Source organism: Apus apus, chromosome 2 (genome assembly GCF_020740795.1).
Source record: "Apus apus isolate bApuApu2 chromosome 2, bApuApu2.pri.cur, whole genome shotgun sequence".
NCBI classification, from domain to species: domain Eukaryota; kingdom Metazoa; phylum Chordata; class Aves; order Apodiformes; family Apodidae; genus Apus; species Apus apus.
The window spans coordinates 86,555,407-86,627,495 of NC_067283.1; the positions used below are offsets into that span (position 1 = coordinate 86,555,407).

The 72,089-nt window shown below is 38.2% G+C and overlaps 1 protein-coding gene across 4 annotated transcripts; it reads left to right on the forward strand.

The window, feature by feature from the left end:
• Window positions 1-27,961: 27,961 nt before the first annotated feature.
• Window positions 27,962-55,557, forward strand: VSTM2A (V-set and transmembrane domain containing 2A). Of its 4 annotated transcripts, XM_051612066.1 has the most exons (6): window positions 27,962-28,350; window positions 31,449-31,615; window positions 32,504-32,554; window positions 35,888-36,224; window positions 47,758-47,761; window positions 49,846-51,022. In XM_051612066.1, the coding sequence occupies exons 1-6, from the start codon at window positions 28,272-28,274 to the stop codon at window positions 49,958-49,960; spliced, it is 753 nt and encodes a 250-aa protein (XP_051468026.1). In that variant the 5' UTR covers window positions 27,962-28,271; the 3' UTR covers window positions 49,961-51,022. The 4 variants fall into 4 exon arrangements, with proteins under 4 accessions (XP_051468026.1, XP_051468024.1, XP_051468023.1 ...); XM_051612064.1 differs by lacking the exons at window positions 47,758-47,761; window positions 49,846-51,022 and adding an exon at window positions 53,336-55,557; XM_051612063.1 differs by lacking the exons at window positions 47,758-47,761; window positions 49,846-51,022 and adding an exon at window positions 53,458-55,557.
• Window positions 55,558-72,089: the final 16,532 nt, after the last annotated feature.

A 72,089-nucleotide genomic window follows, 5' to 3' on the forward strand; every position in this document is an offset into this window, starting at 1 on the left:
TAATTCCTTTCTGAGGTTCACTTTGTAAGTGCCGTTTTAGGTCTCAGAACCAGATTTTTTTCATTCTTACATGGGGTAGATCCATTTTTAAACTGGTTAAAACATTCTCCTAAATCCCAGCTGGTTTTAATATAACTTTGTCTGTTTGACCCCTACATTTTGGACATCTTTTTATCACACCTTCACAGGTAAGAATTTCCTCCATGTTCAAGCTATTGACAATAGTCATGAAGTCTTGTTTGCAGGGTGGCATGGACTAAAGGAGCTAATACTCTGCAATCTGTGCAATGAGAAGCTTGGCAACTGGAAAAGAAAATAGAAACCATCAGGTTCTTGTAGTGTAATTTTTCATTGTAACCTACTCAATAGTCATACAGTAGGCAAATAATTTTCTGAAAATCCCACATAGAAGTCTGGTATCCTCATTATTCTAGATGTCACTTATCCAAGTGAAACAAGTAGCCAAATGCTGTTCTGCTGCTAATACTTCTGGTCCTCCAGCCATTGTTACTATGGGCATTCCTGGAACAGACTTGCAGCCCAGTAAAGCAGTACTGCCATGGACAGAAGCAGACCACTGACACTGGAAGTCTTCAGGACTGAGGCCCCTCAGGTATGATTTGCCCAAAGTTGCTTTTGTCTCCCTGGAACTTAGTTTTGACGTATTTGGAGACTTTCAAGTCCCATTTGGATGCATTCCTGACTGATCTGCCCTAGGTGGTCCTGCTGCAGCAGGGGGGTTGGACTAGGTGACCTTCAAAGGTCCCTTTCAACGCCTATGATTCTATGATTTAACTACAACAGTGGTTTATCCAACGACCAAGTGGCTATGTCTAATTTATTATACTTTTTTTATCTCTTATATTTTGATGGTGTAACTATATCCTTTATATACATAGTAGTAACAAACAGCTATTCTGTGTAAACTAGAATATTCAAAACTGCAGTATAATGATGCAAACAATGGTGTGACAGCAGAACCCTTGAAAGTGAAAACCAGGGTTGCAGTGTAGGGGGAGTGCAGGTGTGGGATGGTAAGAGATAGGATGAAGTTGAAGAATATAGAGCTAGAAACAATTCTCCAGGGCAGATAAAGAAATGCAATCACGGGAGCTGGGTAAAACCAGCCTCAGGGTAATAAAGAGAACAGTGACCAAGTGTCTAACAAATCTAAAACACACTACACATAGGAAATTTGGGAGTGACATGGACTTGCAGACTAGGGAAGACCAGGATGTAAAGCATATTAGAGAACATAAAATTAATCCGAAGTAGACCCTAGAGTGAAGAAAAAGATGTCATTGTGATCATTTCACACTTTTTGTGAAAAAAGGAAAAAAAAAAGAAACCCTATCAACAGCACTGCTGACCTCCCAATGAAGAATCTGAGACACTGGCAGGTCCCTGTAAATCCCCTCTTCCACCTCCGGCCAGACTGAAGCCATTCATTTTAGGTCTCAGAGAGCTCTGGACAGGTAAGTATGATAGCAGAGAAAGGGGGTAGGTACTACACGATTTTCACTGTAACAGTTTTAACTGTATTGTTCTTATTTATTTTTGTTAAGTCTTTTCCTGTAATAGTTTTTCTTTACTTTCTCTTTGTTCCATGTACTAATTAGAGCTGCAGTGATAGCTGTTTGATTAGACTTTTAAGATTTCGATACACTAACCAAATATTTGTAGCTTTGCATGTAAGATGTGTTTCTGTTTTGTCAATACATTATTTTGAGTGTAAGAGACTATCTGAATAATGTAGGAATATTTAACCAGAGATCTATATCTGAACTACTCACCTGAAGCTTTCTTTAGTCGATAACAATCAGTCCACAAGCAATGGAGTCAAAGACGTAATTAATCTTGAAACTGATATTTAAATTATATCCTGTTTCCAGTGATTATAAAGGGATCTTTGATTTGTGGCTTCAACAGAACATCGAAACTGAGGACATCTGAAGTCAAAGAAATGGACTTTCCTTGTGTTTAGTTGTGACAGAGGCACCCAAAACCACACAGGAGCTGACTAAGAATAAATATTTATTCCAAGCAACACTATGTAGCCCTCCAGTGAATCAAAAATAATACCATGGATTAGGATGTCAACTGGGAATATTAATGTATTGCACCACAATTACTTAAGAATTCCTAAGCTTTTTTGAATAGTCTGAATGTAGGTAATCTTAACATGGATAATAACAATAACAACAATAACAACAACAATAACACAAATACAAACCAATAATAATAATAATAATTATAATCCCACACGTGAACACTCATTCAGACAGAAGAGAAAGCCTCCTCATCAGGTATCCAGAAGCACTCATACACCTGGGACCAGGCTCACTCAAAGATATATCTAGAAGAAAAATCACTCACCAAAGACAAGGTCACTCAATCTCGAGAAGTTTCCTTAGGCGGCTTCCTGACCTAAGGGGGTAGGCTTCCTGACAGATCCCTGCTCCAAGGGAAAACCCGTCCAGCTTCCTGGCTCCATTTGCATAGTCTAAAGTAAAATCTGAACCGCGGTCATGCAATAGTGATTCTACCAGGGTCAAGACACCCCATTGGCTAGGCACCCTCTTCACTGTCAGAGAGTCCTCCCTGGCCATCCCCGAATTCCCTGCCAAAACCAGGTGCCACCGTGTCTACTGGCAGTTCCACAGCCCAGCAGGGGTCAAGGCCAGAAATCGGTCTCAGCACCACCCAGTCTGACTTAACAGAAGTGGGCCTATTAGGGGTTATTTTAGCATCTTCAGAGAGCTCAACAGATAATGTAATGACCCCAGCACCGGCTGGAGGGGAACGGCGGGAGGTGGGGTGCAAGGAGTTGCGGGAGGAGAGGGTTGGGGGCGGGAGGTGGGGAAAGGAGAAGGCGGGCGTGGGGGGTGGGATGGAGAGCACGACTGCTGAGCCACATTAGTGCATGAACGTTAACACAGTTTTTGTTCTTGTATAGTATCAAAAGCATATATTTTAGTGCACATTCAGCCCAACAAAAAGAGGATAGCTTTGAACTAGGAAACAGCAAGTTGCAGAGACTCAAGTAACCACACTGCTTCAGCATTTGGATCAGAAGGAATAATTCCACTCGGAGTAGCAGCAGAAAAATCAACACAATGAACCTGTATCTGCTGTATACACCATTGCAATCATTTGAGAGCATGAGCATAAGTAAATCTGGCAAGTCTTCTTTCTTTCCATTTTCATGACACCCTCTTCTCTCAAAGTTTCCTACAGTTATTTTAATTCATACAGGAGTATGTCTCATAAAGCAGTACAAGCTGTGTATGTAACAATCAGTCATTGTAACCAGAGTAGGACTGTTAAATGAAATGTTATGTCAGTATTTGCTATGGAAAGATCTACTTCAGTATTCAATATAATACACAGCAAAACCACTAATCTTGAATTTTAAAAAAGCTGTGGAATATACCAAATATTTGCAAAAAGATAATTGGTAATTTTGCTCAGCTCTGCCTTTAAGAGATAAATTAATCCGGATCCTCTATGTGCGAAAGCAATCAGCATACTTTACAAACAGGCCTGACAAGTGAACTGCAATTAGTAAGTGTGGACACAGTCTTGATTAATAATGAATCATTAAATAAAATACTTTATATACATGAACACAAAAGATTTTGCATATTTACAGTGATTTGATCTTTAAATTTCAATTTACTGCTTTTGAGCAAGGCCTTTGACTCAAAGAGCTGTTCATATACAAAAAAATGTATTAGTTTTACTAACTTGCTTTAAGTAGCCAATAAATATTGCTTGCTTTCATTAACTAATGAAGACTAAGATAAAAATATTGATGAGAAGGATATTTGTTTTATTATTTTTATTATATTTTAAAACTGCTTACAAGCTGGAAATACCTAGCCTCATGTATTTTATTATCAACTTGTTGCCTGAAATTACAGAGTGTGCTTTAATTTTTGCTGGATTACTAGACTCAGAATCTTCCTATGGGCAAAAGGAACACACAAATTATATTGTTGGTCTAATTAGATCTTAATAGACTAACCAGAGAATTGTTACTATTGTCCTTATAGTGATCCTAAGAAATATAGTTCAAGTTAAATACAGTTAAAATGACGCATACACCTTAAAACCTTTTAGTGTCTACCACCTTTCTTTGCCATTATGTCACAAGCCAAGTAGGCCAGCCCAGGGAGATTCAGATCGGACCCCCTTGGCTTTAGAAACGCCTTCTCATAGAGGAGCCTCGATGTGGCTGAATCCAACCTTTGTCTCAGACCTGTCCTCTCCAGGGAGAATTATTAAATATAACTGTCTGAGGCAACATGTGACTGTTAAGTACCCCTTGATCGGATCAAGGTGAAGCAACACTCACAGTCTGTATTTGAATATTAGGTTTAATTAGAACTATATAAGGAATACTGACAATTCAATTATCAGGCTGTGTGATCATAAAGGCTGTCATTTAGATCACAAAAGACACAACACATATATGTTCAAGCTGCACAACCTGAGAAAAAATCCATAGTTAGGCCTTGTGTTACTAAATTATTTTAGAAAGGAAAAGAAAAAGAAAGATAGAGAGATTCTAACCTGAATCTACCCTCCTTCAGTTTGAAACCATTCCCCCCTGTGTCCTATCACTACAAGCCAGTGTAAGAAAAGCCCCTCCCCAGATTTCCTGTAGGCCCCTTCAGGTACAGGTTCAGGTTCAGGTTCAGATTCAGGTACCCCCCTAACATCTCCTCAGACCCTTCTCTTCTCCAGGCTGAACAACCCCACCTCTGGCAGCCTGTCTTCACAGGAGGTGTGCTCCAGCCCTCTGATAATTTTCTTTGCCCTCCTCTGGACTCGCTCCAACAGGTCCATGCTATCTGTATGTATAAAAAAAGTGTGTGTGTGTGTGTGTGTTTATAACCTATATACACTGTAGAACTGTCCAAAAGCTTAAATGTAGGAAATAGGGGTCCCCTGGTCATTAGATAATTGGTTTTAGTTACAGAAACTAAAACATGGCTCCAGAAAGGCCAAAAGAATTCCAAATATAGTCCAACAAGCACTAAGCATTTGCTGTGAGCTTAATCCACAGCATCTAATCTGTCGCTAGTGATGGTGGCATAGTATTTACTGCACTGCAAGGTTATACATTTTTTAAAAATGTAACATAGAAATTCGTTATGAGCAAGCAAAGAATTTTCTTGGGCAGTATTTAGATGATGTTAGAAAGAAAGTCCATTTATAGAGTTACGAAGGGTATCTTTCCAGTTACAAAAAGGGAGAGCTGTGCGTGAATAATAGAAGAGCAGAAGGACAGATCAGGAGTCTAGGCAAACACACACTGGTGACAAAGTTGGACTTTGGTGGGATGGAAAAACAGGAAGAGGTAGACATGGAACACTGGTACTTTTCACTGATTAAGAGGATGGAGTAAATGCTTTCTTCATGCCTCTAGGAATAGAATAAAACACAGCAGACCAGGTTGTTTGGATTCCAGGAAAGAAAATAGCTAATTTTTTGGTGCCTACAAAGGCCCAGTGTTCCACTGTAAGAGGCTACAAAAACTTTCAATAGCACTGCACATTTCCTCAGATGTATTCTTGTGGTATTCAGAATCGAGCAGAGTCTAAGCAGTGACAGCACAAAAGTACTATACTGTTAGTGGCTCTTCTCTACAGCTCTAGTTACCATGTGCCCAGTTCTTATTTCACCAGCAGTGCATTAGTTCTAGTAACAGGATTGATTCTAATGGATGTATTCTTGGCACCCTGTAAGGAGATACTGTGATTTTAGCCATACATAAAGATTCAGTCCCCTGTAAAAATAAATTTCACATTTCTTTACTAGCAAGTAAATTTTTATTATTAAAATTAATTGCTGCAAAGTTTATGTTGCTTTATGTAAATTCTACACCATCATCCATAAACATGTATGAACTGGATGTTTAGTGGACAGATACTTAGATGGCTTGTGCTCTTGATGAATTCTTGAAAATATATTGCCTGTAACTATATTTTTCAGTGAATTATTACATTTGAAACATAATTAAGTTACAAAATTATATAAGTCTCATGTATTTTTAAAGCAAACTGATACTAAGAAAACTACCATACTTAATGCACACAAGAACATCTGTTTATGCCAGGCAAGAACATAAGTTCACTTTTCACTGTGAAAAGTAATTATGGAATATCTAAAGCTAAAAAAATGGCATTAAATCACGTCATGTTACATACTAGCATTATGACAAAATATGCTGAAACAGGGTATCTTTTTGAAATTCCAGAGGGCTTGTTTTCTTTTTTCTGTGTATCAAATGTCTACAAAGTCCAATTTGTACTCTAAGTATTATTTCAAGAGCACCATTTGTATGTAAAACTGTCCCTCTTTTGTAACATATTTTTTCTTAGTTAAGGAGAAGGTAGTTTGAACTTCAGTGGTTAGAAATGTTTTACCCCAGCAGAGGGTGGGTAGTTAGCTGCTGACAATTTCTGTTGGAGCACTTAGTTCCTTCAGAGTTTGAATTTGATCTTCTCATTTATGGAAAATCTGGGTGTGTTAATATATCCTGCAGTAATGTTAAAAGGCTTAAAGTGGTGATGCTGTCAAACTAGCTGTGTCACCACATTCAGAGCTTTACAGTGCAGTTATAGCTTGAGAAATTATTATGAAAATTACCGTATTCATCCCCATCTGATCTAATCCCCATATACACTTGATGTATATCTGCTTACTTTACTGACTAAAACAAATGTTTTATACTGTTAGTACTGCAAAACCAAGACAGCTCTGAAAGATTGTACAGGATTTCACTCTGGCTCATATATCACCAGCAAACCTGTCAGATGAATTCCAGCTGCAGAATATTTATTACTAATTACAATGTAACAGAGAGAAAGAGCAGATTCCTAGCTGAATTTGCACAGTAGGCAGTTAAAAAATTCAGTTTTGACTCATACACAGAAAAAAAAAAAAAAAAAAAAAAGAAAAAAAAAAAAAAAGCAATCATTACAAGGCAATGGAGAATATTTATCCCAGGTTTTTTGTTTTTGAATGTCAGTGTCATTCAGAAGACCAAAAGCTCAAGTCCTCAGTCAGTGGAAGACAGAAGTTATTTCTCACTGAGAGAGGGAATGTGGGGAATGTGTGTTCTTTATGTATGTGAGATTTCAAGTCAGACATTTAAAACAGCCTAAAATTAATTATGTTAATTTCCATCACTTTTACTCCACATCAACAGTCTTTTTCAAAAGTATCCACTCTATTATGAATGTATACGTGTGAAGTTTCTTAAGTATACTTTCTTTATCAAAAGGACTGACAGTTTTCCAATGTAGTTAATGACATCTGTTTCTGAAGCTTTTTTTTAGGCGGTAGCACAGGTTATTTAAATCACTATCTACCTACTTACCTGCCTACCTGAAATCTGCAATTCCTTCTTAGAATCTCTATCAAGCAAAATTACATTGCCATTATATAGCCATTTCTGTTGGAGTCAGGAATATCTGCTAGTGTTCCCTGGTTATTCCTGCATGGTTAATACCATAGCGAGCTAGAGGGAAATAAAGGTTATGAATGTTGTGTGTGCCACCTGCAACTATTTCTATGACTGTGCCACTGTCTGTGCAATGCAAGTCTCCATACATGGTCCTGTAGGTTCTTCAAATCTGCTGCCTCAATTTACTTCACACTGGCTCTTGTCCTTTTGGAACTAAGAACCTTGTTGGGGGTTGGACTAGATGATCTTTCGAGGTCCCTTCCAACCCCTAGGATTCTATGATTCCTAGGATTCTATGATGTACCTCATCAGCAACCATGGCAAACCAGTAGCTCACTGTAGCAGAAGAACCTCAAGATATGTGTATATTGTCAGCTTTTAAACTCTCCTTCAAGTGAAAATCATGACAAATTTTTCTCAGACTGATGCAATCCCCAGCTGAGACATGAGGGCTTAGTTCTTCTAGATTCTTCATTCCTAACCAGTACCACTAGATGTGTTGTGAAATGAGATTGGATAAGAAAGCTAAATAAGGCAATGGCTTTTTTTTTTTCTGTCTGTTTGGTCAGAAAATAGATATACTTGCTCAGTATCTAAAGTTTGAATTCCTGTTTAAAAAGATACATGTTAAATTTCTAGCTAAAAAGCATAATAAAGAAAAATAAAGCACACAAAAATGCTATAGACAATGTTATAAACAAGCCTTGGGAAGAACTGAATCGACATAAATTAATTTGTCTTATATTGCCTCTGTGAAGATGTAATTCCATCATCAGGAATTAATGCTGTTTCCAGTGTAATGCTGATCTGCTGGTCTTCAGAGGCCTCTGTGGGATCAGATCTAACTGCCAGACACCAGCTCTCATACTGTGACCACAAGATCCCAGCAATAACGTGTTCTCACTAATATTAATAAATTTGCTGTGCTGCAGGAAGAGGTTTGTGAATATTGGACACAGAATTTTCACAGACGCTTAGCTGAGAAATTACTTTTAATTGCTTTCAGTAGTACACACAAAATTTCCTTCAGCTGAGCTTTCTTCCATTAGTTTTTTGCACATGTAAATCCAATATCCCTTCCCCCTCTTCCCCAAAAAGAATCAATCTGTTTCTCCCAAAGGGTATAAAAACAAAAAGATTGTTCATGACTGCTTTAAAATAATAGGGACGTTTTACTTGCATCAGGATTCAGAAAGCATGGAGATTAAAAAAAGACACAGAAGCAAAGGCTAGAATTAACCACAAAATGTGGATGGAATTATGTTTCCACAGTAAATAGCAGAAGAAATATGTGGCTGACAGTTATTAAATTATTTTCAATCCTTCATTTCCTTTTCCATCTTTTAGTAAGGATCTTACTTTGTTACTCCCACTTTACAGATAGGCAATGCACAATGCGATACACAAGGGAACTATGGGAACCTGTTAGCTCACACTAGACCAGAAATCTTAGTAGAAGTTTTAAAAGCCATCTTTCAAAATGTAAAGACTATTCCTCACTCTTCTGTCTGTCTATTTTAGGCTAATACAGAATCTTCTGTGTTCAAGTGTATGCTACACACATTAAAAAAATCCCATGAATAGTGTTCACACAATTAAATCTTGATTAAAAAAATGTCCCCAGCAAGCTGACATACCTGAGAAATTTGTTCTAAATCCTGTATACAAGCTATGTCACACTTTTCTCTCTGAGGGGTCTCTCCATTTTTCTGATTCATCTGCCCAAATCTTTGTATGGTATCAGTCTTTGGATGAAAAGCGTAAGGTGTTTTTCTTTTTTTGCTGCAGGTGTCCTAATTTATCTTTAGAAACATATTCTGAGGGTACAAAAGTTATTATCTAGAAAATGTTAGGGTATCTATAGAAAATCAGGAGAACATTCTCTTGACATTGATGGTGGTACTGAAACTAATGGAGTAACTCCCTCAAAAATCTTTGACAGGTGACTGGTGACATCAAGTGACTGCAGAGCCTTACTACTTCCGGCAACCACCATATCATTTCTTGTTCCTAAAATCAGCTGTTAGCAACTTGGCCCTCAAATGACAAGTTTACTTGTCTTTAGATTGAGTCATATAGTAAAAATTAAATAAGTAATTTAGCTGATTTTTTTAAAGTTATTGAGAATTTTATGAGCGCACCTAACCTCATTTTCATAATTTCTATATATTTTGCACATATATGCCATTTTTAAAAATACCCTTTGTGCTTGAAAGTAAAAGCAAATTACATATATGCAGAAGTCACCTCTGCAATGTTAATTCAGTCTTGGGTTTTTATTACTTGGTCAGATGCTTACACATGACCCCTGCCTTGCTCAGTACAAGAATGGATTACATTCAGGAAAACAATGAGGTGTTAAAAAAGTTGTGGTGTTTTGTTTTTGGTTTTGTTTGAAGTATGGCCTCAGGTCTTGTTTACACTGCATTATTCAAACTCTCCTTTGAAGCCATTCGTTTTGACTTCTCTGTGGTTCCCATGACTATATTTCATGAACAGCAACGCTTTTACTTTTACAACTGCTTGTAAAGTATGACTGTAATACTATTCTCATTTTACACTGAGTAGCTAAAGCAGCAAGATTAAGAACCACTGATCTGGGAACCCCACTCTCTGGGATGACTTGAGCATTCTATCTGCTCCACCCTGCTCAAATCACATCTCCTAATGACTGCAGCCCTGACACCAGACCATCAACACTGGCTGCCTTCCCGTTTGGGGAACTCTTATCAACAAGTATCAAAGACAGGTCTCAGAGAAAAGGAAAAGGTCATTAGCCAGCACACTGAAAAATGTTTTAAGAAGCTTGCCTAGCATCAGGCAAAAATTCTGCAGCAGTGTCAGGGACAGAAATAGAAACCAGCTTTCCAATTACTTCACCATGAGGTAAACTTTGAAGCCTTGCCTCACGCATGGTACAAGTTCCAGCTTCTGTAAGAGGGAGGCAAGGAGCCCTGAGGAAGCAGCCTCCCTCATGCTCCAAGGTACTTCATTACCACAGCCCTAGATTGAAGCTGGGTCCTGTGGTATGAAAGAGAGCAGAGATGTGGCATTATGAATATAATGGAAACTATGCTGGATCCATCCAAAGGTCACTTAGTATCATGTCTGAAAATGGTTAGTAGAGGTTGCTTAAAGAGTGCAAGAAACAAACTAAATATGAACTGACATCACTTTACACTTTGCGGCAACAAGAGGCTTATGGTTTCCCCCACCCAGAAGCTGCATTCGGGCTAGTGCATTTAACAGTCACCAGTAGGCATTCATCAAATAAAGCTGTTTAATTAATTTCTGAACCTTTTATTTTATTTTTTCCCTTCAAAGTATCTTACAGCAAAAAGTTTCACAGTTGAAGGCCGTGACAAAAGTATTTATTCAAAATAGCCTGAAGTCCTGTTTAGGACATTTTCCTTGCAAGGTGGAGCTGTGCATTTGAAACTCTTGGACCCAGAAGAGAAATTATCCCGAATCCTGCACATTAAGGGATGAGTGTTTTAATCCAAATATATAAAATAAGATATTGATTGTTGTGTGCAACCCAAAACAATTAATACATCATGCAAACTATTTGAGTGCTTAGAGCCTTCTTGCTTCCCAGCTCATGTCCATCTTCCATTACAGGTAGCATTTTATCTGACATACACGGTATACAGGAATAACGCTTGAATAATGATTTTTACAGTTCCAAAATGACATGAACACAAGGTGCTCACATATAGACAAAGGGCATTATATATCTGAAAGCAGATGGTATAGAGAAAGCTTCTTTGATACTGCTCAATACACCTGAATGCCAAGTAGAAATAGCCCTGCCTACTTTCTCCCCATGTATAAATATACATATGTACACAAAAAAATGATCCAGTCATTTTAATATTAAAGAAAGCGTGAATGTATCTCTGAAAGAAAACTGGAAAATGTTAAAAATACTTGGATGTTGGGGTTTTTTTATTATTTTTAATTCTCCTCTGGAGATACACACCAGATGCGCTTAAATTCCTTTCTGAAGTCCATGGAGGTTGCTAAAATATGAAACTCTAAATGGCTTAGGAATATCCAGTTCGTACAATTAGAAAGGTTTAACTACAACCTTGGAGCAATTAAATCTTACCAGTAGATCAGACTAGTAGCCATACACCAATGCCATACAGGTAGATACCATTTAAATGAAACACTGTTCAAGGAAATTATAAATGATTGACCTTTACCCAGTAGTCATAAAAAGGGGAAGCAACTAGACAGCACCCGCACAAGTTTCTCTTTTAATTCACAGGCACTGTTCAGCCCATTATAACTATCCTAACCTATAAGCAGTAAAATGTTTAGTGGGACAACTTAGGGAAACAAATGTATGAGAGAAATTATGCAGCTTAATGGGGAATTGCTCAAGTGGTAATACTCTAAATATTGCTGAGTATTTCTTGTGTCAGTTTGTAATAAAATTAAGATCTTTGAAGAACCTACAGGACCCCAGGAGGCATGGTGTGAAAGTCACCCTGCTCTCTGCAACCACACCTCTCATGTGAGCTGCTGGGGGAAGGCATTCCCCTGCAAGCATAATTTTGCACTTTTAAAGGCCAAGGATGACTCTACTTGCACCAAGTTTAAGAAGCATTGGTGCTGTTGAGCAACTTTTAACTTCCTTATAGCTCTTCGAGGTACCTGCAGGAAGCAGACCAGTGTGTTCAGAAGTCCATCTTTCTTTACTTTGTGCTTCCACAGACTGTTACAATTTACTAAATGCTCCCCAGGGGTCAACTTGTGTAGCAGTGCTGTGCATTATGCAGTAACTACCATCACAGTACTTGCACCAGAACTGGAGAGAATTATACCTGAAACGCTCCCTTTGGTTTTATAGTACAGAGCAGTGTCTTCCTCAATGTCTTCAGTTTTACAGTATTAAGAACTAGAATGACTCAGTGTCCTACTTCAGATTCAAAAGGAAGCAGACTTCTCCCTTGCTATTAAGGAAAAAAAAAAAAAAAAGAAGGGGGAAAAAAAAAGCAAGCTTTCAGGCATATTCTGTTTTAACTATAAAGACGTGGTAGGCAAAGTAAATTGAACATTCTTGGCAGGTAGCTTCTTAATGTTTATGGGTCAGTTGTCAGACATGAACAGAAGGGTCAGCCAGCTTCTTTTCGTCAATAAATTACATGCATTTTTGCTTGTAGAGATCTAAGCGATTTTGTGCTGTCGTCACCTCATCCCTCTGTTTGTCTTTCAAATAAAATTTTAAATTAATTTCTAAATTAGATTTTAAATTATCTTCAATCAAATGGGTGTGTCCCATATCTTGATGCAAAAGACATTTTGTTTTATTTCTTTCCCCATTAGGTACAATGCCAATAATTCAAGTTTTCTTAGCATTCCTTTCTAACAATTCAAGCCAGCCACCACTGTATGTATTTAGTGGATAGCAGTGGAAACAACTAAATACAAAAGCCTTCAATGGATGGGAGTTTCCAAGTACTGAATGAGCCTGTACGGAGATATGAACTCAAAGTCCTAGTTTTCCTCAGATTCAAAATTGTTTCTATAACTATTTAAAGAATACTGATCTGAAAGTATAGAATCAGTCTGTTAGGAGTGCAAGACACCACTTGAATTCAGGGTGAAACACCAATGATTTGACATCTCCACTGGCACCATGAGGTAAAACTTTTGCAGTTTAAAGAGATAAATATTTCTATTAAAACATCACAAAAATCTTCCAAGGAAAATAACTATGTGTACTTCATAATCTGAGAGAAAAGGGAGAATCCCTTCATCTCAATATCAGAAGAATAATTTTGCCAAAACTTTCCTCAATTGTAAAAGCTTAACATCATGGATTTAAGGAGAAAATTAACAGCATTCTCAGAAAATATTAATTTCCATCAGGATTCCTTTTGATTTTTCATAGATTCTGTATCCAAATTCCACCTTATGATTTTTCATCCAATTAGCAATTTTATGAATACAGATGAATGTTAATATCTTTCTCTTGGACTCTTATCTTGTGGAAGAATTGAAGAAACTATAGAAACTTCATGAAGGCATTGGATGCATAAGCACAGGAGCCTAGTGCCTGCATTGCAGTTTAGGATATCCTGACTCATCTCTAGCTGCACTCTCTAACAGCTGTAGGATCACTCTTAAGTTTTGTTGTGCATCTGTCAACACCATGCCAACACCTGGGATAGTCTAGGGAACCATTTAATAGCTGATGACCCCTTTAGCATAAGCATCTGAATTGCCCCCTATTTCAGAGCGGTGTTAAAGATCCAACTAAGACCAGCAAAGTATGGCTTGGAGATGTTGCTTTCATAACCCCTGTACCTAGATTGCAATGGCAGCAACAAGGATAAAGTTCAAATGCCTTCTGGTTATCCTTTTAAAATACATCTCACGTAGTGAGAGAAAACCTCACTGCCACTCAAGCTAGGTCCCAGAATTAGAGAATTATCTTGGACTAACATCTTTATACTCTTCCAATTGCTGTATTAATTAAACTCTCTTGTAAATCTTCTGCAGTGGCAGCAAAAAGCTGCTGTTGTGGCAACCCTAGAGCTGTCTCTTGTGAGCAGGCTTATGCTCACATCCTCAGTTTACAAAATCTTCTTCTCAACGGCCCAGAAATTTGACTTTAACTGGTATGCATTGCAGTTTTCAGAGTAATTGTGTAGTTTTATTTGTATGAATACACAGAAAAATATAAATATTTCAACAGAGGGAAGGAGCCAGTTTTCATTTAAATCAATGGATAATTTCGCATTCTTCTTCTGAAATTATATCAAGACCTTAATAAATAAAACTTTATTTTACTTAAATAAAATTTAGAATGCTACTATTCACAGAAGGTAAAAATAGTCTTTTTCTTTGACATGCCTGTATCTGCACATTCCTTCCATTTCCAGCAGATGCATTAATGTCACATCTCAATTTTCTACTTGCTGTCAGAATATGATACTAAAAAACCAACCCTGTTTCCTCATTATGCTGAGCTATACTTGCATAATTGTTCTTCAGGCTTCACTTAATTATATACCCCACCACATGTTGCTTTTTAACACCCTAAGTGGTACCACTTTATTGCTAGGGATATTAAACAATGAAAGGCAGCACTATTTTTTTGGTCACATAGCATACTGTGTCCGAATTCACAGGTTCTCCCTCCTGGCTTCTGAATTATATCCTTTACAAGTATTTCAAAGAAGGGCACTTACAGTCATGCTTGCTCTGCAATGTTAGGTTTGGTGTGTGGCTTTTTTTATTTTCTGTCTCCCAGAATTTCCCCAGTTAAACAGAATGAAAAAAAAAAAAAAAAAAAAAGTAATGAAAGAGAAGAATGAAAAGAACATAAAAAGCAAGAGACATTCAGAAGTAATTATTTTTCTTACCCTGTCAAGATCAAAGGTAGTAAACGAGGTGAGGAAAGAAGCATTGGAAAAACTACTTATCTACAAATGGTATTTCTGAGATATCCAACCCTTTGTTACCCTTAAAGAACAGGAATGTTTAAGAAAAACTTAAGAAAACCAGGCAGTGACTAAAAAGATACTAAAGATTTTGCTCCAGTTCATTTGGATGGGAGTTCTGATCAGGGTTTATATATCCTGAAACTTTCATCATCATAGTCCAAAAACATGGGACCTCCTGACCTTACAAGTGTTAAATGTTGGCAGATTGACTAACCAACCCAGAAATGTTATTTTTGTATAAGAATGCTTTTTCTGAGAATAATTTAGAAGAGTTTGATTCTGAGAAGCACATTGGCAATGTCGCAGTGAGTGAGACAGATGGGATTTTTATATGGTCAACACTATTCTTTATCAGCCAGAGAAACTGTGAATCCAAGACCACTGATGTTAAATAAAAGCCTCCTATTGATTTAAATCAACTTTGTGTCAAACTGAAAATAAGGATATACTACGAGTGTCCCCAAGAAAGGAAGCTCTTTAAATATTTTAGTTTAATTTAATTTTGCTTTATTTTATGGTTTATTTTATATAAAAATATTCCAAATTACAGACCTAAAACAAAACTCCTAAAAAAAAAAAAAAGAAAAAGAAAAAGAAAAAAGCCAACAACAACAACAAAACAAGCCGTGCTCAAATTAAATCTTACTGATAAATCACCCTGAAATACAAAGTGACCTATCAATCATTTCCAATCAACAAATCCTAACATTTAATCACAGGCATATTCACACTTCAACATGGATCCACTTCTGCCTTTAAGCTTCTAATTAATAATTGTGTTGTCAAAATGTATAATCATGAATAGTCCTTAAGGCCTTTCCTGTATAGAAGATGATGAATACTTGTACTTAACCAATCAAAAGTTTATTTACTTGTTAAAGAATATGTCCTTTTAAAGTAGGTTCAAATCATCAAAATTACAGGCTTTTTGCCATTTTAAATACCACTTTGAATGTTGCAGAATATCTGATAAGTAATTTCTGAAAAAGCCACTTCCCTCTGGGTTGTAGACTGCTGTTCCGTAGATGTTATGATGGGTTTATTGTACCTTGGTGGGTACCATGGGACAAATTTTTCCATCCTTACATTTTATTCCAAGGATGTAATTTTCTTTGGAGAGTGGGGATTCAGGCCAAAACAAACAAACCTATCCCTGCTGATTCCCTGGATAAGGAAGACTCAATAAAATGTGAAAAAATGCTGAGAAAAAAATTGTTGGGTATGTCAAAGATTGAATAGTTGTTGTTTTTTTAACAAAGCTCAGATGAAAACTAGCTTCTGTTGGGCTTCTGCTTACCAGCTACTTTTGTAACTAAAACTTTCCTGAAGCTTCCGGTTTTCCTTGGCTTTTTGGTCCTTCATTGTGAAGATAGCATCACAGTTATTGAGCCTGCTTGAAAGCTACTTTCTCATAGGTGGGCAAATACAGTAAAATAATCCCCAAAACCAAACATTGATGGGCTTGATCCTTCTTTCCCAAGATTATTGTTCATTTCACAGGCTGAAACTACTATGGTAGCTGCTTCACTGAAGTACATAAAAATTAAAACAAAAGATATATCTGTAGTCAAAACTATGAAAGTGGATTTATTTTCAGAAAAAAAAATAAAAAAAAAATTGTATACAAATAGCTGAATGTATCCTATTGTTCCCTACCTCCTCTATGAACGTGTTGAAAGGGCATTATAGTAGGCATTTTGCAGTGTCACTGGCTTACCTCAAAGGGATATGCAATATCTAGTTTTGACACAAACATCCTGTACTAATTTGAAATTCTTGTATTTGCTCTCAGCTGCAGCATAATGAAAGATTACAATTTTATTAAATCAGAGACCTCTCTCTTTCCAAGCTAGGTGTACTTCACTGCATGGTTTTGTGAAGGACACTTTTCCTTGGGGTTTAATTTTGTTGTGGGTTGGTTTGCTTGTTCGTTGTTTGTTTGTTTTGGGTTTTTTGTTGTTGGGTATTTTTGGTTGGTTGGTTGTTGTTGTTTTTTTTAAAAAAAAAGCATAAAGGCATTTGGGAAATAGCTGAAAGGATTTGAATTCTACAGACAAAAAGCATGGTAAGTGCATCATGCTTTTCTGGATGAATGATCACAAATAGTGTCCAGTGATCTTGTCCTAGCTGACCATGCAAAATAATGATCAAATGGTATTTTCCACAGTTTGGCTTCTCTGTAAGTTGCACTGACTGTCACAGTTTCCAGTTTCCCAGTTTGCTGGGAAAAGTTTCAAACAACTGTCCCTATCCTTGACTGTTCCTCACTGTCTCCTTCGCTAAAGAACTGTCCACAAAAGGGCTAGGCATAGAATAGACTAAAAACACAAACAAAAAATCCATAAAATCTTTATATAGACACCAATGTCATAACTGCATTTTGTTATGAACTGAGATTTTTCTAAAATGCTGCTGCTATGGTAAGTAGAAATCCATAAGCCTGTAAGACAGCTAAATTTGAACAATTAGTACACATATAAAACTTAATGGACAATTGGAAATTACAATTTAACAGAAACTATCACAGAGCAGAGTTCATAAAGAGTTATTTGAATAAGTAGATTTTGTTTCAAAAACAAATAGGTAACACCTACAATGCAACAACAAAAAAAAGCATTTTCAAGTGCTAAATATGGAACCTGTCTTGCAAGAAAACAATTATTTCCTAAGGCTACTGTGCACCTTCATGAATCATTGTAAAACTTCAAACTAAAAAAAACCCAAACAACAGCCAACAACCAAAAACACCCCACCCCATGTAACACCTCTGGCTTTCTTTGTTGCTGTTTCAGTGTGGAGTTGCACCAAATATGCCCGTGCCAGTTAAAGTAAGGAAAAAAGAGAAATTAAAGAAGTGAAAAAGACAAACTCTCCAGGAAGTATTCCTTTGTTACTCCATTAAGAAGATTAAGTATGTTCTTTGGGCACTATGAGAATAGGGTTTTTTTCCTTCCTTCCTCAAATGGACAGATATTAAGGAATCAAGTAAATCTGGGGCTACTTCCACAAAAAAAAAAAAAGAAAAAAAAAAAAAAAGAGAAAAAGAAAAAAAGACAAAAAAAGTTAATTGTTTCATGGACATAGCATGCCTTAGCACAGTTCAGAGAAGACAGTGAAGTCGTTTGTCAGACAAGCTTGATAGCTGTCTCCAACTCTCACTATTGTTTTTAGCTTGGTGACTGTGCACACTGAGTAGTATTGACAAAATAGCCTGGCCCTTGTCCCACTCACCAACGTGTCTTCCTTCCAAGAAATACCTTCAACTATCACTGCATTTGGAACTATCAGCCTTAGCATTGTAAAGATGTAAAAAGAGAGAAAATCAAACTGAAATTTCTGTGAAGCTTGAATTTAGAAAAGCTTCAGTCAATATCCAGAGTTCAGACAACATAACATTCTACAGTAAAATTTATGCATCCAATATTTTTTTTTTGTTTTATTTTGCTAAAAAACTCTGACTATGTGATCCTAAACAATTTAGGAACTCAAGTTTTTCAAAACTCACTTAACCCAGAAATATGAATTTATCATACTGTAAAGATACTTTTACACTATTCTGGGTATTAAACAACTGAAGGGGTGGGGAAAGTAATATAGCATCAAGGCTTTTTGCATGGAATTTTGAGCTTCACATGTTTTCCATAAACCTAGAGTGCAGACTTTGCTTTAAACAGGGTTTTTTTTTTGCTTTTATTGCTCTTTTTTTTTTTCCCTCCTTTTTTTTTTTTTTTCCCCTCTAATGAAAATAGAAAAGAAAACCAGGAAAAAAGCATTTGGATTTTTGCCCAAAGTCCCATTTTAAGGTTGTGTGAGTTTTTCTCCCAGCTACCTAATGGCAAAGAGAGACAATGGTAGAGAGTGTGCTATAAAATGTTCACTATAAATAAAAAGCTGTACTGAAAGAGCATTGTTAAAGTTGCAACATCAAGTACTCAAGAGACAGCAAAGAATTAGCCTTACCTCCCTTCATAGGCAATATTATGAGGCGGGGTTTTTCTAGAGCCTCACACCACCTCATTCAGGGTATGTGAAGAATGGAATTCAAGTAATTAACAGATCTTTGACATTTTCATCATTTTAATTGCTCATTGTGAGTCCCTGGGCCTCACCCATGCACACCACTCAAACCCTGAGCTACAGACAGAATTATTCATTTCCTTATGGGCTTCCCTATGGTGCTCATCATGCAAAGCTCTGTGAGCTTCATGAAGGTTAATTTATCTTAACAAAATCTCTCTGAAGTGACAGGATAATATATCCCATTTCAGAGCGAGGCAGCAGAGGCACACAGTCAATGGTCAACGCTGAGCTACCCAGGAATCAGGAAGTGGGTTTTGGTTATGTTTTGTAATATTTTACACCTTCAAACAGAGCACCCCTTCACTTTGATTGTAGCTGTGACTGCTCATAGCTTCTTCGTCTCAGGCTTTGGGATCTTGAGGTGGGCATTCAGAAATGAGAAGCACACCATTCCTGACCACGTGTGAAACATCTGATGTGAGGGATTGTACAGCATTGCTCAGGAATTCTGACAGTCAGAGAAGGACTTTGCTTCTCCAAGAGAAAATATTGCTGCCCTGAGGGTAAGGCATCCTTTGTCTTCCAATACTTGTAAGAAATAAGGTAGAAGTACCATTTACAATGGCATTCTTTACTTCTCAGGCCTGAGCAGGAAGCCATTCTGAGACTAGGATGATTTTGCCTACTGACTGAAGTCAAAGCTCATGTTAAAAATAGGAGGGGTTCAACTAAGAAGAGCTTGCTGATAATGTCATGCAAATGAAAAGAATGAACTAAGAGAATGGACTAACTTCATTATATTTTCTGATTTTTTTTTTTTTTTTTTTGGTCACATCTTTCTTTTCTCTTGCCTTTCTCCTGTTTCTCCAGATTCTAATTACAGGGGGGGTTGTGCAGCTAGTCCCTTTGCATGTCTGTTCACTCTGTGAAGATGCCATTTATGCACTTAGTCAGCCTAGAATCATAGAATCATAGAATCATAGAATCCTAGGGGTTGGAAGGAACCTCAAAAGATCATCTAGTCCAACCCCCCCTGCCAGAGCAGGGTCACCTAGAGTACATCACATAGGAATGCATCCAGGTGGGTTTTGAATGTCTCCAGTGAAGGAGACTCCACAACCTCCCTGGGCAGCCTGTTCCAGTGCTCTGTCACTCTCACAGGAAAAAATTTTTTTTGGATAATCACCTTGAACCTCCTATGCTCCAATTTACACCCATTACCCCTTGTCCTATCACTGGTCATCACTGAGAAGAGCCTAACTCCATCTCCCTGACACTCACCCCTTACATATTTGTAAACATTGATGAGGTCACCCCTCAGCCTCCTTTTCTCCAAGCTAAAGAGACCCAGCTCCCTCAACCTTTCCTCATAAGGGAGATGTTCCACTCCCTTAATCATCTTAGTAGCTCTGCGCTGGACTCTTTCCAGCAGTTGCCTGTCCTTCTTGAACTGAGGGGCCCAGAACTGGACACAATACTCCAGATGCGGCCTCACCAATGCAGAATAGAGGCGGAGGAGAACCTCTCTTGACCTACTAACCACACCCTTTCTAATGCACCCCAGACATGCCATTGGCCTTCTTGGCCACAAGGGCACATTGCTGGCTCATGGTCATCCTCCTGTCTACCAGGACCCCCAGGTCTCTTTCACCTACACTACTCTCCAGCAGGTCAGCCCCCAACCTATACTGGGACATCGTGTTGTTCTTCCCCAAATGCAAAAGTCTACACTTCCCCTTGTTGAATTTCATCATGTTTCTCCCCGCCCAACTCTCCAGCCTGTCTAAGTCTCTCTGAATGGCAGCACAGCCTTCTGGTGTGTCAGCCACTCCTCCCAGCTTAGTGTCATCAGCAAACTTGCTGAGGGTACATTCTATACCCTCATCCAGGTCGTTGATGAAGATGTTGAACAACACCGGTCCCAGTACCGACCCCTGAGGGACTCCACTAGTCACAGGCCTCCAACCAGATTCTGCCCCATTGACTACAACTCTCTGACTCCTTCCCATCAACCAGTTCCTAATCCACCTCACTACCTGATCACCAAACCCATACCTGATCAACTTATCTACAAGGATGCTGTGGGAGACGGTGTCAAATGCCTTACTGAAATCAAGATAAACCACATCTACCGCTCTACCATCACCTATCCACCTAGTAATTTCCTCATAGAAGGCTATGAGGTTAGTCAAACATGATTTACCCTTGATAAAACCATGCTGACTGCTCCTGATGACCCCCATGTCCTTGATATGCCTAGAGATAGAGACAAGAATAAGTTGTTCCATCACCTTTCCAGGGATGGAGGTGAGGCTGACTGGTCTGTAGTTACCCGGGTCCTCCTTCTTGCCCTTCTTGTAGACTGGAGTGACATTTGCTATCCTCCAGTCCTCAGGCACCTCTCCTGTTACCCATGACTTACTGAAGATGATGGAGAGTGGCCTAGCAATGACCTCCGCCAGCTCCCTCAGCACCCTTGGATGCATTTCATCCGGACCCATCGATTTATGGATGTCCAGATTACTCAACTGATCCCTAACCCAATCCTCATCTACTATGTCCTCACCTATCTTGACTACTTCTGGGGCTATATGAATCTGGGGCTCATGGGGAAATCCTGCAGGAGTAAAGACAGAGGCAAAGAAGGCGTTCAGCACCTCTGCCTTCTTTATATCCTCTGTCACCAGGGCTCCCACCTCATTCCTCAGTGGGCCAATATTGACTCTAGTGTTAGTTTTGTTAGCTATGTATTTGAAAAAGCTCTTTCTATTATCCTTAACCTGACTTGCAAGGTTAAGTTCCAAGGAGGCCTTAGCTTTCCTAATTGCCTCCCTACATTCTCTGACAACATTCCTATATTCCTCCCAAGTGACCAGCCCCTCCTTCCACGATCTGTAGATTTTCCTTTTCCACTTAAGTTTGCCCAGTAGTTCCTTTTTTAACCATGCTGGTCTCCTAGCTCCCTTACTAGATTTCCTAACCATTGGGATGCTCTGATCCTGTGCTTGCAAGAAGTGGTCCTTGAATGTTGACCAGCTATCTTGAGCCCCTTTATCTTCCAGCACCCTGCCCCATGGGATTTCCCTTAACAGTTGATTGAGGAGGCCAAAGTTCGCCCTGTGGAAGTCCAGGGTTCTGATCCTACTGGGTATTCTGTTCCTTCCACACAGGATCCTGAACTCCACCATCTCGTGATCACTGCAGCCAAGGCTGCCACTGACCACCACTGCTTCAACAAGGCCCTCCTTGTTGGTTAGTACAAGATCCAGCAGCGCTCCTCTTCTAGTCGGCTTGTCCACCATTTGCATTAAGAAGTTATCATCAATGCACTGGAGGAACCTCCTAGACTGTGAAAGGCTGGCTGTGTAAGTCTTCCAGCAGATATCGGGGTAGTTAAAATCTCCCATGAGGACTAGGGACTGCAGTTGTGAGGCTACTGTCAGCTGCCTGTAGAAAGCCTCATCAACCTCCTTGCCTTGGTCAGGAGGTCTGTAGTAGACCCCCACAACTGTATCACCCACACCAGCCTGCCCCTTAATTCTTACCCACAGACTTTCAACTTGCCCCTCATCAGCCCCTGTACAAAACTCAATACATTCTAGTTGCTCTCTCACATAAAGAGCAACTCCACCACCTCGCTTCCCCGCCCTATCTTTCCTAAAAAGCACATAACCATCCATGGCCACATTCCAGTCGTGTGAGCTGTCCCACCATGTCTCTGTTATTGCTACCAGGTCATAACCCTTAGCCCGTACACAGACCTCTAACTCTTCCTGCTTATTCCCCATGCTGCGTGCATTAGCATACAGGCATTTCAGGAAACAAACAGAGCCCACTGGTGGGACTAAATCTTCCTTAGACCATCTGCCTTCAGGCCCTGGTACGTTCCTCTTGTGCTTGTCCCTAACAAACCCAGTTTTCTCCCCTTCCCCCTTCACATCTAGTTTAAAGCTCTCTCAGTGAGCCCTGCTAAGTCCTGCCCCAAAAGCCTCTTCACCCTCTGGGACAGGTGCATCCCACCTGCCACCATCAGGCCAGGTGTCTCATATAGCATCCCATGATCAAAAAAACCAAAACCCTGTCTTTGACACCAATCTCTTAGCCATTCATTGACCTGGAAACTCTTCCTATATACCTCCCCACCCAATCTTGCAGGAGGGATGGAGGCAAACACTACTTGCGCACCAGACCCCCTAACTAGCCGTCCTAGGGCCCTGAAGTCACTCTTCATTGCCCTTACATTTCTTGTGATAATTTCATCACTGCCAACCTGAAAAATCAGCAGTGGATAGTAATCAGAGGAACCCACAAGATCAGGGAGTTTCCTTTTAACATCTCTAATCCGGGCCCCAGGGAGGCAACAGACCTCCCTGTGGGATGGGTCCGGTCGACAGATGGGCCCTTCTGTCCCCCTCAGAAGGGAGTCACCCACTACAATTACTCTCCTTTCCTTCTTGATTGAAGAAGTCCTAAGGACTCGAGGTGACTGATGAGTCCTAGCATTCAAAGCTGTGAGAAGTTTAGGCACAATGAACAAACACAGGTTTCTCAGGAATATGAGCTGTTAAGAGTATATGCAACCCATATTTTTTCCAGACCTGTGAATACAGTTAGATATGTGGGAATTTTCAGAAGTGTGGCAAAGTGTGTCCAAACACAAATTTTAACTCTATAAAATATCATGTCCCTGATCTGAAGAGTAAGGGTGAGAGGACATTTCAAATAAAATGTCTTAAAGGTAAAACAGTATTTATTTCTAACCTTTATCATAATCGTCCCCTGCTCCAATGTTGATTTCATAGATTGTTGATCTATAGTTGAATAAAAGTGGAGAAAAAAACCCAAATGTAACCACCACCTCAGACACTGAAAGACACTGATAACATAGAAACATCACAGCCCAAGTGCTTAGTTTCACAAGTTACACATTTATAAACTATAAGCATGGAATGTGTGGTTTGTGTTTATGCAGAACAGTAATCAGAACAAGCAATCCCACTGCAGTAACAAAAATCATAATCTGGCAAGTAATCATCAGACTGGCAAGTGTCCCAAATGCTACTAATTTTGAAAGGTCATACCTTTCTTTTCTGCCATGATTAATATTATGGTGTTACTTTCATTGTGAAATATGTAATCAGTTGCTTTACCTTTTCTAGGAGCCCATGGTAACATCATACATAGTTATGAGAAATTATTTTCCTAGAAACAAAACATAAAGGTTTGTTTAACTTTTCTAAGTTGTTCAAAGATTATAAATTCTCTGAGCATAGCTAACACTCTCATTGGTCTTTTACTGATAATTCTGTGCATGTGTTATTATCTCTTTAAACTGAATAAATTTGTAATTGTGAAAGAAGCTCCACTGGTACTCTCAGGTTTGAAAGTTAATCCACCCAAAGTTTTTGTAGAAATAGTACCAAAATTATTACTATTGAGTTGTGCTGCTATTATCTCTGCTAAACTTGCAAGTATAGAAACATTGAAAAGTGGTTGGTTGATTGGTTGGGCTTTTTTCACCATTAGAATGAAGCATGTTCAGACACTTCCTATACATTGTAGTTTCTTACAGCAAAGATACAGTGATACTGTTGCAAAGAGACAACAGTGATATGCTGGAAGAGGCTCATATGAACACTTCAGTTAACAAACAGCAGTCCTCTGTGAAGAAAAATAAATTTCCTTTTTAATTTTGAGATCAGAAATTTCATCAGAAAATGCGAAATTTCCCTTGAAATAGTAAACAAATCTTTGAAATAACAGTAACAATGAAAAACAATGAAAATAACAAAAAAAGTCAAACAAAGTAATAATAAAAAAAATAACCTTATTAAAATTTACTTTTTAACTGAGCTTGTTGGAGAGCAACACTCAGTCATGGTCTCATTCAGAGATTTAAGTCATCTGCTGACCAGCAGGACAAGGCAGCCCTTACCAGTGCATGTTTGGAAACAAAGCACTCCAACCATATTGCTGACGGCCAGCATGATAGCTTTCATTTCTAAACTTTATTGAACTTGAAACCATAATCTCCATAGCCACTTTTTTCCTTAATAGTTAAAACACATGCACAAACCTGTGGCCTGTAAACTTGGAAGAGTGGTGAATATGCATGGCCATTTATGGTTTTGAAGGAGCACTTGATCTGGAACATGTACTGAAGTAGTAATAAAGCAAAGGATGAACCATACAATTCAGCTCCAAGGCAGCATAAATGGGTCTTCCAATATTACATTTCTTTGGCATGTTTGAAAAGTCATTCCCCTGTGCATGCATGTTCTGGCTATGACCTGAGAGAGTGTCTGTGATGACTCATTTCTTAGAATAATTGAAAGGGGGAAAAAGAGACAGTAAAAACTTCACACAAATGATATAATTCATGCCATAAAGCACAAATGATACTTCTCATTTAAGTTGGGCTACATGAAAACTTTCTACAGCACAAAAGGCAGAGATATAACACAAGGTAACTAGACAGATTCACTGCTCAGATTCATACAGCATGGTTGACTGTGGGCAAGCCAAATTCACCATGGTCAAATTTAACATCAATAACATGAGGTGGATTATTTCTGTTTTCTGCTTGCAATATTTGACAGAATCATATGGCTTGTCCCAGCATATGAAGAAATGTATAACCAAGTTCTAGGATTCTTTCAATTAAATCCATTTCCTAATAAATACATCCTCTTTTGATGTTTTAGTAACTACCTTTATAATTTTGTACCTCCCTGTGCCAGTAATTTAAAATCTCTTTAGTTCCATTGACTATACAACATTTTGGAAATAATTCTTGTTTCTAAATTACAAATTTATAAAATTAAATTTATCTACAAGTGTCTGGAATTGGAATGGGCAAAAAGGAGAAAAAAAGTTATCTATTTTTGTTTTCTGCTTTCCTTCTAAACCAGGTGATGCTGCTTAGATTCCTTTTCCTTCTGTCTAATTTACATTTAACTTGGCTGCTGATAATATGTCTGTAATTTGTAATTGCAGCTGATTACTGATGACGTACATGGGTTTGAAGTGAATCTTATAATCAGCCTTCATTTTCAGGAGTGACTTAGGATTTTGGCTGCCCATCTGAAAAGGGTCTGATTTCTTTTATAGAAATGTTTGAAAAGCTCACCATCCGAACCCCCATAGTGTATGTCCAATCACTGAACCACTCCTAGTCCTTGGCTACCTCAGATAATTTAGGTCCACCACCTTTAAAGACTTGAGCTTTTGTTATGCAGGTTTTCTTTGTATCCATCTACAGGTTTTTCAATATTTCCATCATTACCTATGTTAAAGTAATGAAAACTCTGTCGTAATAGAAAATCCTTCAGGCAAAATAATTGTTTTCTTATTTGGGGGATCATTTTAATAATGTAAATTATATATGATTTATTGTATTCATTTTTTACTCAGAATTATTGCTATGCTTAAGATGTGACATCAATGGAATAGACCATTACTACAGGGAAATGCCTCCCTTACTTTCATAATGATGACAATTCACAGGAATATAACACAAAAAAATGCTAAAATATAGGCAAAAGGGTTGGTTTTCAGTCAGAGGGCATTAGTTAGGTGAAAAAGATGTCTGCAGCTGTGTCAGGTATCTTGCATGTATGTAATAATCTAGATGGTGCAGTAAGTAAGGCAAAAGTTGCATCTTGTACCATTACAAAACTGCTGCACTCATTTCCAGGAATGACAGAACCTGTCCAGTTTTTCATCCAACAGAAAAAAAAAATTGCTCATGAGGACAAAATTATCTTTATTTTGGTGTGCCTTATATCTTTTTTTTAGTCTGTGATTAGCAATTAAATTCAGTTATTTGGTAGTCTGAGCTATTATCAGGTACTCTTATCAGATTCTATTTAGTCTTTGACTCAAGCCTTGTGAAGGTATTTGATGTCTGCTTAGTGCAACAAGCACTTTCTAGATGGCTTCATATTACAAGCAGCAGGATTATTTTAGTCAGAGAACTTCCCTCAGTGCAGATGTTTTTTCAGGATGTTTTGAACATCTAATACAGTCAAGGTGAGTCTCTTGCTTAAACATTAATATACATTTGCAGAAAACAGGGAAGAGAGAAGAAAACATTCACTCTAGGAGGAAGCATGCTTTAATATGCTGTAAACACCTTCTCTGATGCACATAATTATACATATTACTGTGGGCAATCTGTAGGATATAGAAATCTGTAGGATATAGAAATCCCTTTTTATCTAGCTAAGCATTTTTTCCATATAAATCTGTACAAATACATGTATCCTAAGCACACTCTAAGTATCAACTTTATCTGACTTTGAAGACAAAATGAGCATCATTTTAATATAAGGTGCTAAAAGCATCGTTATTTGGAGCCTGCAATAACAAGTGCAATAGGATTACTGAGTAACTATTTTCCCCTCAGACCCTGTAAGAGGGAGAGAAATAGGAGAAAACAGAAACAGCTTAACTCACCAAAAATCAAACTACTGCATTGCCCTCTTAGCCACTGAGTGCTTTGGGATGTAAGACTGAAGATTACATCAGGACAACAAAGGCTCGCGGCTCCCTCTACAATCACAAGATGTACACTATGCAAAAAAAAAAAAAAAAAAAAAAAAAAAAAAAAAAAGGAGGCGCAGCTTTACCCCGGCATCAGAAGCGGTAGAAGTCAGAGCAGGTAGAGAGGTGCAGAGAATAGGGAGAGAGAGAGGGAAGGGTTAATGGCATTATCGCAGCCATTAGAGTGAAAAGTTGAAGCAAGACAAGAACAGTAGAATTCTCTCTTTCCCCCCTCCCCCACCCCCCACTCTCTTTCCCCCACTCTTCTCTTCACAAGCTGGATCAGTGTGTAGGGAGGACAGTCATCACGCCACCCTGAGCAGCAAGAGCTGATGTTGGACGAAGCTGCCAGGTAGCTGAAAAAAAAGACACAGAAGGCAGCTGATACCCACTTTTCAACGGCTGGTGTTTTTTGTTGTTGTTTGTTTTTTTTGTTCGGTGTTGGTGTTTTTTGTTGTTTTTTTTTTTTTTTTCTTTTTTTTTTTTTTCTCTTCTGAATCTGGACTTCAACACAGCGCCTGAGACTGCTCATCTGGACCACGCTGTATTGCAATACTCGCTTTTCCCAAAGAAAAAGACTCCACTGAGTAGCAGAATGCTGCTAGTGTCACAGCTAGGGCTACAATACAGAATCTTTTTGTAAGATTTTAAGATCTCTTTCTGTTTGTATATTTAAAGATATATACATATATTCAGATATCAATTCTTTCTTTTTTGAGGGTATCTTTGGTTATTTTTTTACCCTGATGTGACTTCTTCTTCATCTTGGAATGATGGGGATCTTTCTAGCTTATGTTGGATTCATTTTCTTTTCAGTTATGTATATTCAACAAGGACTTTCTACCCAAGGTAAGTTAATTTATTTTTAAATTTCAGTGTATGCTTTCCTGTGTTAGACTGAGAACAGGACTGGGGAGGGGGGAGACTTGGAGGGGGGGGGGGGGGGGGGGGCGGGCAGTGTAGGAACAAGGAAGAAGAGAATAAAATGAAGGAAAAGAACCACAACGGATAGGAGATTTAGGACACCAGGTATACACTTAGCTTAAAAATTGTCCGTAAACAGGAACAGAATTTAGAAGTTTCCCCAAAGTAGGAATAAAATAGTCTCCCTTTACGTGATTGCACAGAGGGAAATGACAGGCACCTTGCCTAAGAGTAAAGGGGTGTTAGCGAACGGACGTGCATGTGTTTGTGTTGTGTATGTTTGTATATATACATGCATGCATTCAAAAAACACCTACCCGTGCATTCATCATTATTGCATTCAGACCAAGTACTGGACGGCTAAATCTACTGCCCCCTAAAAACATTGCAGTCTCCTTTCATATTAGGTCCTCTTTCCTCTTCTCTCACCCTGCAATCCTCAGACCTTTATTTCCTTTCTGCAACTATGTGTATATCTCCCCCCCTCCCGCCCCTCTCCCCCCCAAAAAAACCAACAACACAAAAAAAGGGGATAAAAAGACAAAATCGACTTATTTGAAGATCCCACCCCCGTCGCCTTCCTCCCTCCCTGCCGAAAGCCGCGCCATGCATCTCAAGCAGCCCCGGCGCTGCAGGGACCGGCTGTTTGGGACGCCGAGGCTGCGGTGACGTTGTCAGCACCATGGACAGAGCGCGCGGGGACACCCCCTCGGCCAGCTCCCCCTGCCCGCTCCCCCTGCCCACTTCCCCCTTCCCGCTCCCCCCTGCCCGCTCCCCCTGCCCACTTCCCCCTTCCCGCTCCCCCCTGCCCGCTCCCCCTGCCCACTTCCCCCTTCCCGCTCCCCCCTGCCCGCTCCCCGCTCCCCCTGCCCACTTCCCCCTTCCCGCTCCCCCCTGCCCGCTCCCCCTGCCCACTTCCCCCTTCCCGCTCCCCCCTGCCCGCTCCCCCTGCCCACTTCCCCCTTCCCGCTCCCCCCTGCCCGCTCCCCGCTCCCCCTGCCCACTTCCCCCTTCCCGCTCCCCCCTGCCCGCTCCCCCTGCCCACTTCCCCCTTCCCGCTCCCCCCTGCCCGCTCCCCGCTCCCCCTGCCCACTTCCCCCTACCCGCTCCCCCCTGCCCGCTCCCCGCTCCCCCTGCCCACTTCCCCCTGCCTGCTCCCTCCTGCCCGCTCCCCGCTCCCCCTGCCCACTTCCCCCTGCCCGCTCCCTCCTACCCGCTCCCCGCTCCCCCTGCCTACTCCCCTTGCCCGCTCCCCCCTACCCGCTCCCCGCTCCCCCCTGCCCGCTCCCCGCTCCCCCTGCCCACTTCCCCCTGCCCGCTCCCTCCTGCCCGCTCCCCGCTCCCCCTGCCCACTTCCCCCTGCCCGCTCCCCCCTGCCCGCTCCCCGCTTCCCCTGCCTGCTCCCCCTGCCCGCTCCCCCCTACCCGCTCCCCGCTCTCCCCTGCCCGCTCCCCGCTCCCCTCTGCCCTCTGCCCTCTCCCCGCTGCCCGCTTCCCCTTGCCCGCTCCCCCCTGCCCGCTCTCCCCTGCCCTCTCCCCGCTACCCCCTGCCCGCTGCCGCCCGCTGGCCCCGCCTGCAGCCCCCGGCCATCCCTCCCCGCCCGCCGCCCCCTGCTTTCTGCCCGCTGTTCCCTCTCGGCAGCTCCCCGCCGGCGGTGCGATCGGGGAGGGTGCTGCCAGCATCCACCTCCGTGGACCCACACCACTCATACGCACTGATCAGGGAGGGAAGGAATAAACAAGCAGGAAAGAAACAAAACATAACAAACTTAAAAGCTCCCAATACACAAAATGCACAGTCTGTCAGTTTAACTCGATGACTAGCAATCGCCGACTAGTGGGGGTGGGAGGGCAGTAAAAGGGACACTAAGGAATATAAAGATAGTAGCTTTTCTAAGTATCTGTTGCCAAGCACAAATGTAAGGGTAAAAGAAATACCACTGGTAGAGTGTATTGCTAATCCCACTGGTTCCAGGCTATCTGAGAAAACTGGTTAAAGACAGAGAGAGAGGGGAGGAGACAGCAAGTAGTATTTCTTTCGCATCATAACACACTCCAGTCAATCTGTAACAATACATAATAGAAAGCAGCATTGCAGGGTCTTTCCATAGTTTCCACTTCTTGAAACATAGGTTTTATTTATTATATTATTTGTCTGTACTTCCCCTCACTTGTCTATTGTGTTTCATTATGTTGCATGATTTGAAAGTGAATGATACAAAAAGATGAGAAGGAAGCAAAAGAAATACTAAAGCCCTGGACTACGTCCATCAGGATTAGTTTTTAAACCTTAAGAAGTGGTATAGTGAAATGCATAGACCCTGTTTGCTAAGGGACTGGGATAAAAAGGTGAAGGTTAGTTCTAGAAAGTGTCTGCCAGGACTGAGAAATAGAAGATGTGTTGTTTCTCAGTCTGATTATGGAAGCAGAGGTTCTCAGAAAGAGTAACTAACTCAGGTAAAGCCTTTGAAACGGGCATTTAGATGAGTGGTCATAACCCACACCTCAGAAGAGTGCCCAACGGCTCCTCCAGCTGTGGAAGGTGTAACAACTTCCACACCTCCAGCTCAGCCCTACTAAATAAATAAATAAATAAATAAATAAATAAATAAATAAATAAGTCTGGGTTTTTTTCCCTCTTCCAAATTGGTCTTGCACAAAATCCCTCAGTGAGACTGGTGAAATACTGCATTCTGCTCAAGGGTATTTGAACCTAATTACATGAAACTTTACTAGCCCATGGGAGCAAACAGGGGGGTCCACAGCATTTCCATTAGCAGAGCTTAGAGTGTATAGAAGGTGGATTTGTGCATTAGGGAGGAAAGGCATACTTGGCTGGGAGAGAAACCAGGTTGCTAATATGTGGGGAAACTAGAAAATCAGAAAAGAGGGGGAATGAGAAAAAGAAAACAGAGTAATAAAACAAAACACCAAACAGAGAAGAAAAAAAGCAGTGCAAAAAGCAGAGAATAAACAATTAGTAGTTAAGAGGAGATCTCAACATGCTATGTATTTGTTTTGCAGCAAAATTCACTGAGTTTCCCCGAAATGTCACAGCCACTGAAGGGCAGAATGTGGAGATGTCTTGTGCTTTTCAAAGTGGCTCCACTTCGGTGTACCTTGAAATCCAGTGGTGGTTTCTGCGGGCAGCTGAGAACCAAGAGGCTGCAGCTGAGGTGACAGGCACTCAGGTATTGATCCTCTGCCATGAGGTCTGCAAACCAACTGGGAATGCCACAGGAGAAGGGATGGAAAAGAAGGGAGGGAAGGGGAGGAATTAGGAGGGGGAGAGGGAGGGAGTGAAGGGAGGTTCTGGACCTCGCCAGGGACTTAATTTTGACCACAAAATAACAGTGCAAGAACCTGGAGAGAAAAATTCCCACCTTAAGGGATGGTGCCTTTGGTGCCTGTCACTCTCAGGATGCACTTAGGGACACATTCACAAAATCACACGGATTTCAAAAGTCTTTTTTTTTTTTTCTTCTTTATTTCTCTCTCTCATTTTCCCTTTGGAAAAGCAGCTGTTCAGAGACTGCTCCTTGAAGGGAATTTTGTATTTCCCAAATGGCAGGATCCTACACGTGCCCTCCAATTTACAGCTGGTGCAGCAAAGCTGGTGGCAGCACTAACTCTGCGCGCAGCTGCCACAGGAGGGCACACACTTGGAGGCAGGGAGGAGTGGGGGAAGGGGGAGAGCCAGGGAGGAAAGAATGACTCAGAGAAGCAAACAAACAAACAAACAAATAAATACATGACACAACAGCGCAGAGAGGGCAACCTCCACTTACACTGCCATCCAGGGGCTCTGCTCCCCTCCTCTGCTGCCACCTCCGTACCGGTCGCCCGGACAAGCCACTCGCGCAAGGCGGGCGGGGGGCAGGTCGGTGGGGCGATGCCCCCCCTGCCGCGCTCCGGGGGTGCCCCGCGGCCTGTGCCCGCTCTCCCCGGCGCGGCCCGCAGGGGGCAGGCGCGGCGCGCCGCTCCCGGGCTGGGCGGGGGGCCCAGCGGGGGGCGAGGGGCGGGGGCCGGCGGACAGCCCGGGGGGCGGGGGCCGGAGACCCACGCTGCTTTCCCCGCAGGTGGAGCTGCTGCCCGAGCGGGACCTGGACAGCGACGGCACCAAGATCAGCGTAAGTGTCGCCCCAGGGCGCGGGCAGCCCCCGCCAGCCCCGCGGGTCCCTCGGCAGCCGGAGCCCAGCCCGGGCTCTGCCGGCGGCCGCCCCGGCGCTGGCACGGCGGAGCGCGGCTGGGCTGCTCCCTGTCCGCTCATCCCCTCCCCTTCCGCACCGCCGGCTGAAGTGGGAAGGGGCCGGCCTTCCGCGCCTCCTTCCTCGTCGGCCCTGTTAGATGGTGGCAGGACGGCCCTACCCCAGGCAGCCTGCACCCCTGGGGACCCCTGGGCGTGAAGGCGTCGGCGAGCGAGGCCCCGACTTTTGGCAGACTCTGATTCCAGCCCGTGCAGAAGACAGCCTGCACCCATCCTTGCGTTTAGTGTTTCCACATACCCTCCGCAACAGCTGCGTCTGTCTTAGCTCCCCGTAGCTGATTTTAAGGCTGAAATTTGGCTGGGAAGCTGCATGTTCCTTCAGTGGGGTGTGCAACTACATGCTTTCCCAGGTTCATATCTGCTGACAGAAAAAAAAAAAAAAAAAATTAAAATCACCAATGTCTAGGGACAAGACCTCTGTGTTGGGACTAATCTCCACTCTTGGCCACTGAGTCTCTCTCTTAGGAAATTGGGTTCTGACACCAGAGTTACCAGTCCGCCATTTGCAGATTAAACCAGAACATTATCTCAACAAAATTATGAGCAACATTGCACCAACCCTTGTCTAGGGAAAGGATGCCCTGGACTCAGACCCTCCTCCTTCAGGGTCCTGAGAAATGTATGGTGGGGTCATGGTGTGGTGCTCACTGCAGTGAAAAGACACAGATATTTAGCAGATAGTGCTGCATGAGTATTCCTTAACAGCTGAAAGGGGTTTTCCCTTTTTCAGTCACAATCCTTTTGGAGGTGCCACCAAGGCTATAGCCAAGGCTGTAGGCAACAGCAAAGCTTGAAACAGCAACAGATAGAGGTGAATCATCTCTGCTGCTTTACGATGCCTGCAAATAGCTAACCATCAGGTCAAAGTGCTAAGTACCTTGTATTCAAAATGATACATATTCTAGCCCTACTTAAATTTCCTATGAAACTTCGCAGAGTACACTATAAATGATTTGTGTCATGGACCATATCTTCAGTTATATTTGTAGACTGTCTTACAAATGAGGCACACGTGGTCTTTGGATACTAGTCCACTAGACATAGTGCTAGCAGCCAATTTATTCCTTATCAGTACTGGCTCATTTAAAATCCCTGTAGTAATCCATAAGATCTGTGACAAGCATGTAAAGCTTGTCCCATCTTTCAAGTTAAAAATCTCTTTCTCTCATTATGTATGATAATAATTCACAACAAAGCATCTTTATAAGCTTGCAAAAAATCCCCATTTTATATATACAATAAAAAAGTCAACATTAGGTTGACAGTCAAAATACACTTGTTACAAATGTAGCCTTCCTTTTTTTTTTTTTTTTTTTTTTTTTTTTTCTGTATTGAAGGCACACATAGAGCCTCCATTAGTACTACTGGAAAGTATCTTCATGAAGAGGAGAACAAATTTTTAATGCATTTGGTAAATTCTTTAAAGAAATGTTAAAATATACTAAACATGTTTTAAAACTGTCTTGAAATACACCATTTCCAATCGTTTTAAATTATAATCAGGCATAAATGGAAAGCATCCATACATGCTGACTGCAGCAATTTCTAAATTTCAAATGCAAAACCCAAACCAAATTCTATTTTTCATTAGTTGTGTGCAATACGTTTAACTTTGCAGATACTGCATGGGAGCAAATGAAGGCAGAATATAACCCACAGATCCTCCTTCCATTCGTATGAAACTTCTTTAATCCTTTGGCTGAATGTGAGCTGTTTGGTGGAGATATATTATTATTATTATTGAATATGGTTTAAATAACTACCCAGCATATTATGTGTAATCAATATTGCATATGTTATGCCTGAAAGTATGCAATCCATACTTCCAACTCAGCTTGCCAAGTATAAATTCAGAGCTGAATACAACAGAACCGACTGCAAAGTCCATCCAGTACCTTAAAGCAATAATGTATTCATAAGTATTGCTCTTCAATTTATCAAGAAGGCAGAATAGGTGCTTTGCCAATGCTGGTGACTACAGCATGCCAAGCTATCAGAAACAATATGTTGTATAATCAACAATAACACCTGCCCAGTTTCAATCTAACAGTTTTCTATTTTTGTGATCTACGATGTGTTTATCATCCTGATGTTTCCTCATTGTCTGTCACTGATATGACACAAAGCACTACTTGCATCCATTTTATGTAGTGGTGAAAGTAAACCAGGTTCAGGAGTTCTTCAAAGCTGAAGTTTTCTGTACCACTGAATCCTTTTTAACTGGCTTCCTGTGGGGCAACAGATACTAATCCAGATTAGAGAATAATAGCCAATTAATTAAAGATAAACTCTCTAAAGTGATGAACATACAGAAAATAATTTGTGTTACCTTTCCTAATGCCTCTTAATACCTATCACACATTTCTGGATGCGTAATTTACTCATTTGTGTTTTAATTATGCAATGCCAAAATATGCTTTGTTACTCTCAGATATTAAAAGCAATTAAAAAGAAATCGGGAGTCTTATTTCAGCTGACAACTTTAAAAATTATCTTGAATATGCTACTTGAGTATGTGCTGCAGAAATGATATATGACTTTCAATAAGTACACACTTACATAAATGAGAAAAAAGGAACTGCCTGACACAAAATGTCTTGTGTACAGAAAGTACCAAGGGTTTGGACATGCCTGAAGGAGACAAATCGAATGTCAAATATTCAGTTTCAATGTAGTGAAAATTACAAGTTAATCTAATAACTTCTTATTCAAGAAGTTTAAATATTGGCAAACGTCTCCAACAAAATTGTTAATGAACTAGTTAAAATAATTTAATTATTCCATAAAGCCAACTAACTGGAAAAGTTTAACTAATGAAGTACACAGATATTAGGTTTATGTAAGAAAGCTTATTAACAATTTTAATTATCTGAAACAATTAATTGGAATGAGCAGGGTAGTTTGGGTTGTTTGTCCAACCAGGACAGGTTGTTGGGTTGTTTGTTGGTTGAGGCCAATTAACATTTCGGGGCACACGATCTAAACAGTTTTGGAAAGAAGATGTCAGACATCCTCATGGATATAAATAATCAAACTCATCCTTGTTGCAACTTCCCTGCAGTAAGCACAATCACACCACTGATTAATTTGGTGCTTGACTTCTCTGGACAGGCTCTACATCAGTAGAGTCTTCCCAGAGAAAGAATAATACCTGAAAAGATGTTGTGTTGTTTTTTTTTTCCTGGAAAATTTGCAGACAGTGAAAGTACAAGGGAATGACATCTCCCACAAGCTGCAGATTTCAAAAGTAAGAAAAAAGGATGAAGGCTTGTATGAGTGCAGGGTGACCGATGCCAACTATGGAGACCTTCAGGAATACAAGGCCCAGGCATTTCTCAAAGTCAATGCTAACAGCCACTCTCGGCGAATGCAAGCCTTTGAGGCATCTCCAATGTGGTTACAAGACATGAAACCTCGCAAAAACATCTCAGCAGCTGTTCCAAGTAGCATCCATAACTCTGCCAATCAGCGTGTGCGTGCCACATCCATCCCTGAAGCAGCAGCCAAAATCCCCAAACAAAGTCCACAATCAGGTATGGTACAGCATTTTGAGCTTTCATGTGATTGCTTACCAGCATGCAAAAGGAGGCTAAGTCAACAAGGTAACCAGGAATTGTGACTAGGAGGAGTGTGGTGCTCATTTATTCCACCTTCTTTCTGGCTCTATTCCTCCTGCTCTCTCCTTATTTCCTAAAAGCTGAAGAGTAAGTTTCTGGGCAGAAGAAGAAAAAAGCCTTAAATTCCTATACATGGATTTTACCTCTACTGGTTTTATCCACCTAAGTTTAGCGCTCTAATTGAAGCTTAGATTTCCCTGTAGCATGTGGAGGGTTGGCAAAGGGGCATGTCAGTGAGCAATTCTGCTCATTTTAAGATGGCTGTGCATGATGAAAACACCCACCAGGAGTGTTTCTTCCTAAGTTACACCAGTTGCCTAACTTTTATAGCTCTAACATTTGGTGAAATTAATCTGCTTTTAGTATTGATCTTATTTTCATCAGGAACTTGACTTCTAAATCTAAACAGACCTTAGATACACCATATTGTTTCTCCATTTGTAAGCTTTAGAAAGGCTACTACACATTTTGTTTGAGAGATTCTGTACCGCACTGTTCAAGTAACCTATAATGAATATGTCTGATTCTACACTGATACTGTAAAATTCACAGTTATGCAAAGACATGAATATACAGGAGGTGCAGCTGTTGCCCACTGCATGATGGCACTACAGGGATGGACAGGATAAAAAATTGGGACATATTTAACTGATCAAAAATTCTCTGGAAAACAGACTTTGCAAGTTTAAGGGTTTCTGGGTTACTTCTGTTCACACTGAGGGCCCAGTGTAAGGCAGGAGGTAACAACCTAGCTTAAATATGTATAATGGAAGCTAACCTAGTACATTCTGATGCATAATTTTTCTGCTAGCAGATGCCATGCCATCAAAATCAAAACTGGGAATTCAGGAAATTCCACAGCATATCTATTGTGAAATTGCTTTCATCTTACAGGCATATTATTAGGAAAACATTTTGATAAATTTAATTACAGATGGTAAAAATATGATTATTCATATGAGTATTCTTATTGCTGTTAGAAAAGATGATGCGCATGCTACAATTTTACCTCTCTCTATGTTTTTTGAAAATGTATTTAAAAGTTACCTTCAGTTCTCTATCTCTGAAGCGGAGCCACTTTCATTTTTTAGCACTTCCAGAAAATCTGAAAGTTATTAGAAAAGAAAAAAAATAATTCAGTTGAATTAAATTCATAATTCCACCTTAGCTTTCCTTTCAGATAAATTTATATATTGCCTATTTTCCACTGTTCTCACAGATTTCAAAGTAGCAGATTTGTCCATAAAGTGAAAATGCTGGTTTCTGTTCCGTTCTATATTAAATTAATGTAGTAGTCACAAATTTACGAAGAATGTAGCTAAAGACTACACTGCTTTGCAGCCAACGTGTGCACACAACTAATCCACTAAATAACTTTAGATATGGAATTGAATCTATAATGTTTTTGTCTTCAGTCCATCTTTAGTGCCTGATTACTGGACATTTGTTATTTGAGAGCTAGTTGGTTATAACATGGAAGGTCCCTATAAAAAAACAAAAGGTAAAATCACAAAAATAAACAAACCAACCAAATAAAAACCCCCAACCTCCCAACGCCCCCCCCCCCAAAAAAAAAAAAAGTAGAATGACTTAATCTTTATTTTTTTCTTTGAGCAAAGGTTACTCAGATCAAGTACAGACAATCCCAATAATAAATAACTTAAAAATTAAACAGATTAAAACATAACCCATTTTATGAATTTTATTTTATTGTTAATTATGAAGCACAGATGAATGCTGTATACATCAGACATGAAACTCATTTATTGAAGCAACAAAGAGTGTACTAAGAATCCATGTTAGGCTTAATTTCAATTTAACAGTCACTTGCTACGGAGTAATTACTGGTGAAATTTTGATGAACATCAGTTAACTCCTGAGAAACCATATTTACTTTTATGTACTTGTGAAAATCTGGGCCTGATTTTCCAGCTCTGGTATGATTGGATTTTCCCTTTTACACTCACTCTATGTCAATAAAAATACCCATGTGAGCACAAGGGAGAAGAGCTTTGAGCTCTGTGTAACATTGAGGAGCAACTTTAGATGAAGAAAGAGAGACATCAGTTGTGAGACCTCAGAAAAGCAGAAAGGAGATGTCATAGATAGCAATAGTCTTTTATTATATCAAATCAACACAATCTCATACTGTCAGATGAAAAAAATCTAGCCTTCTTAAAAATCATGCCAACTCCATATGCATGCACAAGACTGCTGTGTGATTAAATTACATGTAAGCAATGTATGTATCCATCCAGCCTAGAGCACTGAAACGTGGTTGAATACAAATTTTTCGTTATTAACCACTTTTGTATTTGAAAGACATAGGGGTGATTTTGATTCCTTTGTTTGTATTGAGTGGTACATTGACTTCAGCATTACTATTTGAAGAGAGAAGTTCTATTAACCATAGGTAATTGTATCAAATTTTATCCAATATTAGAGAGCCAGTGCATAGTTATTGGCTAGAAAGAAATTTTACTGTCATGCTCACAGACTATTGTGAAATACATTTACAGCAAGAGGGAAACATGACACTGCAAAATTATTGGGAAATCTGTATACAGCTATTTTTTAAGATCTCAGCAACTAATATAAGAAAGATTGACTCTGATTAATATTTTTTTTTCCACAACATTTTTTTTGAAAGGTAGATAGCACTCTACTTAACTCCTTCCATCCTGAAGCACACTACAGAATTTAATTTATTTCTTAACAATAGATATTTAGTAGGTCGCTATAGAAAGGCAGTCACTGCCATTTTAAAAGATCAGCATTTCTTAACTGAACAGATACTTTTGTCATTCTTCTCTTTTACTCAATAGTGAGAAGAATATCTGTTATAACTATGAGGGAGCTATATAGCCAGGGCTGAGAAATGGAAGTGGTACAAGGTCCATTCAGCATTTTACACTGCTCTGAAAAATGTTATGTAAGTGTAAAAATATGTTTGTTATTGTTAGTGTAATGAAGATTCAATATAGGAAGAAAGAGCTAAAGAGAACATCTCCCACTGGCAGTCTTCAGATAATATACTGAAAAGCACTAAACATCTACCTCAAAGTCAGAAAAAGTCAGGAAGGCAAAAGTCAGTGCTAACACAGCTTGACCCTTTCATTTCATATTCATGGGCTGCAGCAAATGAAGTATGCCATCACAGCCTAACAGTAATATGACAGGCTAATCTGCATATGTCCAGAAAACGTCCAATGTAGATAGAGTGACAGACATTTTCTTTTCTGCATAATTTGTAACAATGTATCTTAGTCCAAGGGTAAAAGTACAGAGGTATCACTGAGCCTTGTAACTCTAAGCAATGTTGTAATTAAACCAGGTCCAAGAGCTTAATTCAGGTAAAAGGAAGCTACAGGCTGCACCAAATCTTACTGTTTAATGGGTATAAAACTAGACAAATTCTTCTACCTGCATTCAAGTGACTCGATATTTATTACAACACAATTGAGGTAGAATTTGATGTGCCGTGAATGTGTATATGCCCAAAATTCTTCCTTTTCTGCCAATGCTCTGTTAAGGCACTCAAAGCCACTAGTTGCTTTTCAGAAGCAAGAAGACCAGGCTCAGAGAACTCAAGAGGGCATTAGCTAAAAGAAGAAGTGACGTTTGGTCCATTTTCTGACTGCTTACATAAAGACTCTGCACACATCTAGTAACTTCTTGTTCTTTCCTGAAATAACAAATTCAACTAACTACCTAGCTACATGTCTAAACCATTTTGATGATATTGCAGTGAGTGACTTGAATAGGAGCACAAAGGAGAAGGTGGTACTTAACTAAGACAGAATGACCTGGATTCTTGGCATCATAAATCACACTGAGAGGCTGATCATCAGGCGTGAATGCAAAAGAAGCGGATGAAAGCATATTTCTTTAGTCAGTTGGTACTGATAAACTGATGACATTCCTTCCAGTCTCCATTTTTATCTACAGAATCCAGAAATCTTTTATTATCCACCTATTGAAAGCACAAAATGTATGCCCGATTTTAATATTCTGGGATATAAACCAAATTTCTTGTTTTGTTTTGTTTTCTTTTACGTTACATTGCTTCTTAAAGTGAAGGGACAAAAAGTGCGCTGTAGCCTCCACCATGGCACAGTCAACATAAATGCTTTCTTCACTAAGAGAAAGACTGGCTTTTGCAGCCACTGTTTTAGAAAGTCAGTACTCATAAGGTTGGGATGCATTAACCATTACTGTGACTGTTGCACAGCAAAAATTAAAGTCTTTGTTTCCTTAAGACTACATTAAAGCAAAAGCCAAATGAGAGTTTTGTTCTGAACCTTATTCAACGATTCTCAAAAATTTCTGCAAAAGGATGATGCAAGTACTATTCAATTTTACACCTGTATATGCTACATTCTCTGTTTTTACATTGATCTTCACTTTGGTTCTTCCTTCCTGAAATGAAATCACTCCATTTTTATTTTTTTTTTAACTTCTCTGAAATAATGCAAAAGAATTTGTAACCATGCCCCACTGCCATTGGCAATTGCTGGTACTACACCACTGTCACCTTTCTACTCTTAAAAAACCAGATCTTCAGGAACTAAGAAAAGAAAGCACTTACCAACCAATGTGTTCATTTTTGTTTTCTACAAGTTTTAGCAGCTGTTCAATCCCACATACTCATGACAGATTGAGAACTGGATATGCTTAATTTCAAATATATCATCTCTGAAATCAGAGCTATAATTTTAATCCTTAGTTATGCCTATAGTTAAATACTAATCTTGAATCGTAGAAGAAAATAATGGTTAGATTTGTTGAGGTAATCATGGATTCTGTCCTTAAACATACAATATCTAAACTGTAGCTCATATTTCTGTAAAAGAGTTGGTATTTGGAGAGAAATGTTAAATACTTAGCTGATCACAAGCAGGAGTAAGAGAAAATTTGAGAAAGTAATGGCAGATTAGAAACATCTTGCTAAAGGAAGGGGGACTCCATGGCAGATTTCCACTTTCAGTATTCAAACAGCCTGAACTACTCTTGAGCAGTTACTTTTTCCGGTACCGTCCAGGTTATATACATGAAAACATGGAAAACTGTCTTTGGGTGCTGCACCAACTATTCACCTTCTATGAAGCCAATGCAGAAACACTGATGATGACACCACAGAAACTAAATGCACAAAGTTTAAGAAACTCATTTTGCCCTTTCTCCATCTACATTGTTGTTTATCTACACACAAATATACTGAGATCTTCCCTCTTCTTCTAGTAACCTTACCAATATATTTCACTGTTCATGTGCCATTGCTATGTATGCTCTTAATCACATATTTTCTTCTAGGTATTTAAAAATAAACCTTTCAGACTCACCTCACACTTAGAATACAACAAAAATATAAAGATTGGGTAGGGGACCCTACAGGAGTTCCCTGGGTATCAGAATTACACTAATTCTGTTCTACATGCCCGACTACATAACTCTTTGGTAATTAACCACTGGAAGGATTGCAGATGGGCCAAACAGTAAATATAGAGAAGAAAATAAAGGAAAAAAATAAAAAGAGGCGGAAAAAAGCTGTTATGAGTTGCTTGACAGCTCACTCAAATTGCTTTTCATTGCCACACAATCAGTCAGCTTGTACTAGGTCATCAGAGATTGCAGCATATGTGACAGGGCCTGCTCTTGAAATAACTGATGGGATTTCCTTGCTTCAGAACACAACTCATTTGCTACTTGACACATATACAGCAAAGCAGAGAACATTTTTGCTTGTTTCAGACAAGAAGCAGAAAGTTTTTCGTCTGTGGTGCCCTACTTATTATGAAAATCCTTTGCATCACTTAAAATGAAAAATAATTGATAGAATTATCTGCCGGTTGGAGTGGATACAACTCTGCTGAAGCCAAAATAATGGCTTTCATTTAAAATTGCAAAAAAATGTGGCTCAAGCATGGGGATGAAGATTAATTTTCTTCTACTTATGAAGTGAGAGTGAGTTACAAGAAGAATCAAAGCTTTACTCAGCTTGTACCAGCTAAAGAAGTTTAGGACAGTGAAGCTGTCTGGAAGCAGAATGAAGAGAAGGAAAATACCAGAAAACTGCTATTTTCAGCTCGTTCAGATTCAGGAGGAGGGGGCATTCTTTGTGGTGGGTTTTGTTGCTTTACACTTTTTGTGTGCTTTTTCTCTAACCTTGATCATTCTTTTCAACTCTCCTAGTATTTTCTTATTCTCTGGACAAGTTTTTTTCCGTATGATTAACTAATTAATGAGTTTCAAAGATTTTCCAGGCACATAACCTTCTTTACAGCTACAGTAATGATCAATTAATGTTGGTTTGGTGATAATAAAGCCAGATCTTATTTGAAGAGCAGCTGATGACTATTCTGCTGGCCTTGAGAAGTGAAGACTATCCCAAGCCTCTCATTTTTCCTTATTGTGAAGAACCTGCTATCATACTTCTTGGCAGTGCAAGTTGCAATCCTGTCTGAGTGTGGGTGTTCCAGATTGATCCACCTCACGGAAGTTTGTTTCCCCACCCACTGACAAATGCTGATCTATTGGAACAAAGCTGCCTAATGTGACAAGAAGATTAAAAATGTGAAAGTTAGCTGCCACAGCCAGCATTCCCACAGCCAGCTTGATCCATATGATCTGTGTGTTCACCAAAAGCAACAAAAATACAGATAGCAAATCTAGATCCTACTTCTGCTTCCAGTTCTATTTCTACTGCTGTTATTCCTGCAGCTGCTGCTGTTGCCTGTGACAGTGTCTGAGGCTTTTGGCCACCCAATCACAGCCATAGGGCTATAATGGCTATAAAAGTGATTTCTATACGACTACAGAAGGTAGTGTGTCCATTCCCAGTTCATTCTGTGCAGCTGAAAAAAAAAATAAAAAATAAAAGAGATAAAAGATGTATTGTCTAGGAGCAATAATTCAAACAATTCAATTCAAATCAATTATGAAGCCAAGAGCTAGCAGCAGGTCTCACAAAGAGCTAGACGTTAAGATGGAGCAGAGCCCTTTTATAGGATAATACTTGGTGACTATGGCAACATAGTATTTTGCCTGAGACTGTGCCAAACTAACAGGTTGATTACCAGTGTTGTACTCTGTTGAATTATTCACATGCATACAGTATGTACTGATCAGCGACCATCTTATACCTGAAGAAACCTAGAAAAACATTGAAAGACATTTCATTATTATGATTGACCCCACATCTCAGAACTGTAACAAGAATGGTAAAAAAAAATCAGACATAAAAGTAGAAAAATTGAACCATATAGAATGTGAAGGAGCCAGAATTAGTACAGGATTCAGCACAAATACCTCAAGCTTCATTCTGACAATCCACCATTTTTTAACTAGTGCGCTGTGGTTGTAGGGGTGATAATGTTACATTTTTTTTATTTCTATCAGAGTAATAGCAAGGGTGAAGGCTTTGACTTGTGAACTCTGATTTAGCTCTTACCATGTGGAATGTTGCCACCCAAAGTCTCTCTCTTGCTGCTATTAGAAGTTATTGCCCCAAACCTGAATGGGAGCACGAAATACGTGCCTGCTCCTCAGGTGTCCCAGTTCAGTGTTGAGCATTAAATTAAGCCTCTATGACAGCTGATAAACTAAAATATTGGGTTGTTAAATTGAGATAGATTAAGATATGGCATGGGGTTTGCTTGTATCACTCCTACTATTGAGGGTTTAATTTCCATAAGAGGGGGAGGTAGAGAGATGAAGGCACTATCATCTTAAACTGCTCCAGCTAAAACCATTAAGAGCTTGTGAGTCATAGCTCTTAGACAGAGGTACAGTTCTGTTAGTCAGAGGCATTGTTCTAATCTCTATAACAACTGCATTATCCACCAGGCAAACAAAGGATCAGAAGAATGGTCCCTGCCTCAAAACACTTACCATCTAGGAGTCACCCAGAAGAAAACAGACTCATCCAATCAGATGGGTACAGATAAGTGGGAGCTTAGCTGACTTCCATGAAAATAGCTCTTACATAAATGATATAAATAGAGGGAGAAGAGGTTGACTGTATGTCAAACATAAGCCTAAGCAGTGTCAGATGTGAAAAGCAAGAAAAGGGATTGAATATCTCATGCTGAAATATTTACCAAAAATGATAATTTTCCTTCTATGTTCTAATAACCCTCTTTGTATATGTTTTTCTTGGTATGACAGTGCTGTTGAAAATGATAGGGTAATATTAAATATCATCCCACTTAAGATTTTTTTCTGATAGGTGAAAGGATGAACAGGATGCAAAAAGCACAGGAGGAAAAAGATTAGTTCAATTCTATTTTTCTTCAAAGAAATCTCTTGTTGCAACTTTATGGTATTTTTAAAAAATGGCTCTGTTAACAGTTTCATTACAATGTGGCATAGATAAAATATACACACATTTATGTATTTTATAAAAATAATGAGCAGTGTGTGCTGGAGACGTAGTTAAAACAGCAGAAGCTGGTTAATAACACAAGACAGAAGAGTAATGGTGAGAGTTCCCACCTTCATTCATGATAAGGCATAACTATATGCAAGTAAATGGATGAGGATGGGTTACCACAGGACAGTCATAAAAAACCTGCATTTGTTTTGGAATCAGGCATTTCATCATATAGATAAACAGAAATTCTGAGGTTTATGTATTTTTCTGTCACACATTAAAAAAATGCCTAAGACATTTTATATACATGTTTTTCAGGGATAGGATGAGAGAGAAGGATGCCCAGTGCTGATAATAGCAGTTACAAAGCATGTTTCCAGTGGTTCTCAAACAATATCAATTAACCAATTTGGAGCCTGCATTTGCTTGAGCTTGCCCCAATCCCCCTCAGCTTTTAACTGTTGCAATTAACGCTGGATATTGGACTGCATCTTACACTAGATTTATTTAAATAGCCAACATTGATGTTTCGCAGACTATTTGCAAATACCTCTCTTAGCAACTCTTTTCCCAAAAGGTACTCTCTCACTGAAGTAGAAATAGCTGAAGTCAATGCATTACTTGTACATGAGAAGAGATATTCAATGTAAAGAGAAAAAACAAAACAAACCAAAACAAAAACCCAAAAAAACACTTTTAAAAGCTGCAGGCTCAAACATCATCTAAAAGAAGGAAGATTAGGATATCTGCTACAAATGGCCGATGCCCAAACATTTATACATGAGAGCCCCAGGTAGGCAGGATGTCATTCTCCAAAGAAATGGAAGTCAGTCAGGGAAGTCTGAGTATCAAGAGAAGAAAGCTTCCACAGTATAATAAACATATAGTGATGGAAGCAGTCATTGTTGTACAATAATTCAGAAACATCAAGAACTCACTATGGCCTTGACTGAACACATGAAATTTGAGGTAGCTGAGCACAAAAAAGTTTTAGGCTGCTAGAGTGAGAAATATGCTTCTGGGTATATCTAACCCTGAGAGGTGTGTGCCTTAGGTTCAAAAACAAGTTTGAACTGTACCCCAAAAATCACCTGCAGAGATAATATATCTACCCTTCATTTCACTGAACTGGTATCTAACTTACTGCTGTTTTAATACTCTGAACTTATTTCTGAGAGTATCATATGAAAATGCTAGGGAACCTAAAATTTCAGAAGCTGAATTTTTGATAGGATAGTCTGTCCAGATAGCTAGGCTCACTTTCAGACAAAAATGGACTACATAACTTTCCAAAAAGAATAAGTATTTGTACAAAACTTAGGATCACTGTTACAGAAAAGAATTACCCTCATGAAGCTGATGCAAAACTGTGTAAGGATTTCCTAATTATGCCAGTATGTAAAATATTATATATTCCTGTACTAATTAGCACAATTTAAACAATGCTACATATTAAAACACTAGGAAATGCACTGATGAGAACAGAACTTGTAAATTACAGGGTAAAGGGCATAGGATAGAGCAAAAATTACACTAGAGGTGAACTAAGCCAACTACACTATCCAGTTCATCTCTGTGAAAAACTATTCGAACTCAGAAGCAATTTTGGCTGTTTCCATCAGGAGAGTCTGAAAATCTATAAATGTTGATGAACTTCCCATTTCAGTCTTAGGTTTAGTGATCTCAGTCTTCCCTGCCTGTTCAAGGTAAAAGGACAACAGAGTCAGATAATTTTGATGATCTCATTTGCATATTTGAGGATGACATTTGAGATACTTTTAGCTTCTTCATAGTGCATGATGGCCCAATAAGGAAGTCTGGTTCTAGTCCAGGGGTTAAAGAATGAGAGATGAATAAGAACTTTTTGAAGAATTAAAAGGAAGCATGACTCTGTATATGTTGCGGAGGAAGAACAAGATTTAAATATCTCCCTAGGTATGGGTTGATGTAAAAGATTATGTAGGCAGTGACCTGAATGTAAAATCCCATGTTTGTTTCCACCAGTGTACCTGTAATTTTATTCATCATGGCATTGTGAAATTGAAGAATTCATTCACAGTCCCACTCTCCTTTCTGTCTCCCTTCATACTGCTATCTGTTGTCCTTTTATAGATTTACTATGGCTTGTTCTGGACCCCTGCCTGAAGCCAAGTCTCCTCAGATTCTTCCTCTCCCAAGTATTTCCATCTCAAGTTTGCTTTAGAATGTGGCTTTAGGTGTAGGTGGCAGCAGGTTAAAGGCTGTGACCTGCCTTAGCCCAGAAACAGCTCCAGGAGTTCCTGTGGCTCAAACCACTGGTGGAATTCTCTCCTCTACTTAGTGTTGGAAAGTTGACACTTGCCCCATGACAGAACTGAACACCTTTGTTCGCCTGGGCACCTTACCTGGTGAAAGCTAGGGAATGACCTTCCATCTAGGATCCCCTCCCTCTTCCTCACCTGGTCTTCTGGGCATCACTGGCAGAAAACAAACACATAACAGATGAACAGAGCTGCACACTGGACAAAAACTCTAAGTAGACTTCAGGGAAATTCAATACATGGACTATTCTAAATTTCCATCCATTTGGAAGCAGTACTTTTCTTCCAAAAATAAAATAAAAATAAAATACTAAATAAGTAAATAATAAAAAATAAATTAATTAAGTTAAATAAAATAAAATAAGATAAAACATGATAAAATAAAAATAAAATAATATCAGAAATTAAGAACTTTTCTTCTGGCATGTAAGATGAATTCCCCAAAATCAAACACAGGTTATAGAACCCTAAGGTTCAAATGAGGAAGGGACACCTTATGCTTGTGCAAGGGAAATTTTCTTCCTAAGTGTGGATATATATTCCAGCAGTATAGGAGAGCTATATTTAACTGTGATATCTGCAGTTCAGAGGAATAAAAACAATAGCAATTGGTAGGCCAGAGAGGAAGAATATATTTATTTAAAACCTGTGTGAGACATATTCTAATAAATTTCAAATAAAATCAAACATACTTGGTTTCATCTGTCATTATGGGTGTAAAACTGAAAATGTCTGCCAACAAATCTTATGGTTCATTAATATCCGCAGTAAAATAAAGGCAGGTATTTAATGAACTTTTACTTACTTAAACAGAAATAATGCAAAATTATGATTTCATGTGGTTCAACCAGGTTTGACAAGAAGGCTATTTCAAATCTAGCACTAGTACAACAAAGCCAAGTGTTGCAAAATGGCAAACTAGACAATTAAAGATGGAAAACACAAGTTCAAATGCCTGAAAAAATGAAACTGTCAAGGTTTCAACACCTCTTTCATTTCAGAAGCCAGTAGTACAACAAACTTAACTCCTGTTCAGCACAATATTAACAGAAATCCCTCCTATTGGCATCATGTAATGCATACAGAGAACACAGGATGGACATTTTTTGTGACTGAATGTACTTCTCCTGTAGTGGTCTGCACAAAACTAGGACTCTACTGAGATATTAGTCCTCCCTGGTGATCAGTGGCTTACTAACTAAAGAAAACTCAAGGAGAACCTCACTAAACATATGTTTAGTAAAATACTAAAGCAGTGCTGATGAAGTCACAGATTCATTCTGTTATTTATATGAAGATATACTACTCACTGTAAGCATAACTGTAAGAATTTATATTTCAGAAGCTCTGATGGGTATAGAGCTCAGAGTAGACGAGGCTATTACATCCCAAAGAGGATGACAAAAAAGGAATATCAAGCTTGATAAACTTCAGCTCTGGCAGATGGAAACTGCTTGAGGCCCAAGTGGTTAATCATGTAAGGTACACTTACAAATAGGGGATGCTAAAACTTGGGCCTGATGCAACTGCTTGGTTTACAAATGTCTCGGTTTAACTCAGGATCAGCAATTAAAACAGTGACAATAATGTTCTCCATCCCTGCCCCCTCCCACCCAGCTAGGGAAGGAGAGAGAATTAAGAGAGAGACTTTCTGGATTGAAAACTAAACTAGACAGCTTAAATCAAATACTAATGATAAAAGAAAATATGTACAATTATATACAAATGTGTTCAGGAATGTGCAAACCCCTATTGCCTCCTCCCACCCCCAGCAACTTCCACAGCACTCTCCTTAGCTGCAAACACTCCTGAAATGTCCCAGAATGCTGCTGGAGAGAGCAGCAGACAAGACAGGAGCTGAGGGGAGAGTTATGAGGGTTAGGAATGCACGAGCCCAGGGATCAAGGGTCATGGGTAGACGGAGTCCTCCCTGGATGCCAGCCATGGACAGAAGAGAAGGGAAGAAGAAACAGGAAGGGCTTTACTTCTGTGATCTCTGGCCTTATAGCAAGCTTATTCCATATATGGAATGGAATACTTTGGTCAATTTTGCTGTCTGTCTAGTCCACTCCTCCCTGTGGGCTGCAGATATGACTCTTCTGCTCCTGTAGCATCTGAGGCCACAGATTCAACAAGGAGAGAAAAGTGACCTTGGTGTCTCAGTAGTAACATTAACATTCCAGTGTTACCAGTCCACTAGCTGGAAAACTTGCTGCTAGTTAAAAGAGAACTCTGTAAAGGAAGAAATAATCAGTAAAAGGAAAACTGCCTTCATCCTGGCTTAAACCAGGACAACAAATTGGTGTTCTGTCCAGTTGTGAAAAAAATAAATTGGTAAAATTATGTAAGCAGCATTTGCTTTTCTTTGCATCCCAAAATCCCATGTATTTTTACAGAAATTTTGTCAGATCAATATAATAGTGAAAGCAAGGGATGCAATGAGTAATTATGATTTTTATCAGTTAGGGTTTACTAACAATTTATAACTTCTGCTGGCTTTATTTTATACTTAGATTCTCTAAAATTGATCACATTGACAGAACAAAATTGATGTTGAGCTGTTTGGTCCATACACTATGAACCATGAAATTTGGCTCAGCATTTGTGACAGAGATTATTTTGTTATTTTAAACACTAAGATCACAATTATTTATCACTTTTTTTTTTTTCTTTTTCTGTTTTGCTAGCATTTGAGTAAACCATATATTTGAATAAATCACAGTTTCAAATAGTTTAGTGGCATGAACTACTCTTTCATGCTGTTGCACAGAAACTTAATTCATGGTAACATGCCTTTGGTAATACAACATTTGTTTACACAATACTAAGTATTTCATGGAAATCTGCTCTTCTGGATGTATGTCAGTGGCAGGAAAAAAGATAACACAGGTATTTATATCTCACAGGAAGAATTTAACTGGATCCCAGTGGCTGATAACTCAAAACATGAGAATCCCTCACACATATCAAGTAGAATCTAACTAATAAGGTAGAAATAATATATGTGTACATACTACCATTCTTCTTCCAGTTTACTGTCTTTGAGGGTAACTCACATGTAGCCCAACTTCGCCCAACATTCTTCACCTGCAATAAAATTTCTTTTAACGTTCATTAAGTTAGTTAGAAAATAATGTTAAAAAGGGCAGGAAAATGAGTAAGCAATTTAGCAAATCTACATCCAGATCAACAGGTTTTTACTTATATTATCATACTTACATTTCCAGCTATACTATTTAAGCCCAGGACAGAAATGTACACCCAAAACACATCTGCATGGAAACTTTGATTTGGATACTCTGTATTTTCCAGACCTTTGGATTTGGATTCTAATCTGAACTTCACCTCTGATGTAATCTAAAAGTAGGGAAAATAAACCTCCAATTTAAACATCCTATAACTTTTAGATTCACGGTCAAAATACGTGCAAATATGACAGAACAGAGAAAGGAAAAAAATATCTGAAAAGACTGCTTTCAGTTTTGCAAGTTATTCTACATTTTGCAGCTTTCACTCTTCCAAAATCTCAATAAATATTTATGTTCATGAAAGAACAAGTATAGTTCTATTACGTCTCCAAAAAAACCCACAAACAAACAAAAAACACCAAACAAAACAAACAAACAAGCAAAACCCAGAAAACCAACTTGAGTGTATTTAAACTCCAATTGAATTTCATAAGTTATCACTGAAAATATAAGAGTGTACCCAATAGACATAGATATCACTGTATATTGCAAGTCAATTTTAGTGGGAGTTACCTGTTAACTGAAAATGTATCAGTTTGGGTTAGACAGTGTTTTGGAAACTTAAGCCAGTTAAGAAACCTGATATGACTTTAGGATATACTAATGAGTTCCTGAAGCCAAGCAGAGGACACTGTTTATGACAGTGATTTCTAACAATCCAAACAGCCTCTTTCATCACCTAGAAGCTGAAATTGGTTTAGTTGTATTTCCCCTATTTTTTTTTCTCATGTATTCAATATTGTTTTAGCTTGTGCTTACTGCATACACTCTAACCTAAATCACTTGAAAAATAAAGAAAAGCAAACTTGCTGTTTACAGGACATGCAGGTAGAACATGTGATAGGAATTGGCATGAGGTTGTGATTTATACAGAGACAGAACATTATAAATAAAAATGTAATCATATGTATGCAGTATATGACCTCTAACTTGGTTATCTAGATTGTTGTGGAAAAAAATCAAAGCAAAAATCAAGGAATGCTTTGCCTGCAAATATTACAATGCTGCTTTTTCCACTGTTAAGTAGTTTGTCAAATCTATTTGGTGTCATACTTTTTTTCCACACATTGCAGCTTTCAAATTATTAAATTTTAATGCCATTAATTAACAAAGCTCTTAAAAAATATCCGTGAGACTCTCCTGAATATTTATCCTTGCTTTCATTGTACTTATTTTGTGCAGAGGAAATGTATCTCCAATGTCCTCTTTAGAATTGTCTTCAGCAGTGTATTTCTCTAGTCTAATAAAAAAAATAATAAAAGGGAATAAAATTAGTAAAAATAATTCAGTACATCATGAAATGATCTAATACTGGCAAAGGTTCTAACTCAGTTCAACTAATCTGGTTAGAGAATGAAAAGCCTTTATAAAAAATCTGTCAAATGAAAAATGTTTACACCCTGCCATACTGCAATAAAACCAAAGCCAGAAATTGAACTCGACCCTTGGGCACAAGCTTGTAAATACTACCTGGATGAGAACAACCCACAGAAGATGCTGCAACAAATTTGCTTGTATGTTTGCTTGTTTCTAATACAGAACAAGTGTTTTGAGAAGCCTAGCAAACTACTGCAGTGTAGTACAGGTAGGCTGGCATTTTCAGATGGGCAAGAGAAAAATAGGCTTCCCACTCCTGTCTATGTTCAGTAGGAACTATGCTCAGAGTTTCCCTTGTATTTCTTTGAAAATATTAATAAAGTCTTTGAGAAATGTTTCTGTTTAAAAGTTAGCATTCATTTAGAAGTTAATTTCACACATGGGTAATTGAAATATCCCTGTGACTTAGAAGCTCTTGTGTATGTGACAGAGGACTAAGTCTTTTATGGCAACTACTATGTATGCAATGTCTTACACCATGTATTTACAAAAGGCAGTAGTGTTTAGAGATTGGGGATTTAGTTTAATTCCTGGTTTTGAAGGGAAAAACTTCCTAAACACAGGTACAGAAATACTTCTTGCTACACATACAAATGTAGTTAGCAGATGCAGAGAAACATTTTGCTGATAAAAGTCTGAAAACTTAAAAATAAGTGTTTGCCTTGAGTTCTTTTTGGTTTTGTTGTTTATATTCTTGATTAGAAGATAAATATGCCTTTTGGGGCTGAAATGGAATCCAGCATTCAGTTTAATATTAAATTCTTTTTAAAAATAGCTTATACAGGACTAACAGATTTTTAAAAAATAATCAGTTATTAAAAGTCCAGTATTTTTATGGACTGCTTATAGCATGATTATAATGTTATAGAATCAATGCCTTTAACCATCAATAACATTCATCCTTTTCAAACACAAAACACAGACATAAAATCTATTAATCTTGCATTAACCTGTTATTATTGGAACCTTTTTTTATAGTGTAAATGAATTAAATTTATGGTTTTCACCTCAAGTAATAAGTTTCAAATTCTAAGTGTAATTCTTTATGATATAGCGAGTTATCTGGTCATGAAACTTGCTACGTAAGACATGTAAATACTCATGTTCTTGGTATGCAAACATTTCAGTTTAATTGGTCTCTTTCTGATTTTTTTTTTTTTATTCTGATAACATACTTAAAATATAAATTCATGTTTTTTAAAAACAATGATATGTACAATTGTTTTAATAGCTTCTTTTTTTTTAAAAAAAGGGAAAATATAATTTATAAAAAAAAAACCCACTCCAAATCTTTTAGCATTTCGTTTCCCCCTTGTAAATAGCACAGCCTTTTGTCAGTATATCCTCTGTTTCACAAGAAAACACTCTTTAGCCACTATATAACTTCGTTATTAGCAGTTAATGATGTGATTCTGGAAATGATTTTGTGAAGAACACTCTGAGGTGGAAGGTGTTTGGGTTTGTTCTTTTTGGTATATGGTGTCACTGGATAACCTTGTTTAAAAAGACAGACAAGAAACAAAAGCAAAGCAAAACGAAACAAAGCAAAACCTCCCTGGGACTGAAATACTTTGTATGTGTTGTTATTTGCAGTGCATGCCAAGACATTCATGGGCACCAGAGCCAACCTGGCGAGCTAATTAAATATATAAATGTATGTGTTTAAAACAGCCTTATAAGGAGCATTGGAAATCTGCAAGATGAGCGAATATCTTATAACTTCTTCCGCAGGTGCGAGGATAGCTACAAGCCATGGACTTTCTGTCCTGCTTCTTGTTTGTGGCTTTGTGAAGGGTGCTTTGCTTTAATCTAAAAGTGCTGACTTTTTCCAATATCACTTTCTCTTCTTAAAGCAAAGAGCAAATCGCCTTTAAAATCCACGGAGCGGACAGCAAAGTTGACCCTAACCTCCAACCACCACTCTGCACCCAATGTACTCTAAATCTCGACACAAGGAGCACCTTCTTCAGGAAGTACAAACAAAAATACTAAATAAATAAAATTTAAAAATAAATATTATGGAAAGAAGAGGATATCACATTTTTTTCTTGATATATCTTATTTTCTTTGGCGTATCACTGATCTTTTATTTGAAGAGAACTGGTGTGATGTAATCAAACATTTTGTAACAGCAAGACCTAGTTTCCTTTTCTTTTGGCAAGGAGAAGCCTCATCCTTGACTTCTCAGGGGTTGGCCTGCAAGTCATCAGTATTACAGAATTAAACATGGATGACATTTGGTTTCCTTCACTGAAAGGTGTTCAGCTTGGAAGCAGAGGCCAGATAATGAAACAAAACATAGTACTTTAGCATCAACCCAAATAAAACTCCCCAGAAGCTTTATCAAAAAGCCTGGGTTTTGTTTTTTTGGGGTTTTGGGGGGATTTTTTGCATGAGAAATAGGAAGGAGAAAAGAAATTCTAAAAAGCAGATAAGCAGACTAAAGGACTTTGTTTCTGGAAAATAAATTAGGACAAATGAGGGTATTTTTCCTTTGAGTTATTTGGGTTCATGATTATGATTATTATTATTCCCCTGTGGTTGTTTTTTTTTCCTGTCTTTTTTTTGTTTGTTTCTCGATGGTGGCAACTACTGACAGGCCAACCCCTGATGATTGCGTGGAGGTTTATATATACACATCCTTTTTTTTGGTGTGTGTACTATATTTCAATGTGTTTTCTCTAATTTTGCAACTCCTGTATATGCAAAACTAACTTAAATTCTGTAAATTGCTTACAGTCTGTGTGATATAACTTCAAAGTAGACATACTTTGGTCCTCACGCAAGCCAGTTTTTAGTATTATCTATATGTCGTGCCACCAATAGACATCTTTATTTCTTTTTTGACAAAACATCACTTCTTAGTTTGTAATTCAGTATTGTGTGGATTTTGTAATACATACTTTCACTTCCACCGGTTTGACCCCTTTCAGCCTTCTGTTTACTCTGTAAATGCACATTAAAATTTGTTATGGTCTCTAGACAATGAATTACTTTAGTTTTGTGTATGTTGTGTTGGAGTTCAAATGCTGAAAGCTCTTTTAATTTGTGATGTTTATAAAGGATGAAGCAGTTTGATCATTAGAGATTGTAAAATGCAGGTGTGCAGTGAAATGCTCCATGTGTGTAAATGCAGGTTTTCAGTCAAATACTGCATGTAAAAGAAGGTTAGAAGGGGAAAAGAGAGAAATAAAACAGAATATGACTTAAAGGATATTATTTTAGTAAAGAGTTTTAGGAAAGTGAATTTATTACATTGATAAACTATATTCGTATCACAGTTCCTTCTACATGGCCAAAGAAGCGTCTTTGCTTTTTCTGGAAGCAGATTGTCATTCTTCATTGATATTCTTAATTAAAATACTTTGTGAACTGAATGTGAGAATTTTGCTCTTGAATGAACTAACATGCATTACATGAATTGCATTAACTAATGCAGGAAGGAAAAACTGCTACCATTTGCAGCTGCAATCAGAAGGTTTTTTTCTTATTCTCCTCCTTCCACTGATACTGAACAATCCACACCCTTTAATTTATCTGTTCAGACAATCATGTATACCACATGCTTGTTATGATCTATTTACAGCAGTGTTAAGTAGCTGCAGTGTGGTCAGCTGTGTGATTTCTCCTCATTTTTTATGTAATGTAGTAGGAAAAAAGAAAAAAGCATGTTTAATATCTCACCAATCCATGGCCTACAGGCCTAATGTTTTCTTTCCAAATGCCCATAAATCCAAAGTCTTCCCTTATTAATTTCAGGGAGAAAGAACAAATAGTAGCATAAAATCAAAAGGTAACATGCTAATGTTTTGGAAGAGGATAACATATTTGTGCAAATTTTGTTTCCTTTAACCATATATTCTGTACAATAAACTTGATTGGGAATAGTCATTCTTTGGTTTTAGAAAAGTCTTAGCAGTAATAAAGAGATTAAGAAGTTTGGTTTAATACAGGCAAATCAGGAATAACTTACATGAGAAAAAGGGAAAAAAACCTTTTATTTCAACGTAAAATCAATAACCCCTCTAGGAATATTGTATATTTAAAAAGTTTTGCTCCCTAGTAGTAACAGGTTCTCACTCTACTAAAAAGAAAATAGAATAGAAACAGTCCCCGTTTAAGTGTTCTGAATCAAAACTAATATTATGGATCAAGGAGAAAGTAAATTAAAAAAGAGCCAGAGCTTTTTTAAGTCTCATTTTCTGAACACACCTGTGGAACCAAACTTTCAGAGCTTTGGAGGAATGGCTTAATTTTTCCATGAAGTAGGTATCTATGTTTGGATGCTGTGATAACCTCCTGTGTGTAGTACAGAAACCTGTTTCCATTGGTCTTAACTGGAACCAAATGCTTATCGTCACACAATTCATGTGTTTATTGTATACATATCTCTTGTATGAATATTCCATGTATGCACAGAGTCATATAGAAAACCTGCAGTGATATACGGTATCTTTCGTAAGTAATTTAGCCTCTGATTACTACGTTAAACTACTTTGCTTTATGCCGTTAGTTGATATAAATCACCATGTACTAGGAAGTAAGATTAAAGAACCAGCTGAAATTGAAAGCAGAATTCTAGACTGCTCAGACTAGTGTGATACAGCAACTCAGAAGAGATTACCAAATAAAGTGCAATATTTTATCTGATATTGTTCTTCAACAATGTAAGGAAAAAATTGACTTTTGAAAAGCCTTTAAATCTTGCATAAGATGCGAAGGGGATAGATTAGTTGTCTTCCTTCACCCCTCTCCAAGAAGATAAACCCAAATTCTTCAGATAAGTCTGGTCCAGCTGTTTTGGTTGCAGATCTAGAGCCTGGCTTTACAGTTTCTACCAAGCTGTGTGGATACAGTACCAACATCTAACAGGAGCAAGTATTCCTTTCTAAATTCTATGCTGTGTCATAACAGCCATTCTTCAAATCAGAAATCTACGAGAAGCTCCAAGAAATTCTTGAAATGGAAATTAAGCTGCAATGGCCTTCCTTTTCCTAAGAATTTATGTTATGAATAGTATTTCATATAGGAATGGAACTGCTGCCATTTTCTGTCGTGGCCCAGTTCTAGTTTGAATTTAACACTAATAGAGAAAAAAAAAAGAAAAAAAAAAAAGAAAAAAAAAAGCTTAATTATATCCTTAAAAGCTCCATTGTGTTAGATATCTAAAAGGGCAATTTACATCTAGTAGTGGCAAAATCTCACAAAGCCCAATGTTCCTAAATTTTCTAAAAAAATAATCTCTTTTTGGGGTGGTCATTTACACTACCTGTGCTTTTCATTTGGTGTTCCCAAGTCCTCACTTCCTATGTGACTTTCTTCAGATTGTTCCAACAGTTTTTGTTTTCAACGGAAGAGTACACATGGGTGAGTATGAAATGCTTTTGTATTTCAAGGTATATTCAATCTAAAATACAGCTCACATACTTTGACATGTTACATCTTCTGAAGCTAAAAGAAATATATTCCAACTGCATTAAATGTAAATGACAGCATTTACTTGAAAAAAAGGTCTGTAGCAGTTTTGTACTGCTATCAAGGATTAGTACTACTACAGAGCCTGTCCCATAAATTCTTTTCCTTTTCAACAGTTACCAATATTCTTTTAGTCTCTGGAATGTCATGCATGCAAGTTGCTGCATAACACATTTGAACTTTCCTTTCTTCATTGCCTTTTGTATATTCTTTAAATAAATGTATGCAGTAAGAGAGGTGCTCAAACTATAGATTTATAAAATCTTGGCAGACTTATGATTGACTGCTTGTTCCTCAGAACTCCTGATAAGAAAGGTACTAGAAAATTTGAATGATAAACACTGAATCTATAATTAATTATTGTTGGTTGTTTTGTTTTTTTCATTCATAGAATCATAGAATCATAGAATCCTAGGGGTTGGAAGGGACCTCGAAAGATCATCTAGTCCAACCCCCCTGCCAGAGCAGGGTCACCTAGAGCACATCACACAGGAATGCATCCAGGCAGGTTTTGAATGTCTCCAGTGAAGGAGACTCCACAACCTCTCTGGGCAGCCTGTTCCAGTGCTCTGTCACTCTCACAGGAAAAAAAAAAAATTCTGATATTCACCTTAAACCTCCTATGCTCCAATTTGTATCCATTACTCCTTGTCCTATCACTGGTCATCACTGAAAAAAGCTTAACTCCATCTTCTTAACACTCACCCTTTACGTACTTGTAAACATTGATGAGATCACCCCTCAGTCTCCTCCCTTATGAGGAAAGGCTGAGGGAGCTAGGTCTCTTTAGTTTGGAGAAAAGATGTTCCACTCCCTAATCATCTTTGTGGCTCTGCGCTGGACTCTTTCAAGCAGTTCCCTGTCCTTCCTGAACTGAGGGGCCCAGAACTGGACACAATACTCCAGATGCGGCCTCACCAATGCAGAACAGAAGGGGAGGAGAACCTCTCTTGACCTACTAACCACACCCTTTCTAATGCACCCCAGGATGCCATTGGCCTTCTTAGCCACAAGGGCACACTGCTGGCTCATGGTCATCCTCCTGTCTACCAGGACCCCCAAGTCCCTTTCACCTACACTGCTCTCTAGCAGGTCAGCCCCCAATCTGTACTGGTACATGGCATTTTTCTTCCCCAAATGCAAAACTCTATACTTGCCCTTGTTGAACTTCATCAGGTTTTTCCCCACCCAAGTCTCCAGCCTGTCTAGGTCTCTCTGAATGGCAGCACAGCCTTCTGGTGTGTCAGCCACTCCTCCCAGCTTGGTGTCATCAGCAACTTGCTGAGGGTACATTCTGTACCCTCATCCAGGTCGTTGATGAAGATGTTGAACAACACCGGTCCCAGTACTGACCCCTGAAGGACTCCACTAGTCACAGGCCTCCAACTAGATTCTGCCCCATTGACTACAAATCTCAATATTGAATATTTTTATAACAGCACTACTCAAAGGCAAAGATCAGAAGTAGGTTTAAACACAGGAAGCATCAGAGAAAAAGCAATAGGACTGCTTAGAGGTTCACACTTATGTAATTCAGTGCCACTTTGATCTAGGATCAGAAAGTGCCATAGAACCTGTTTTTCTCACATTAATTCTTCAGTATTTTTGCTTTGTTCAAATAAAATGAGGAAACAGTGGGCACTGCAAAAATCTGAATGCTTGCCCAATATTTTTCACTGTAAAATAATTTCTAATACTCTTTACAGTCATGTCATCATTTAATTCACCATTAAAAAAACCCAAGACAAACAAAAAAACCCAGCACTGATGCCAGTCTTCAACTCCTTCCTCAAAAAAAGCAGGAGAAAACAGTTCAAACCTTTGTTATTTGCAACATGGAGGAACATTTGTCCATGACATTATTATTGGTAAATGTCAAATGCTGTTTAGAGAGCTAAAAGCATTAAGATTCAAGAATGGGATCAACATACTTCACAATATAAATTTTAAAAGGTTAATCTTCCATGATTAGCTTATCTAAACAATGCTAAGCACAAAGTAAATTGCTTAATACAAGTCCCATAAATGGCTTCAATCTTTTATTCTGAGCTTCCTAAATATTGATTTCTTTTATTTCAAGTCATAAAGTTTTCACATACATTCACATAGTTGAAATGCTATGCATAGTTTCGTTAGTGCTTTTCATCTAAACAATGCAGGAAGTCAATAGAAAAAAATAATAATTTAAATTTGTCTGTAATAGTGAATAACAATCCAGTAGAGTTACTTACAAAGAAAGAGAAGTGTGCTTTCTTGAGAGTCAAGTATAATTGCAATCTTTTTAATTTTCTCCATTTTTTGCTATACTTTTTTCCCAATGTTTTGATCTAAAAACCAAGATAATTCAGTATTTTTTGCTACTCAATTCTTAAAAGGTGACAGAGGGCAAAATAATTTTGTCTTTGTTATGAAATAAGCTGGGGCAAAAAAAAAAAACTTAACAATTTTTACAATGCCTATCACCTTGAAATACCTCTGCTCATAGTTACACAGGGAAGGAGCGACAGAGAAAGTGGTTTGTGTTTCAGCTGGACTTCCGAGCTCTAAGAGTGTTTGTTCTCAGTTAATTGTTAACCTACAGCCAAAGACAGAACTCTTCTCTAAGTTTCACATATGTAGTAATTTTCCCTCTAACTACCAGTGACATACTGATCTGAGTTTTGAAATGATAAATACTTGCAACACAGAATATTTTTCCATAGAAATGTTATAAATGTTACGAGGAATGGCAATGATTAAAGCCATAAACAAGTCTGGAAGAATATCACAAACTAGTATTCTCTCAGAAGTTTCAGAATAGACAAACACTTGAACTAAAAAAAGGCTTTTGGTATGATTTTTTTAAAAAAAGTTTTATTGTAACCCAGTCTTATTCATACGTCTATAAATACTCTGGATTTGAATTCCAGCTATATCATGCTGACAGTACAGAGGGCCTTCAGATGGGAGCAAATTAAATTGTCAGTTACTTAAATGCTCCTTTACATTGACATTACAGCATGGAAACAAAAGTCTTATGTGTATGAGACTATTTACAGTGACAGCTCATAAAGAAGCCACAATATACATAATAGAGTATTAATTCCTATCCTCTTTATATTCCATGAACTTGCAAAAAAAGAGAGAAGACTGGTTTTAACAACTAGCTGCTTAAAATTCATTTAAATCATTGAAGAAGTCTCAAACATTCCTTATTAAAAAGGCTTAACTATGACCTTTTAAATTATATGGGGGTTTAGATTTTTAAGCAAAGTTATTATATATGAAAACCTTGTATATAAAATTGAAAAGGAAGGAGATGATTACTTATTTTGTTACTTCTGATAGATTATGTTAATTATGTTAATTGTTGATGATTGTTTTCAATATCAATTTTTTTAACAGACCCTACAAATCATTTGCAAAGATCCTTAAAAAATTGATGCATAGTTCTATTATCACCTACACTACACTTCAGTTTTGGGTTCAGGTTTCAAAAAGGTGCTTGTTTAACATAATAGAAAAGGAGGAATTCACACTTTATAAAAATAAATATCAACATATTATTAAACCACCTCAATGTCTTTTTCTTTGGCAAATGAGGCATGAGATATATTACTTTTGTCTATACATGACATTGCCTTGATGGAGCTATGCACTGACTAAAAAAACATGTGGAAATCTGGATCCAAGTTGTTTCACCTACTAATTGGATTCTTGAGTAAGAGACAGAAAATGGAAGGCATGATTCTTTCTGCTTCCCTACAACAGCCAATGTTGCAGGACCTCTACAGGCACTACCAAACCAAATCACTGCTGTAAAAAATGACCTGAAGACCACCTGAAGTTTACAACCAAACTTTATTCCTTTCACTTTTGAAAGGTATGTCAGCATTTTAGTAGAATATAAGCAAATAAGGAGAAGAAAAAGCAGTATGTTGTGTCAAAATTCTCACTCAAAAGAGTATGAAACAAAAATTATCAAGTACATCTAATACTAGAACGAACTCTTTTACTGGACACAATGATAAGTAATTTATCATAACAAACTTTAAGGAGACATCTCAGAATTTATGCTCTATTATTTATTTGTTTTAAAAAATAGCAACCTTAGAGCGCTTTTAGTTTGGTTAATTATATACTATTTAGAATGGTTAACTATAAAGTTAAATAATATAGGTACCCAAGATATTTGTCATGAAGATGTACACAGAACACACAGAATTATGGAGACAGACCTGCAAATGGTAACACACTCCTTTTTCTCAGCAGATGGATGAAACAGATGGATGGCTCATGTTTTCTTTACACTTTTCCTAGTGATCAGTAGTTGCCGGCAGTAATATTAATGTCTACCCTGGAAATACATATATGCATGATTGGTTTTTTATTAGCCACTTTTCCTTCTTTATCAGACTAGGCTTTTGGTAGTCCTCAGAAGTGCATAACACATGAAAAACCACAAGCAGTTATATAGAAGTACATGGGCCTTCAAGTATTTTCACTGCACAAATAAAATTAGACCAAAGATCTAGTCTTCATGTTACTCTGAGAGATGAATTAGTTATATACATGTCTTATTTGAGACAGTGTTCAGAAAGATTTGCCACCACATATGCCACAATGGCATATCAAAAAATATCCTTTTATTATGGATTTCTGTATTGCATTCTGATTCAGCAATTTAAGCTACTGAAATATACAACATTGCTGAAGTGGATGAGAAGCACTTGTAGAATCTTTTCCATCAGGTCAGCATTGAGGGCTCTGACTTCCTAGCTGTAGGGTGGTAACAAACAGGTGAAGTGGTAGAAATTTTTAAAAACAGTCACAACTATTTTTGGTCATCCAAACAAATAAGCCACCTGACCAAAAAGTAAGTAAGCAAACCCACAACTCCCCCTCAGCCCCTGAAAAAAAGAAAAAACGAAGAAACAAGCAACCAAAACACAACCCAACCCAAACAGAAGAAACAAAAAAATACCCATAACCCCCCCCCAAAACAACAAACAAACAATGACAAAAAACAACAAAACACAACACAACAACAACAACAAAACAAACAAAAACATTTTGGGGGCTTTCAAAGGAATGTCATTCAGGAAGCTGGAACAAGAGTTGCTGCTGAACCAGCATATAAAGCATCTAGTGTAGATGAAACTATGCCACTGGTAGAACATGATGCCAGGGAGTCAGGGTGAACATGCAAGCAACTGCTTTACTCTGTCCAGGTTCCATCTACTGTAGAGGGCTCTTTCACTAACACCTATGGGTATAGGTTTCAAAGTTTTTATTACATAAGCAAGGTCTTAACAAATCTTAACCCAATACTGGAATGGTTTGTTTCTGTACTAACTGTAATAATTCCAGACAAAGACTGTTGCTCAGTATGACGGGATTAATGAAAACACCATTGTACTGGTTAATAGGTAAACAAGCAGAAAATACATTATGAAATATATGAAACAAAATACATAATAACCTCTGAAAATAATAAAATGTCAAGAAACATGTTTCTGCTACACACTGATGAGGAATACGACATGCAGGTTTGGACTCATTATCACTGAGAGCACCTGTACAAGAATGTGGCAGTGAGACACAGGCCTACCCCAAAACTGAGTTGTGATTGCTGGAGCTACTAAATCCTAAGTAGCTCTATGAGTATTTAAGATGGAAAGCACAATTCCAAGTGAAACTGGACACTTGTTAAGATAATAATAAAATATATAGATCCAGTAGAAGAGTTTTTTTGTGGGTGTGTGGCCAGGAGGACTAGGGAAGGAGTTGTCCTCTTCTATTCAGCACTGGTGAGGCTGCACCTTGACAACTATATTCAGTTTCGTGCCCCTCACTACAAGAAGGACATTGAGGTGCTGCAGCATGTCCACAAAATGTCAAGAAAGCTGGTGAAAGGCTCAGAGCACGAGTCCTGTAAGAAGCAGCTGAGGGAACTGGGGAGAAAAGGAGACTCAGGGGGGACCCTATCGCTCTCTACAGCTACCTGAAAGGAGGTTGTAGTGACGTGGTATTTGGTCTCTTCTCTCAAGTAATAAGTTATAGGAGAAAATTACTTCAAGTTTTGTTAGGGGAGGTTTAGATTGGATATTAGTAAAGATTTCTTCACTGAAAGGATTGTCAGACACTGGAGCAGGCTGGACAGGAAAGTGGTTGAGAAACCATCCCTGGAGATATTCAAAAGATGCGTAGATTTGGTGCTTAGGGACATGATTTAGTGGTGGACTGGGCAGTGCTAGTTTAATGATTGGACTTGATGATCTGAAAGGTCTTTTTCAACCAAAAGAATTCTATGATTCTGTGATTCTATGATTCTAAATCTTCATGTTTCAGGACTGAAGGTACTGAACGTCTACTGTTGGTGGGGAATAAAATAACCTTAATACTTACTATTCTTTTAACACATTCTTCAAACACAACACAAATTTCTTTTGTTTTTCTCTGAGATCTTTCTTGTAAGATCTACCATGGAAACACATTTTTGCCCCTTAGTATCCCAAACTGCTAATACTTTTCCTTCCCTGCCCTCTTCATTTTCTATTCTCATGTGTCTTCTTTAAAAGAATGTATAAATATTTTGTGCTTAATTAGTAATCATGTATCATTCAAGCCTGGCAAATTGCTTCAGAAATAAAAATGCAAAGACTGAATTAAATCCCACTTCAGGAGTTTTACCTAAAATAGCCGGTTCCTTTATCAGCTACATCCTGTTGATTTTTATCACAGAAATACCAGGCTGGAATTGTAAGTATGCACAAGCTGTAAGCCGTACTCACTTAAAAAAAAAAAAACAAAAAAACAACCCAAAAAAACCACCAACAACAAAAACTGAAAGAGGAAAGCTAGCCCAGCCCAAAACCAGGTGCTTTGCTTTTCTCTGCTGAACTGGTACAAAGAACCTGCTGTCTGTTGAAACTGCCTGTAAAGCCATGCAGTAACAGGCTTTCTTTGTCTAGATCACAAAGGACTGACATTAAGAAGACAATGAAGCAAAGCTTTACATCACAGTCTAGTTGGGGGGGGGGGCAGCTTGAAGGGGCCTGATTAAAATTTAATAAAACACTATTTCTGCATTGTAAAAAGACAGATAATTAAAAGTGTCAACCACTAAAACTAAGAATAAAAAAAGCTCTGTTTACTTTTGAAAATACAGTTCAATTCTGAGAGGAGAAAGGCAGAAGTGGTAAAACTGGAATTGTTGCTGCTAATAGTAAGGGCAAATTAGGACAGCATACTTCTTGTCCCAGTCTCTGTTCTGTAAAGAGTATATTCTTATTACAGAAGGAGAGATTGCTTGCTCTCAGACTAGGTGTAAATTACAAGTTTTTGGTAGTTTTGGGGACTCCAGTGCTGGTGTCAGTGGAAATTGCTCTGGATCTGCCCTAGGCTGGACACACCCAGTTCCAGCTGGCTCTGCGACAGATCCACCACTAATCAAAGCTGAACCCATGAGCCACATGTATGATACCTCTGGGAAAATATATGTAAGAAAGGTCAGACAGTGCTGGGGAGAAAAAGGAGGAGGGAACAAATGAGTAAGAAAAAACAAAGGGAACACAAAGATAAGAGGAGGAAGTTCTCCATGGAAAAACAGGTACATCCTTGGAAGCTCATGGAGACCCCACACCAGAGCAGAGGAATAAAGTGACAAGGGGTAGCAGAGGGAAACCCCTATGTACTGACTATAACTCTTCCTCAACAACAACTCATGCAGTGCATTGCCTCACTGAAGAGGCTGGGAAGGACAGCAATTTGGAGTGAAGTTGGACATGGAAAAAAAAGGAAGTAGAGGTGTTTTCCCAAAGTGTGTAAAAGTTTCAGTTATTGTTCTTTTCTTTCCAATACCTAAATCACTGATTACATATTTATTTTGCTTGTCTATAAATTAAATTATCCCAAGTCATGTCTGGTTTGCCCGCAATCGTAATTGGTAAGTGATCTTTCTATCTCGATTCAAAAAATTTCTCATTCCTGTTTGTCCTCTTTTTCCTCTGTCCCACTGAGAAGAGGGAGTCAGAGAGTGGCTGAGTTGGAGTGTGGCTGCCAGTTGGACCAACATTTCACAGCTCTCCTTGTTGCTGTGAAAAAGAGTAGTGGGGGGGGAAAAAAAAAAAAAAAAAAAAAGAGGAAATATTTTACAGTCTTTTGACATATTCACTGTTGCAGAATGCAACCAATAATGACTTCAATTAAAAAAAAAAAACAACAAACAAAAAACCAAAACAAAACCACAGCTTTTCTGGTTGTCTCTAATGTTTTTGATAAATGTTCTTGAGTTCAGGGCAAGTGATCCAAAGTCATATGTGAGACACTGTCTTCCTGTCTGATTCATTCCAGGTTACAGCAAAAGCAAAATATAAGCATTATTTAAACAGTCTTAGAATTTGTATTAAAGTACAATCTCAGATAGATCTAATACCCATCCTGTCAGCAACAAAACAGACAACCTTCTTCTTTGTCAATGTAGGAGTTTTGGACCACTCAACTCTAATCCACAGAAAGATCTGAAAGATTCTGGTTTTTTGTTTCCTTACATTAAGTTACAACAAAGTTTTTTTGGGGAAAAAAAAAAACACACAAAAAAAACACCAAACAAACAAAGAAACAAACAAAAAACCTCTTTAAAATTTCTTTAGAGAGTTGCTGATGTTAACATACAGAGGGTTAAATAGTAGCAGGCATGTGCTAGAGGTTGGTCAACAAACTGGCCATCTGTGAAATGCAGCCTTCATAAGCAGCAATCACAGAAGCAAACCAAAAACGTTTATCCAGAAATCCATGCCATATTCTGGATTGATTACCTCAAAGGAGCTGCTTGTTTGCCTATCACTGACTGCTGATATGGATGACTGTTCTTTTCAATCTCTTTCTCTGTGTTGCTTTCCTTCAGGGTGATTTGTTGTTGGGTCCTCCTGAATGTTTATTCATTCATGCATTTATTTTTCATTATTTCAGTTCTTTATGTCTCTTATGGAAAGGAAGAAAAGGAAAAGGAAAGAAGAAGCTTTAATGTGTCTTTTATCTAGAAATATTTGTTCCCAAATGAAAATGAGTGAGGTTGTTTAGCACGGGGAGCTGGGATGAGAAGGCAGACAGATAATATCAGGTCAGAGAAAAATTAAGACTAATTTTCCTTAGAATGCTGCCTTTTAAAAATGAAAGAGTAGCAATACTAAAGCTGCCTAGAAGTCTCTCAAGGACTAAGAGTTGGAGAGTAGGGAGCTCCAAAGCCAGCCAGAGGCCAGAGCTTTTTATCAATGAAGGAGTCTTGTCAATATAAAAAAATACCTTCATTAGTTGTTACGAGAAAAGGAAAGATACAAGAAATAAGAATATTTCGAAATTGAATAGTTACTAAACCTCAAAAATATCACTAGTGAAGAACTGGCATTTAGAAGAAATAAAGAACTGGCTACATTTAGAATTCAGTCTTGAAAACACACATTCTCAGGTCTTTGAATTACTATGTACCTGGGACACAGTTTTCCCTTAGGCAAGGGACTTCAGAAATTATAAGGGAGAATTTTTTAGCTGGTAGGAGGTTTTTCAGAGTCAAATTCTTCTCTTAGAATCTGTTCTGAAGCTGATTTTGTAGTGACAAATGGCAGGCATCATGATTTGCCTCCCAAATGTCTATAACATGAGGTTCAACTTTACTTCACAGTTGGTCTGAGCAGTGACAGTGACAGTGTTAAACAGCATGGGGAAATCACTAAAAGGGCCTCATACATACAAGGGTGAGAATGTATAAAAGGAAGGAGTTCAGACTGTGTAAAATAGAAAAAAGTGACCAAAACCTGTGTGAGTGAAATGTTAGTGCTACAGAAGTGGCAGTTTATATAGTACTTCTGTGGTACAGGAAAAAAAAGCAGAAGATAAGGAAAATTCTAATAAGAATAAATCTATTACCAATGGTCTGGAATGAAATAAAAATTAAACCCCAAATATCCCAGTTTACCTGATGAGAAAGCAGAATGACAATCAACTACCTCTGTGCTTAACCTTTTTCTGTGGCACTAGTTATATAGTTTAAACAGAGTTATTAACAAAGAGAAATCAAAAGAAGTCTTTGTCAGTTGCTCAGTTTTGCATGGCAAAAGGAACAGAAATAATAACATGAAACTCTCCATACTACCAGTAAAATCAGCCTAATTATATTGATTTGGCTCAGTCTCTATGAACATAACTCGTCCCTCTCTGGCTATTTTGTTGTGTGCCAAACTGGTGATCACACTGTGCAAGTAATTGTACTATAAGTCTGAACACATACTAGAAAATTTGAACACTCTCTAAATATATTTTTTATCTCATTTGAAAATGTACCCATGTATTATTTCTCTATAATGAACTATTTGTCATCTGTCACTTTTTCTTGTGAAAAGTAGAAAACTGAGAGTTCTGATAGAAGAAAATAAAACTGTAGGTCACATAATGTAAGATGGACTGAAGTTGCTCACTCTACCGCAAGAAACAAGAGATGTCAAATAAAGCCAATACAAACATATTTCAAGATGAAAAAGATTAGGTGCAAAAGACCTTGCCAAAACTGATGTGGATCCTAGAAGTACGTATAGCTTGATTTGAAGAATGAAAAGCTTTATGGAAGAGAAATCTGTTGTGAATTACAAATGTGTACAACGTGTAGAGTCAGGAGATTTCTAAAGTGAAAGTAGCTGGAGGTTGAAATGAGCATTAGGTAGAAGTATAGTTTTATAATCTTGTCCTGTGCTTCCTTTTCCCAAGGCATTCATTTCTGGATGCTGTTGAATAAAGTACACACCTTGACCTTTGGCTTGAACCACTACAGGTATTAAAGCTGTATTATGTTCTCTAGCTGCTGTCAGCCACTGATGTGTCCAAGTGAAACTGTAAATGAGTCTTCAAAGGTATTTGACTCTATTAACTTAATATAGTCCAAATAATTACTCCAGGAATTCTTGAGATTTATTTAATAACCTGCAACCTTTCTTTCTATTCTACCCTTTTCATCAGGGAGATGTTTGGGTTTTTTTTATCTATTGCATTTTGTTGTACTGCCCAAACACTCTATAGGGTTCTGCTTGTCTTTTCTGACAAAGCCTTCTACCCCTGCTATTCCTACCATTCTCAGATTCCCAGACATTCTGTACTATGTGCATGGGGTTTTACAGTTGTGCTGAAATGGCATTTTGTTCTGCTTTATTTATTCTACCTGTAAACTGAAAATTTTAAATACTTCCCAGTCAGGTATCAGCTTTCATTTGCAAACAGTTTTTCTTGGATTCAAATTACCTTTTTAATTCTGTTCCCTTCATTATTTAGAATCACTTTTATCTAGGTAGTTGAGACAAGAAACTTTCCAGTCTCTATAAAAATAACAAGAAGCACATCAATATTTTAAAGATTTACTGACCTCTGGAAAATTCTACAGGTAAAGTTTTGCAAATAAAATATTTTTTATTAATTTGAATTTTAAGACAAGAAAATTTTCTCTGTAGTTTTGTCTCCCAACAGCAACCATTCTGCTGCACACAACTTGTTTAGACGCTATATCCTTGGCCAACACTTAACCTCTTGGTGGTTATATACATCAAGCAGACTGATCTGACAAGATTTTGGTCTAGAATGGATTCTAGAAAAAAAAACTGTGTGTATACAAGATGAACTGAGGCTTTCCTGAGCAATGGAAATCCAGTTTAACTGTTCTTGTAGACAGACATCATCTTGCATTTTTATGCACAGGGAAGCAATGCCAATTTCTTAATTTTAAAACTCACTTTGTGTGACTATGAAAATATGACAATCTCTCAACTGACTTTCTCCCTCGGAAAGCTTTCCTCTATACAATATTTTTCCTAGACTTTGGTGAGATCAGATAACACAAAACTTTCAATTGAATAAGAGCATGAATTGTCTTTGGTTGCTTTCCAGGGTGGTAAATTTGACTTCAGTATCTAATTTGGCAGTTTATCATTGACAATACATCACTTATTTTTCTTTCTCTATTTATTCTGTTTCCTGTTAATAATAATGAAGATTTACATTCATATAGTCCTTTCTCTTATACAGTCCTAATGTACTTACAAACTACACATTAGAATCACCTCATCCTACACTGAATTTTATCTATGTCTCAGATTAAACATAACTATCTAGTAACATTCTGCAACATCTTCACAGTGGTTTAAAACAGAAGAGATCATCACATTAGAGTGAAAATGCAAGAAAAGGTTTTTAATTATATACAGGCTGAGTAGCTAAGTTAGAATAATGGTCAGTGAACTACCTTTATTCTTACAGAAAGCACCAAGGGAAATTTATTAAGCAATAATAGGGAAAAGCTTTCATTTTAGTTGACATTTTGCTTTTATGGCTTACCATTTATTAAACAGATCATTGTTTATGTGCAAACATTTACCACTCATTTAGGTTTAGATATACTTATTTCTTGCTTTAAGGTTAGAAAATTATTATGGCATTAAGATACTGCCTTATGGTAACTGAAAATACTGACTCATTCTGGCAACAACAATACAGCACCAGTTACAGAACAAGCACAGCTTTCAGCATTCATCATTGGAGTGGCAGGTACGGCTTGTTTCCATCAGTATCTCCCTAATTCTAAAATAAAAATTAGTAAATATTTGTTTAATACTAAATGAATACCTTGGGCCATACAGTGCCTTCCTGTGTACCAGTATAAAGCTACATTATCTCTGAGAGCACTCAACTGTATATGTTATGTAAACTCAGAGTTGCTTACTAGCCTTCTTATTTCTAGCTGGTGAATAATCTAAACCAGTTGTAATACCCACATGCTGTTAGTAAAAATAAAATTCATCACCTGAAAAAAAACAGCTAAAAAATTTGCTCTTATATCTGAAAAAAAACACACAAGCTTTTATATAAAATAATGCTAAAATATTCAAGTATTTCTTAAACTTACTCAGTCATTCAAATTCAGAAAAGAAGAAAGAAATCTTACTTCAAAAGCGGTAATCCAGAAAAATTACAGTCAACACAAGATATTTCTATTTTGTACTTTGTTCAATACTGTGACTTAATCTATCCAATGAGCGCTCTAAATTTATCTTTTATTTCTGTCTCTATCTACATGTATGGCTAGACTAGAAATGGTTCAATGAACAGAGTGTGCACTTTGTGGAAAAAAATTTTCTAAGTCATTATTTACCTGCACAACTTTGATAGATCAAATCCCTTTTTCTGCAGACTCTTCCCTTTCTTTTAGCACTCATTTACCAAATGTGATTAGAGAGCCTCTGTCATTAAAGGCTTTTAGAAGCAGATTAGACGCACTGTTATCAGGAAGTTTGTTGTACAATTCATTCTGTATTGGAGAAGAGGAATGAACGTGGTGACTCTCAAGGTCCTTTCATCGTACATGCTAGGCTTTTAAAAACTTAACAGCAAAGTCAAATGCTAGGGATGACTTTGACAATGTTGGGCATGAGCCAATGCCATGTTGTTTCAATGACAGCTTTTTGAATTACAAATATATAGGATTAAGCAACACAACACTGATTATTCTAATTCACATTTTAACAATTTTTTTATCTTCTATCATTATAGCATAAGTTGTCAAAGAAATGATGATAATAGATATTGCAAAAACATTAAAAAATATATTTGGACACATACATTAATTACAAAATATCAGACAGCAATGTGTAATCTAAGTTGTCAAATGTGATTTAAAAGCTATGTTTATAGCCCAGAGAGCTGCTCAGTGATTTGTTGAAGGGCAGACATCTGGATCATTAAAGTAACTGTATGAACAAAAAATAGACAGTTGATTTCACAGCCATTTTTGACCTCTCTGGATGATTTCAATCTGACTGTGCAAAAACTCTTCCCCAAGCAGACAACAGCATTGTACCCATGTCAATTATTGTAGGCAGTCAATGTATGGCTGCTGAATAAGTGATTCAGTCCTTACAGAATAGGTATTTAAATCTGGCATCTGTTTTTCTTGGCTTCTTTCTCTGCTGACTCTGCCAGCTGCTTAATCTACCTCCCTTTCTTTTTCTTACATGCACAGACATTTTTCCTCCACCTCTTATTTTCTGAACCAAGCAACATGTTGACCTGTCTGCTTTTCTGAGATCATGCTTTTTTTCAGGTGCAGTGTGCAATTCATTCTGTAATTCCAATAATAATATTTCAAGTTTCAGCATATAGCTTGAACCAAGCAACATGTTGACCTGTCTGCTTTTCTGAGGTCATGCTTTTTTCAGATGCAGTGTGCAATTCATTCTATAATTCCAACAGTAATATTTCAAGTTTCTGCATATTGCTTGATTTTGGTTCCCCCCTCCATTTCTCCATACACAAAGGACTATGAGACTAAATACAGGAAAATCTGAACGTATGGTTAAAAGTGCTACAAAAAACATTCAAATCTAGAAAGGCTACAGGGGCATAAAAAGACTTGTTGATGGGTTTCTAACAGGATTTCAACAGCCATTCAATCACTTCCTTCTCTTTAATGTAAAGAAAGGGCCATTTTATCTATATGCGTCCTGAGAACCTAACCAGCTATCAAACTTAGACCCAGCAGCTGCTTAAACATCCACAGACAATGTCAAATCTACCTTCAGTAGACATCAATCCGAGTTAGTGCAACTCAATCCAGTATGATACTGCATAAAACTGCCCAGAATCTAACAATCTCCTCTGTAACCTACCCATGTTCAGGCATTGTTCAAAATATAACACATTGATAGTGACCAACATAAAAGACAAAATACAGGACAAGAAAGCCCTCAGCTCTCACCCTGAAACACACTTCTAATGCTAATCCAGAACTCCAGTTAGGTAGCCTGACAAAAAAACTCCACAAAACTCCACTCAAATAACCAGTTAAGGTCACTAAACTGAATAGATTCTAGCAGTCATGTGGAAAAAACTCTAATTGTATGGCAGCTGTATTCACTGTTCAGTTTAGCATTACCAAGTAAAATATTTGCATGCAATGTAAACAGAAAGAGAAGACAGTTCAAAATGAAATCCTTGA

What these genes read in the sequence shown, in the direction of transcription:
- VSTM2A (XM_051612066.1), top strand. Translation starts at nt 28,272, where the DNA reads ATGATGGGGATCTTTCTAGCTTATGTTGGATTCATTTTCTTTTCAGTT. An exon ending in CTGAGGTGACAGGCACTCAG is followed by an intron (nt 31,616 to 32,503) that starts GTATTGATCCTC and finishes CTTTCCCCGCAG; the next exon opens with GTGGAGCTGCTGCCCGAGCG. An exon ending in GCGACGGCACCAAGATCAGC is followed by an intron (nt 32,555 to 35,887) that starts GTAAGTGTCGCC and finishes GAAAATTTGCAG; the next exon opens with ACAGTGAAAGTACAAGGGAA.